This window comes from Tetrao urogallus (assembly GCF_951394365.1).
Source record: "Tetrao urogallus genome assembly, chromosome: 8".
In the NCBI taxonomy this organism is placed as follows: Eukaryota; Metazoa; Chordata; class Aves; order Galliformes; family Phasianidae; genus Tetrao; species Tetrao urogallus.
Genome location: NC_136821.1, coordinates 21,356,898 through 21,423,576, shown reverse-complemented (window position 1 = coordinate 21,423,576; position 66,679 = coordinate 21,356,898). Strand labels below are relative to the sequence as shown.

The 66,679-nt window shown below is 40.3% G+C and overlaps 2 protein-coding genes across 3 annotated transcripts; one reads left to right on the top strand and one right to left on the bottom strand.

Moving 5' to 3' along the window:
* Nucleotides 1-5,981: 5,981 nt before the first annotated feature.
* Nucleotides 5,982-24,154, top strand: NFE2L2 (NFE2 like bZIP transcription factor 2; the record flags this gene model as incomplete). 2 transcript variants are annotated; one of them, XM_079539015.1, is made up of 5 exons in its annotated part: nucleotides 5,982-6,078; nucleotides 19,742-20,025; nucleotides 20,183-20,275; nucleotides 20,844-21,023; nucleotides 22,946-24,154. In XM_079539015.1, 5 exons carry the CDS (start codon nucleotides 5,997-5,999, stop codon nucleotides 24,152-24,154), a joined length of 1,848 nt encoding a protein of 615 aa, XP_079395141.1. The 2 variants fall into 2 exon arrangements, with proteins under 2 accessions (XP_079395141.1, XP_079395140.1); XM_079539014.1 differs by lacking the exon at nucleotides 5,982-6,078 and having other exon boundaries at nucleotides 19,759-20,025.
* Nucleotides 24,155-34,407: 10,253 nt separating this feature from the next.
* HNRNPA3 (heterogeneous nuclear ribonucleoprotein A3) lies at nucleotides 34,408-42,891 on the bottom strand (the record flags this gene model as incomplete). Its single annotated transcript, XM_079538870.1, has 11 exons — nucleotides 42,784-42,891; nucleotides 42,297-42,320; nucleotides 38,402-38,524; nucleotides 38,166-38,312; nucleotides 37,877-38,087; nucleotides 37,541-37,630; nucleotides 37,372-37,479; nucleotides 37,182-37,262; nucleotides 35,844-35,990; nucleotides 34,552-34,677; nucleotides 34,408-34,460 (listed from the first exon to the last, which is right to left on the bottom strand). The coding sequence occupies exons 1-11, from the start codon at nucleotides 42,847-42,849 to the stop codon at nucleotides 34,408-34,410; spliced, it is 1,176 nt and encodes a 391-aa protein (XP_079394996.1). The 5' UTR covers nucleotides 42,850-42,891.
* Nucleotides 42,892-66,679: the final 23,788 nt, after the last annotated feature.

Below are 66,679 nucleotides of genomic sequence, written 5' to 3'. Positions count from 1 at the left end.
CCGCGACAGCTCCGCGCCGCCGTTCCCGCGTCCGCGCCGCCGTTCCCGCGCCATGGAGATCGAGCTGCCCCCCGCCGCGCAGGTGAGAGCGCAGCCGCCACGGGGCGGGCGGGAACAGGGGGCGCCCGCGCCCCCGCCTCCCCCTCCCTTCCTCGCGGCCCGGCGGTTGGGGAGGGGCGGGCCGGGCGGTCACGCGGCCGGCGGAGCACGTGGTGCCGCCCCGCCCCGGGGGCAGCGCTGAGTCACGGCGGGGGCCGGGCCCCGCCCCTCCGGTACTTTCCTCCCCGCCCCCCTCCCGGGCCGGGGTCTTGCTCTGCTCGCTCCGCAGTTCGGGGCCAGGTCAGTCCGTGGCGAGGGGTGAGCTCGGCCCCGCCCCGCCCGCTTGTCCGGTTCCTTCTTGCGGGCCTCCCGCCGTCACGCGGCCTTCAGTAGGGGCAGTTGCACAACCGCGTGTCTCCCGTCTTGGGTTGGCCCTGGGGTGTGGGGTGAGAAGGGCGCGGGAAGGGCCGCGGCAGTGCTGTGAGGGGCGGTGGGGCCGCGGAGGAACGGGCCCCGCGCCTCTCTGGTGTCTGCGCCGCCCTCTTCTGTGCGGGCCGGGCGGCTCTTGCGGCATCTATTGCGGAGCCGCCTGACTGTGTGCTGCTGCTTCGGCCCCACTGCCGCGGTTTCTGTCAGAACTGTTGTGGAAAGGTGCTGTATTTCTGGATAGCTAATGGGTTATCTTCTATTGGTTAAATGGTGTGCTGGATGGGATTCGTTCGGGATGTTGTCTATTACTAATGACACAGGTGTCAAAATACTTGATAAAAGCACTCTGGAGCAAGAGTCAAGTTCATAAAAGTGTTATGTTCTCATGGTTGTTTCCTTCTTCAGTGAGCTTGAAGGTACTGAAATGACTGAGCCTAGTGCTTCTAGCCTTGTAAGACAGCACGACAAGCTTATCAACTCTCACTAAATGCTGAGCTTTGGAAGAAGGTGAGCAGAAAGTAATCCTGCTCACCTTCTCGTGTAAAAAATGAGGCCGCATATTGTACTTGCAGTTAATGCGAAATGTGAAGACTGGTGTAACCAAGTACTTGAGTACCTGCTTCAATGTATTTAAGGGTTGTTTTTTTTTTTTGGTTTTTTTTTTGTTTTTTTTTTTTTTTTACCTAGAAAGGGGTCTCTAGCTCCATTAGAAGCATCTCTTTGGTCTGTAGGGCTTTATGCAGGTATTACACATCTGGTTCTGTGACACTGTTAGGTTGTCTAGTGAATGGGTTGATTTTCTGTTCCCTAATAGTTTGTCCTTTCCACATGATACTGATTATGCAGGAAGTAACAAATGAATACACCACTCAGGCCTGGCAACAGGCCTTTGATTCTTTTTTTTCCTCAGTAACTCTGTTAAACAGAAATGTCTGTTGATAGATTAAGTTATCTTTATAAATAGCTATTTGTCCATCTACGTATGCAGATGCTCTTCAGTGTAGGAAAACATCTACGTTTTTCACTGTTATCTTGGAAGAAACTGAAGGCTGAAGGAGCTGAGTGGTTCAGTCTGAGGAGGCTGAGGGGAGGTCTCACAGCTCCATGCCACTGCCTGAAAGGAGGTTGCAGCAATAAGGATGCTGGTTTCCTCTCTTGGGTGATGAGAGATTGAATACGAGGAAACTGCCTCAAGTGGTACTGGGGGAGGCTTAGGTTGAGTATCAGGAGCCCCATGGAAGGGGTGGTTAGGCATTGGAACAGCCTGTCTGGGGAGGTGGTAGAGTTGCTGTTGCTGGAGGTATTTAACAGACCTGTAGATGTGGTTTAGTGATGCGATGTTAGATGGATGGTTGGATTTGGTCTTAGAACTCTTTTGCAATCTAAATGATTCTGTCATTCCTAAAATGGCAGATAATTGTCATGGAAGAAATAGATGAAAATATTACAAGTTCTGTCTTAAGTAGAAATGCATTTTGTTAGACTCTCTTAATTCTGGTGTGCTTACCCTGATACCATGCTGTGCTGAAAAATCTTCATTCAAAACTTCAGAATATCTTTCAGTTAAACCAGTTGAATACAATGCAGTGCAGTACCTGGAACTGAAAGGAACGTTGAATAATAAAAGATGACCATGAGAATCCTTTTGATGGAACATCTAATTGGATATCTTATTACTGTACATGTCTATCATACGGACACTGTTCTGTATGTTTTGTCTTTAAAATGTGCTGAGAATTTACACTGCATTGGAAACTGGTTGAAATACAAGGAGTTAGTTGCATTTGAAAATGGGACTTGAAGAAGCTTGTGGTTAGAACCCAAAGTAGGGAAACAATTTGGCTTTGGGAGTTTTATTGAAAAACATGTGAAAGAGACCAAACTGGAATGAAAAAGAACATTAAGTATAAGCAGAGAGCAGCTGGATGATCTCATGTGCTTTAAAGAACTTGAGACATTTTTATAGGAGTGTGTGGGTGGTTGGGAAGCTTTGTGTACATTTCCCACTAGCGTTCATGGGCAAGAATAAATTTTGGCTCTCTGTCCGTTACTTTTTTCTTTTTATTTTTTAAATTGAAAAAAGCAGAGAGTATAACATTTATCCTAAATAAGAATACAGAAGGTTATGTATCATTCTGACAGCCAAAGCAGTGTTAAAATTGTCGGATTATTATTAGCTATTGTTACCCCTGAATGCTCTTGAGTTCTTGTGGTTTTTTTTCCTCTTTGTCTTGAATTTGCAGAGCAAAATCCTGTCTGCTGCTCTTGTGATCCTGACTGAAATTAATGTAGCAATGGCACATTGAGCCTTCTTTAATGTTGAAAAGCCACTGATATCTCTGTGCAATATTCTGGAGTTTGTGAGATCACCGGAAGTGGAAGGAGCTAAATAAGATGTTCGTTCTTTCATTTCCTCAGTCAAGCCTTTCATGTCATTTTTCCTTCTGCTAGTTGTCAATTTTTGGTAGATTTGGTCCTCCAGAAGAAACAGCAAACTCCAAAACAGCAAAACTTGCCACAGTTTGTCTCTGAGAAATGTCTAGGATGCGTTGGGTTTTTCTAAAGGAGGGTGAAAAAAATTGACTGCACATCCAGGACAAGGTCTGTTTGGAGGAGGCAGAAGGACAGAATATAGACTTTCTATCTTTTGTAGACTTTCTATACAAAATCCAGATGAGAAGAGTAGATGGACACCAGCTGAGCCCATGCTTTTAACACCAGGTGTGTCCTTCATTGAAAAGAAGGAATCTGATTTTTATTTTTTTCTATCTAGAACATTGCTTATTTCTTTTTTTCTTGGAAATTAATGAAGACAAGTTCTAAGATGACTAAACTGTTCATGAAAATTAGGCCAATTTGTGGAAGTGTGATGTATTTGCAGTAATTGTGCTGGCTGTGGTTAATGCGGAACAAGTCCAGGCAGGAACCTGTTGGCATGAATTAAATATTAATCCTCTGCTACTGTGTTTGAATTCCAGCCAGGCAAAAAGCCCTCTAGAGTCCCCAGGTTAATCACCTAGTTAAAGTTTGTTTTGGCTTCCACCTCATTCCAAGCCTAAGTAATCCATTATTCTAATAAAATACATTCCTAGTGAACTTAAAGCAGTTTCAAGTCTGTTCAGTTTTCTGCCATGGGGCATTATATCCAAATAGGACTTTGTGCCATGGAATTCAATCTCAGGTGAAAGGAAGAGAATACAACACAAGGGTCAGCTAAGTTCTTTTCTGCAGTAATCTAGCTTAACTGGTTTTAGAAACAATTCATCTGCCATTACGCAAGTCGTCTTATGTAAAGCAATGAAAAGTCTGGTAGGAGTAGTTGAAAGTCATGACTTCAAGGCTGTTTTGTCCAAAGATGACTGATAAACAGCAGTAAACTGAAATTCAGTTCAGGGTTGCTCAACAGTAATAGCTTTATGGTGCATTTGTTTATTAATGTAAACTATTAAAGCATCCAATAAGAAATGAAGACAGCAAAATTATCACTATTATATTTGTGCTAAAACATGAAAGGTTTATTTTAAACAGATGCAGGTGAACCATAGGATCATGGAATGGTTTGGGTCAGACGGGAACTTCAGTTCATCTAGTTCCAGCCCCCTTCCATGGGCAGGGACACCTCCCACCAGCCCAGGCAGCCCAAAGCTCCAGCCCTCTTGGACTTGAGCACTGCCAGGGATGGGGCATCCACAGCTCCTCTGGGTGTGTAATTCGGTAAAGATAGGCTTTGTGTGCTTCTGACTTTGCTGCCTGGTTCCTGTTGACTGTATATGAAGAGCAGTAAACGTACTAGTCAGCTAATAGTGCTCAAGGTTCTCTTAAGTGTGAGGGCAGTATTATTATTCTACAGCACTTCCAGTAATGAAGGAAGAGCAGGGACAGTTCTTGAGGTTTCTTTGCATTAGAGGCTTTTGAGTATACTTTTTTTAACCATTATTAGAAGCAGCAAAGCATGCCATTTTAATATTAGTTTAATTTTGCCATAGTATACATAGCTCTGCAGTGCTTGTTTCAAATAGAAGCAGAGTCTCTCAGAATCAGAATTGGCACCATTAACCAAATTAATATTTAATTTATCCAAGGAATGTGTAAGACATGTAGTAAGGATAAAAAAAAATTAATTATTTGAATCCTTGAAAAGGATTATTTGAAAAGAGGATTTCTCTTCATCTTGTGGAGCCCCTTCTGTTTCCCATCTTCAGCCTTTTTGATAAAATACTTGCTCAGTTCTCTCTGGCCGATGCTGTCTTCTGCACGGATATGCTATGTATTTGTATGTGGGCTTTGTGTCTGACTCCTAATTTCTACTGTAATGTTCATTTTATAAGAGTTACTTCAAAGTATTTTGATATGCTGATCATGGAGATGTTGGAAAGCTTGTAGGGGTTAATAACAGTGTTAATAACTCATAGTATATGGTAAAGTTAGTGCTTTTTTGTCAGCTATATTGGTAATCCCCACTGCAAGTACTGCTTGGCAAGACTGTAATAAGATGGGTTTAACTTAAAATTTACCCACTTAAGTTTTGTGGTTTTTTAAATATACTACAGATCTGGTTGAATTGTTTCATTAGCTCATTTTGGATTTCTGATCTTGGCCTGATTACCTGCAGCTTTGATACTGAAAAGAAGGAATATAAAATAATGTTTATTTTTAGCTAAGTAATCATAAAAGCACTCTGACTATAAATGTTTCCTATCTTCCCAGTTAAAGTAAATCATTTCAAGAACTATGTTTTCGTTGTTGATGCTGTTGCAGTACTGAGACAGTTGAGACCTCCCACCCTTATACTTGTCTTTTGGAATATTAAGGCTTTTAATCTAAGTTCTGTGGTATTATTATGAGCAGTGAAATTAACAAAGTGTAGAAAGGAGGAGAAACTTGTTTCAAGTTTGGTGTTGCTGCAGCAAGTTATGTAAGATCAGTTTGAGACAGTCACTTTCAAACCTTTTAAGGAAGTATCTTCTGCATGGCTATGGAACGTCAAGATATCAATTTTTCCTCCCTTGCCCTCACCTCTGCCTTGCAGTATCCAAGTTTTATTGTTGTTTGCTGTAATGGTATTACATGCTGTCTTTGGTAAGTATGAAAAAATCCACTTCCAGAGGCTGCTTGCAAAACAAAGTTTGCAGGTTTGGCAAATTGGCTCAGAAGAAGCTTGGTCGATAGTTTGCCTTTAAGTAGAAGTTTGTTTTACGATTAAGGGTGTGCCTGTTTGCTATGTTGGAAGTTCGTGCCCACAAAATGTTGAAGCAGCTACTTTTCTTTAACAGAGCTTTATGAAAAGTTGCTCTGACTTTGATTTGCTTCCTGCTCAGATCATCATGGCTGTTTAGCCATAAGGAGCTAAGACAAAGGTCCAGGAGGGGAGTTTTGCTTGTTTGAACCCTGGGAGTAGTATTGGTACCTCCCATCTTTATTGTTAAGAGTGGAGCAATTCCTGCATTGCTTTGGCTGTCTGAAGGTCCCTGCTGGAGTTGACCAGCAGCACGTGACTGGTGGTGGTTGTGCTGGCTGGTCCCGATGAAATGGCCGGTCTTTGTCTGCTCCACAGCCAGTGTTTGCTTCCGTGTCACCTGGGTGCTTGGTCACTTCTTTCTGTCTTCAGGAGTTATTTCCTCAAGTTAAGTTATGTTGGGTAAGAAAGCTGAACTCTGTCCTAAAGCAGGGTATTTCCAGTTTGATTGCCTGCACTGTGCTACCAGATGCATGCTTTGCAGTCAGTTGCAAGACTGGTGCAAGTGGGTGCAAGATGGTGGTGGGGCTGGGTAAAGCAGCTTTAGAATCTGGAGCAGCTCAGCTGGGTAGCAGCTTTTCAGGAGCTTCATTACTGGGAAGAGAATGCAGACTTTCATGGTAGAGGTCAGTCAAGGTATCTGGGTGCAGCATTGCATCCCAGCTCATTGTACTAGCACTTGTCTTCACCAGTGTTGCAGAAGCAGTGATGGATACGCGCCAGTGCAGATGATGTAGTCATTAAGCGGCCTTGGAACAAGCGTGCTGTAGATCCTGGTGCAGTCTTCTGTGATTTATTTGACGTGAGGTACATGGACGTATTTTCTCAAAGCTGTTGTACAGCACATTCTTTCTTTTCCTAGTGTAGATGGGCCTTGAGCAGGTCTGTGTCAGCTGAGGAATTTCTGGGACGTTGTCCCCCTGATCCTTAAAAAAATAAGTCAAACTTGAGACTTTTCAAGTAAGTACAATTGAAGATGAAAGTAAAATGCAGTAATAAAAATGGTAATAGCAAAATAATGTACCAACTGCTGACAGCTGGTCTTCCAGATTGTTTATACTGAACTCTTTGTCTGTGGAAGTGCACATCATGTTCAGGTGTCTCATACCTATGGATGCTGAACCACAGCAACTTCTGATACTCTGCTTTATAATTTGTAATTTGTTTTGGGCAGTTGAACTAGAATATGATAGTTACTAGTTAATCAACAAGTATAAATAGTTGTGACCCAATGGATTTTTGCAACTCTTTGGAATATTCTCCAGCAAAACTTGTAATCCTTAGTTGTCTCTCACTTTAAGTTTGTAGTCAGCGTGTTCCGCTTGGAAATCCTTGTCATGCAGTAACTGCTGTGAGCATCTCTAGGTATCACACAATCCCTCTGTTTCTTTTTGCTGGTAAAATGAAGAACAGGAACTTTTTAAATAATTAAACTTTAATGGGTTTGTAACAAATTGCAGAAATATTTTAAGCTCTGAAAATTTTAAATTGAGTTTTTCTACCACTAAGGCCAGAGCAGTATAATAATTTTGATTTCAAACTTAAGCTTGGGATGGGAGGTTTTGATGAATTGTGCGTGTATGTAGCAGGGATGATGAATAAGGCCTCACAAAACGTGAGTAGTAATGGAAGAATAAACCCCTGTGAGTAGTGATTTACCTTAATGAGATATCAGCGTCTCATTGTCTGAATTAATTGAAGTCTAGAGAAATTGTAGTCTTGAAGTTTTTACTTGCATTTTGCTGTAATCTAACTATCCAAGTATTTACTGAGGCATGAGGAACTGTTTGGGGCAAAGACCAAAAACAACTCAAGACCAAACCTGAAGCTTACTTTTGCATTCCGTATTTTTTTTTTTTCCCCCAAATGATCAGCAATTTATTTTATTTTTTTTACTTTTGCTTAACAAATCGGTTAAGCAATTATAAAATATTACAATTATGGTTATATCTGGAAAGCATTTCCATTTTCTATAATGTCTTGTACTGGAAAAAGTCACCTACAAATGCTGGCTTTAATAAGAGTCTACTTTTAAAAAAAAAAAAAAAAAAAAAAGGGGGGGGGGGAAAAGCCCCACAACTTATTTTGCCTAACTGGGGCATTTGGCACACAAACTTTAATTTGGCAGCAGATATGCAGGGCAGTTGCACTTATGTTCTGCACTGTCCTTCCGCTGCTGATAGACAGCCTGCAGTGTGCTGGGATGTTTCACCCTGCCCTTAGAGATTAGACGCTTTCTTCAGAGGCAGCAAGGTAAGTCTGTTTCTTCTCAACCCTTTCTGCCCTCAAATTGGGAACACTGCAAATAATTTCCCTTTCAATTTGTTATGCCAGTTAGTCTGACTTTTACAACAAAACCCACCTGTTACTTAAATGACAGTTAGTGTAGTTCTTCCCCAAACTCGGTCTCTCTCCCAGGTACAAACGGCGTGCAGAAAGAGACGAAGGGTAAGCTACCTCCTTGCACCCCCAGGTATGAGGAAGAAGGTGCTTTTTGCAGAGCCAACAAAACAGAAGGAACAAATGGAATGAATTACGAATTTTGAACATTGTCATTGGTTAATCAATGGTCCCAATAATCCCAAGGTTACTAATAATCCCAAGGTTAATCTACCTTGGGAAGAGCTCTGCCTTGCCCCGTCACCACCTCTTCTGCACTGAACTGGGAATAACATGGTGGCAGAGAAGAAGAACAGAGAGCAGAGAAAAGGTATAAAGATATCTTTGGCACACGTTACAGGAGGCATGGCAGGACCTGTGGGGGTGTTTAATCTGTCCTTCAAAAAAAATGTTTGTGATTATACAGGTGCAAGGGAAAGGGCACATAGTTTGGAGTAAGACTTTTAAGCTGAGGGTATGAGAACAATTTGTTTTCAGGTATTTTCTTTTACTGCATGGTAAAAGGCAACTTACTATGCTACTTCATTGGATGTAGAATAATTAAACTTGCAGTACTTTTTTGAAGGAAAAAGGAAGTTTAGCTCTCTTCCTTATTCCCTTGGCAACCTGTTGTCTTTATCAGTGTTCAACATTTCCCTTTCAGAAGCTGCAGTGGAGTACCTTATCGAGCTGCACCTTGTGGTCATGGGAGATAAAATGTTGCAGCTCTAGAAAATGTCTGAAGTGCTCTGTTGCTGGCCTCCAAATGGTTGTTACAGAGCACTGAACCAGTGTGTGCTGAAGGTTTTAACTAAGTTAACGTTTATAAAGCCACATATTTACATAATAAGTGTCCAAAAGATCAGTTCTGTGGTTTTTTTTTCTTCAGATAACAGATGCAGTTATTAACTAAAAATAAATGTTTAACAGAATGTGATGAGTGCTTTTGGATTTATAATTTCTTGGTTTTCTGTAGTTTTCTTGCAAGTTGAATACCCTTGTCCCGTGTCTTCCTTCCCCCCAAATATTTAATGCTTGTTTGCTTATGGGTAGAAGAGATGTATCGATGAGTTTATTATTTGTGGCAAACAATCTTGTTTTGGTCATGGCTGCTGATAGAGTATACAAGGAAAAATGTGTGATTGCCTGTACCTTGTTCTTTAGGTACGTTTGTCCATTTCATCATGAGACTGAAGGAGGCAAGCCCTATTATAACCATCTGTACAGGCTGTGAGCCAGAGAGCTGTTGATCTGGGTGGAAGGACAGAATTATCAGTGGAGTTTGGAGATGGTAGTGTTCTTTTAAGGGCACAAAGAATTATTGTGTTTATAGGATTTGGTAAGAGTTGTAAAGCCATTTACCTACTCTGGTTCATGTCTTGGGAGATGAATTGGCTCATTTTGCTCGCAGAGTTCGTAATTTGAGTACTACACATAACTTCAAAAAGCGAGTGGTAGATTGCACAATGCACATGGCTTCACTTTCTTATATGGTGGTGTTCCTTGGTGGATTTACTTTTTTCAGTGGAAGCTGTTGTGTCCATATAAATGATAAATTGGCACACAGACACCTGACATGTTGTCCCTTCTTGACCCTTCTTGTTTCAGTTGCTTAACTGTTTAGGACTGACAAGTTGAAGAGTTTCCTGAAGCATTCTTGGGCATTAATGATTTTTAGAGGATTGCTTTTTGCTGATAAGTTTGTGAATTATAGTACTTCAGAAAATGAACAAATAAAATCTATCTTTGCCTCAAACTACTGAAAAACAGCTTCCATCATGTATCTGTGTGTGGCTAAAGGAAGGAGAAAAGCTGTACAAACTCCCTTTATGGAAAGGTAACAATGATTTCTATGATGCTTCATGTAAATATGGAGAGTGTATTTTTGGTCATCAGTGCACAGTTGAGCTGTATTGTTATTTACTGAATTTTTTCTTTAGTATGTCATTAGTGAAGGTTGTACGTTGTGTCAAATAAACCATGTAACCATGAATTATTTCTTTGGAAGGAAAATGTGCTATGCTAAGCATGCATCCTCGAATATGTTAAGATATTGTGTCCACTGATGAGCACTTGGATAGCAGTATGTTTGGGCCTTTTCTGTTGTGGTGGATTTTTTTTAATTCCCTTGTAGACACACTTAAAAAGAAGGGGGGAGAAGGGGCAGAAGGAAAATGAGCTATGGTGGACTTTTCTCTCTCTTCATAATTTGCTGAAGGGTAATTGGAAGTACATGGTTGTCATCTAATTTCTCTAATACACTCTAATGTTGAACAGTGCACTCACAGCATGGACTGATGCTAAATAACCAGCATTCGTTATCTATATAAATTATGTATGTGAGAAGTGCATGTAAATTGCAAGACTCTGGTCCACAAAGGTATTTAACACCTGTGCCCCATGGAGGTCAGTGGGAAGTAGGCAGTGTAACTGCTGGTTGTGAGCTGCAGCACGCAACATGGCACAGCTGGCCACCTCTAGAGCAAGGCTTGCATTCCCCAAAATGTAACTGTGTAGTTGTGGACTGTGCACTACTGTGTGTTGATGGGCACATTTTCTGGAATTGAAGCTTGATTATAAAAAGAAAGAAGCAGCAAGAGGACAAGGAAAATGTCAAACTTAGTTGGGGAGACAGTGTAGAGTGTGGGTCTGATATGACTTCAGTGCTGTTGGGGAGCACTATCGTACAAATTGTTTCTGAGGTCATGGAAGCCTTTTTACCTGGGAGTTAGAAGTACTCTGTGGAGCAGTGGCAGTTCTCCCCTGGAGTCCAGGCTGCTCCTGCAGACTGTTTGGCAGATGATATCCGTTTCTGCCTCAGAAGCAGAGAACTGAAGTCTTGTCAGATGGCACGATTTTCTTTCTGTTCGCTGAGTGTTTTTGTTGTTTAATTCTTAAGAGCATACAGTGCCTCATTTCTGACATTACAGACTAAAACAGTCTGATTTTCTTATTCTCAGGCTTATATTCTTTTAAATCGATAAGCTGCTTGGTGAGTTCTCGGGGTCTGAAAGCATCCTAGCTCTTTGTCTCAGCTTCGTTAGTAAGCGCGCAGGAAGTGTTGTGGTGCAGCCTTATGGAGTAGCTGTTTGTGTTGGTGAAGGAGGGCTGATAGATGTGTGTTGGCACTGCAGTTAGTGAACCTCTGTGTTTTTCTAGCCCACGCAGACGTTGCAAGTGCTTGCTCTTGTAGTTTGGCCCACGAAAAACAAAAGAGCTGCTTGTGAGATCAGTGGATGGAAGCTTGATGAGACATGCTTCTTGTAACACCAGAGCGTGCAGTTTCTATATGCAGGCTGTCATGTAGCTGTAGTAACCCATCTGGTGCCTGTCCCTATAGCTTGGCCAGCTGTCACCAAAATGACAGCTGAATGGAGGCCTACCAGTAACATCTCATTGGAGTGAAAACTTACAGCTCAAGAGTATAAATAATCATTGAGTGTATTTTGATCCAGAACAGATGCACTCTGTTCTCATGTTTGGCTTGAAAATACTTTTTAGCAAAGTGTAATCCTAGTGAAGTCAAAATAGTGGCTAATAGGTTATAACCCAAGGTTAACACAACCTAATAAATGTTATTCACAGTTTTATTATGTTCTTTACTCTGTATGCATCTTTTCTTCCTGATATGTTTCATTGGTCATAAGAGTGTGCTATAATTTGTCTGGATCGTGCTTCCCAGATGACTGAGCCATTATTATAAACAATCCTCTCCTAGATAAACTAATGAGTAGTCTGTGGCAGTGTCCACACATGGTACATGCCTGGCTGGGTACAGCAGGATAGCCTGAAGATCATCATTTAACAGGTAACTGTTTCCCAACTACTGTAGGTTCCCTATATAAAATGAACTGAGAAACAAAGGCTTCAGTGTTCCTCTGACTGAGAGATCAGCAGTATTTTCAGATAGAAATTACAACTTTTGTATTGTTATTTAACTGTAGGTCAAGGATTTTTTTGTTGCTGTTGTATACATTACAAAATTCAACAAATGCTAATTTTTTTACAATGAAATTTTAAATTGAGAGGGGAAAAGAGCAAAGCTCTTATTGAGACCAGCATTTCCTGAAATGAAATAGACTTCTGGCTGCTGTTTGAATGCCTTTCAAAATGGAGTAACACAGTGCAACACATGGGGATTAGACAGCAGCCAGAAATAAAGGCACAACAGAATCACTCAGTTTACTTGCTGGGGCAGCAGGGCAGAGTTTTGTTGATGGATCAAACATGTAAAAACAAATACACTGCCTAACCCACTCTTTTATAAAACAATCCCGTGTTTTTTTGCCAGCCTTCCAATTTCATTGTGCAACTTGTGCAATGGATTGTAATTTGTATACATACTCTCTTTGTGTTCTTATTGACTTAATCGTTTTGTAATGCTGCTGATGAAAGAGTAAAGAAATAGCAAGTAAATGACTCTATTAAACTGAAAGAGGAATTCAGAATTTGAACGGAGGGGACTGCAACACTCGTACACCAGCCAACTATGCTGTGGAAAAGTGATGTTGAGATTAACATAATGTAATTATGATCTAAAGGGGAAAAGGGAAGAATAGAAGCCACCAAACTAAAATAACACTGCAATGAAAACATCTAAGATTCATTGTTTTTGACAGTGATGTTCTGGTAAGCAGTCTGGGACTCCAAGAGATTTAGGATCAAGTTCAAATAAGTTTTTGGCTTTTGCATAGCAGCCAGGTTAGTGCTTATAAATGTGGGCATCATTCGATTTGTAAAGCAAAGCTCACTGTTATTGGCTTACAGTGTTAGACTTCACTTTGTCTTTTCATTTAGGCGAAGGCAGAAATAGGGGATAGAATACAAGACACGTTTGGCCACGGGTGCAGAGAATAACATTGAAAACTAAAATACCATACAAAGACAAAGTAGTGATGTCAGGTTTAAAACTGTTTGCATACTGTAAGCCATGCAAATGAGACACTGCATTTGAGCTTTTTTTTTTACTGAATTTTTTAAAATGTTGAGGGACAATTTCACCCCTGGAAACCACGTACTATATATTAAACTCAATGTATAGCTGCTTTCCAAAAATCAATTAAACAAATTAGAAGAACACAGCTGCTTCTGAAGCATGTGAGAGAGTGCCTAAGAGTGTTCTGCAAAGGTGCTGCAGCACTGAGGAAGAATTGCCCCTGTTGTATCAGAAATGGATACTTCATGATGCACGTGTGCCTTGCTGACTGCTGAGCCAGCAGCAGGACATCATTCCTGATGCTGCACCCTGAGCTAGAAGGGACTGCTCTGAGGCTTCTGTGCACAATCTGTGCTGTGAGTGGCATGGAGGTGGAGAAGGATTGATTTTTGCAGAACAAGAGAAAGCTGTTGTCAAAGAAAAGCAGTTATCTGCCACTTATGTACCTTCTTTTCCTTCTCCTTGCTGTCTGTGATTGATTATTTTTTCTTCACTCACAGTGGTCTTGATATAGCGCTGGCACTAGGAGTTTGCAGCTTCAGGGGTTGGAATGGAGGTAGGCCTGCACATGCATGACCACGAGCATCCTAAAACATCTGTTCTTTACTGCAGTTACATTCTTGCTCATTTTATATTCTTCAGGCTTGAAGAAAGCTGTTTTTTCACTCCTGGAGAATATATGAGGTGTATCTTGTTCCTAATGGTTTGGAAAACTTGCTTACCATAGCATTTATCTCATGGGAAAACCATTAGAGAAAAAACAGATCTTACAATCATAGCCTTTGTTGATATCATTCCTGGAAAGTGCCAGTTCAGGTGAAATACATGAATTGATTGCTTCTCAGGGGAGTTTCTTTGTTCTGGTAGGGGCAGTGTGATGGGCCGTGTCCTGGATTGCACTTGCAGAGGAAGGCTGTCATTGCAGCCAGCCACTGTTTGTCCCACTCCTTGTTAGAAGAATCACAACATTCTCGGAAACTTTCTTAAGAATGCTAGACAATGCAGCCAAGTAGTTTTTCAACTGATTTGATTTATAAGAGTAAATTCTGACAATTTGGCATGAATTAGGAGTGCCTGCTGGAATACAGTGGGAGCTACGGTCTGAAATATGAGATGTATGTTAGAAGAAGACAGAGGCTAAACACTTGTAGCTAATGAAATACCAGAACTTCACTTCCTGTCCTGGCAAAACATTCTAGAGCTTTCTTTCTTAAGTAAGAAGATGAAATTTGCTTACAAATATTTATGTTTCGGGGACTGAGCTTATTTCATTTGTCTCTGTTGGGGCAGAAGAATGTCCTGAGAAACATGGCCAGCGTTTTTTTAGCTGGCTTATTTATATAGACAAGGAGTGGAAATTCTCTCACAGCATTTGTTCTGTAAAGTTTTATCTTTTGAAGGTTTTTTTTTTTTTTTTTTTTTTTTTTCAGGTAAGCTAGCCTTCTGGGTCTTAAAAAGAGGCTGCTGACCAAGATATCAGGTAGCCAAAGATTATTTAGGGCCAGGAAGAGCAAACAGGCATCATGAAGCTGAAGCAGACAGCGTCCAAGCTGTTTTGATCTCATGTTTGTCCCTGCACTGCACTGCTTGGAGGAAGGTCTTGGCGAAGACTCAGACAGCAGGCAGCTCCACAGGTGGTCGGGGCCTTGACTGTGAGGATTCATGAATCACAGGTTGCTGTCTTATGGCTTTGTTTGGGAGCTGCCTGTTCCATCACATTTCCAAATCCTAAATCCAGACATCTAAAATTGAAATTGAGCCTCTCTGCCTTCCAGCATAAATAGCATATGACATTCTCTTTTCCCTGTTCTTAAGTGCTGCTCTTCTGTTTGTTCACTTCTCAAATTAAATTCTGTTCTTCGTATTTCCAGTTGTAAGGCACTGAAAATTGTGGCCAAGCTTTCAAATCTCATTGTATGTTTGTAAAAAGTAGTGGCGGTGGGATAATTTTATCTGCTTTCTGTGCTTTCACTAAGGCAAAGGACTTAGGTGTCTGTGATTGCGAGTCAATTACAGGGCAAAAACAATTAGCTAAGTAGCTTACTTCGATAGAGAATTGCCAGTATGGAAGATCTGGAATACAGAAAACAAATCATTAGTTACAGAGATTTCAGAAATCATATGAAAAAATCAAATAGTTTATAAATCATGCTTGAATAAAATCATTTCCTCTTGGGGATGGTGAGGGAAGGATGTTCAGCTGTTGTTCCCACTGCTTTTCTTAAGTGGTAAGAATGTTTCCAGTTCCTCTTAGTCTTGCTTTATTATTTAGTCTCCTTCCTTTCATTCTAGTCTAGGAGTATTTCCAGACTTTGGTCTTCACTTCCTGTGTGGTATATTGAATACAGCAGAAATGTAAGGTGCTTTTTGTTCATTCCTTTCTCTTCCTGGGACACAAATGGAAAGTGAGCGGTACTTTTCCAAGTTCTTTCTGTGAATAAGCTACAGTCAGGAATGCTTTCTTATCTCTTGTGGGGTTGTCTTCTGTCCTCTCCACTGGATGTATTCTCCCTGGTGTGTGGAATATTCTCTCTTCTTTAAGTTAAATTCTAATGGATCATGGGAAACCAAAGAGGCATGACGTGGAAGGATGAGCATTTTGTGAAAACTAGGAAAAGGAAAACTAGGAAAGATTTCATTCTGTGAAATAACACAAAACCAGGGTCTCTTTCCTTTGTTTACCCAACTGCAAGTGTGTTTGCTTAGGAGCCATAAGAGTTAATTGTCAAACTTTACAATGTAGTGGGGGATTTTCTCATAAAATGTATAACAGACTCTGCCCAGATGGCAAATGCTGATATGTAAATTTAAAACATGAAAATTTCCATTGGGGGCCAGATGGTGGCTTAATGTGAATTGTTTAACATTTATGTGTATCTTATCAAAACTGCCTTTATATGTCCAAACTAGGCTGTTGGTATGGTGGGGAGGGCATATCACTAAATGAACAGAAAAGCAAGTGGTAATGCAAGGCACCTCTTGCTAATATGAACAGTGGGAAAGCAAAGCTTGTCCTTCTCTGCTGAGGGATGCCCTGTTCCTGGAGATGAGGCATTCAAGCTGAGTTGGAGGGGACCCGGGCAGCCTCGTGTAGTGGTTGGCAACCCTGCCCATGGCAGGAGGTTGAGGCGCAATGGTCTCTAAGATTCCTTCCATCCTGGAAGCCATTCTGGGATTGTGGTTGTCTTTTGTTTACAAAATTGTGAAGAAAATGGGAGAATTAAAACCGCTGTTCATCTTCAGAGGAAAAATACTAAAATCGTGTTGTCTCCCCAAAGTCGTAATTACTACTGTCCAATATTTCTAATAAGTACCTTAATGTATTAGTGTATTTCCTCTCAAAATGGCCACTGGGGTTCAGAGGGGAAGAGCCAAGCCCAGAGCAGGGGGAAGTGCTGCCCATGAAATGCCTCCTGATGGCAGCTGTGTCCTCGTGCCGGGCAGGTCTGGCTGCTCTGGCCTCTCTCGCTCCTGCCAAGGCGGCCACTTCCTCTGATGCAATCCAAGAAATTACACAAGGGAGAAAGGAACAAACGGATGCTTGTGGACTCAGTCACGAGGGCCCCTTGGAGTGCTTACAGTAAGCAGGCCTGGTGCTGTGGGAGGCGGGGACCGAGCTGTGCAAAGCAATGCCTGACTGTTGCTGGCCAAGCTACCGCCAGGCTCCCGCTGCACGCTATGCACTGAGTGCAGATCCCTGCTGCTGCCTCCCTCCTAACCAGCCTTCTCCACTCAGCAGTTTGTGTTGAGTCACCTTAAAAATTAGAGGGTGGCTGTTTCACAGGCAAAAACTGAAATGCCTTTTAGTGGCTTTGGAAACATTGATTGCCAAGTCTATGGTCGCTGTGTGGTGCTTTCATGGTGAAAGGTAAAAATGCTTCAGTGATAGACCTAAGAAAGAGTGCCTGCACTCACCTGTGGGTGCATGCATTTGTGTGTGTTGGTGTCAACAAGGCTGTGAAGTAATTGGAAGTGGGAGGCTGAAAGAGCAAAATTGCAACATATTTCAATAGACTGCAATTTCTTTTTTAGTCCTTTGCTGTCCCTCATGCTGGGGCTGTGAGTCACCCCCCTGTGAGTCACTGGTCAATGGTGGCTCCATTAAGTTTGACCTGGGGCCTTGGCCTAATGCCCAGCACTTCTTATTTTCTTGACAAGGGCAGTATCACTGAAATCATTGGCTGAGATTGTAGATAAATGTTAAATGGCAGGTTATATTTAAATCAACATGCTGTTTGATGATTTTAAATATTAGCTTACTGAACAGGAGAACGCTTCCTCCATGTAACCCATTCATAAAGAGTAATTACTTACTAGTATTTAAGACTATAATATTACTCTGTTTGTATAGAATTTTTCCAAGCTGAAAATAGCAGTAATCTTTCCCAGTTAAGTGGTGATCATTAAAAGCAAACAAACAAATCTTTTTAGCTTAAAGTGCCACAAGATAAATACATTTAGAAGTTAAAATTTAAAAAAAAAATAAAAATCCTGACAGGCATCTTTGTCCTGAGCAGAGGTGCAGCACTGCTTAACAAAGCCAGAGATAAGATACAGGGCTTAACGTGGGCCCTCGAGAAGCAGTGACATTAAGTCAATGCTGTGCTATTCCTCAGGCAACAGCCCACGCATCAGGCGTGTTACAGTTTGTTCCAGTTCCACAAGCAGAGCTGTGCTGCCAGAGCAGGGTGCAGCTGCAGTGGTGCCTGCTATGCACAGCACCCAAAGCTCCTCAGGCTGTACCTCAGGCGGTTTCACCCGAGGCAGCATGTTTTTCTGGCTAAGAAAAATGTGTTCTGCCTTCCGTACCTCTTTTTGGATCGCTTTCGTACTTTGTGATTTAAACAGAAACCACGCAGCAGTTCTGCTATTTTGTGCAGTAGTCTGCTGCAACTCAGTGAGAGAAATAGCTCTGCTAATTCACAACCTTGTGCATTATACACACACACAAATCTTTTTAGTAGCATTTGTAACAGTGCCTGGTAGATGAATAATTCAGAAGTGAGCCCTAAAATCCAGATCCTGCAGTTTTATCCAGAGCATATTGCAAATGCTCCGAGACTAGGAAACAGTTTAGAATCTGCTGCAGAAGGAGACAGTGAGCAGCTGGTAAACTACTGGCCCTTAATGAAGCTGTATCATACTGCAGCATCTCCAATTACTGCAGGACTTAATTAGTTCATTTTACCCTCCAATCTGGAGAGACCAAACATTGTCTTGGGCAACCGCTGCAATTATTTCAGCTTCTTCATTGCTGGCCATTAAAGCTGAGTTTGGTGTCTCCCAGCAAGGTATATTAAATATGCTTTAGATGTCAGAATGCCTGTGTTGTGTTACATGGGTATTTCATGTAACTGCCCAATGGTAGAAATAGTTTTTTTAGCAACCAGTTGAAGTACATCATGTGATGTGTGTGTATGAGCATGAATGGTATTGAATTGTTAATGAAGAGATTATGGTCTGCTCTGATATGGACTGCCACTAACGCCATTGCTGTTGTATGGAAGCAGTCATTTTGAATGGCAGTGTGACGTGGCATTTAGGTTAATTTGTTTCTGTGCTGGAAAATACTCTTAACAGGGAAGGAAATGTTTAATTTGATATGGTGGAAAACTTAATGTACCTTGGGTGTAACTGCTCACTGAATCAGTGAAGTCCTGTTCATGTGAAATATGATGTTTATATACTTGTAGTTGCAGTGAGCTTTTGGACTCCTTTCTCAGCCAGTGTGATAGGATGCAAGAAAACAGCTCTGGCAAGTTGTGCCAGTGGAGGTTTGGGTCATGCATTAGGAAGAATTTATTCGTGGAGAGGGCAGTCAGGCACTGGAATGGGCTGCTGTCATGGCTTTGGCAGGAGCGGAGTTAATTGTTGATTGATGATTTCTATGTGGTGCACTTTTCTTACAGAAGAAAGCAGTCCAAACTTGAGCACTGAGAAACAGTTTTAACAGCATAAAAATATGAAAAGTTAATCAGAGCCCAATTGATTAACAGAGTTTGACACTTCTTGATACGTGGCTTATACTCAACTCCAAACCAGTCACACTTACGTCAACTGAAATTAAGCTTTGAATTACAAATTTTTAGTGATAGTCTTAATAATTTTAAATTAAAAAAAAAAATAAAAAGTACTCCTGTGATGTTGTGTTATGTGGGCACTTGGAACCAGGTTATCCTCCAGCTTTGTAGCACTGTTCTGCTGATATTATGATTCGTGCTTGATACCAGGATGGACCATAAACATTTGAAAACACACTTTGAGTGTGGTTATTGTAGTGACTCAGACAACTCCTTGTGATGTTTTTAGCCAGTTTTTACAATTTCATAAGATCATACTGAAAAAAGAATTACATGAATAGACTTATTACTTTCTGTCTTTCTCTTTTATATAGTCTTTTTTTTTTTTTTTTTTTTTTTTTTTTTACTTATGTGTTATAATTCACTCTATTGCTTCATGTATTCTATGAGATAATGTAGGAAAGAATACTAACTGTCTAGTTTGTGTGTTGCCTTACCAACTGCAACTGCTTAGTTTCCATGACCTGATGTGTGGGCTGTAGCAACCAAGCCTTCATATGGAGATATATTTCATTTAGATAATTTTGTAGGATTAAGAGAATGAATCTCACTTACATGAGTCTACCTGTTTAATGCAGAATTTAAAAGCCTTCTTATTGTTTTAAACCAGTTCTACTGGGGAGGAGGCTTGCTTCAAAACAGCATTTCTATTACAGGACATGAACTTGATTGACATCCTTTGGAGGCAAGATATAGACCTTGGGGCAAGGCGTGAAGTTTTTGATTTTAGTCAACGACAGAAGGAGTATGAACTCGAGAAACAGAAGAAACTTGAAAAGGAAAGACAAGAGCAGCTCCAGAAAGAGCGGGAGAAAGCCTTGCTGGCTCAGCTGGTGTTAGACGAGGAGACAGGTGAATTTGTTCCAGCTCAGCCAGCTCAGCACGTTCAGTCAGAAAACGCTGAACCACCGATCAGTTTTTCACAGGTAAACTCTGTGTTTGTGTGTTTAAACCTTTTTTCCATCCACAGGAAGGTGTAATGCTAGTGGTTGCCTAAAATGAATTTGCGTTTGTTGCTGTAATGGAAGATTGTTCAGTAATTCAAAGATGCAATAACATTTTTTTCATGACTTTCCTATTTAGAGCACAGATACTTCAAAACCAGAAGAGGCCTTGTCCTTTGATGACTGCATGCAGCTCTTGGCAGAAGCATTCCCATTCATAGACGACAATGAGGTAAACGCTCAGTGCAGCAGTTCCATGGGTGGTGTGCCAGGGGATCAGTTTCGTATTTTCTCATACCAGCATTTGTCTGCACTGTAATATTCATTTGTGATATGAGTTGAGTGCTGTCCCCAAGCCATCTGTAACTGGAATAAAGCCATGTTGTGGGCCTGAACTTGGGCTGTATCAGGAGCAGGTGGTGTGCCGTGGTGCTCTTGTATTCCTTGTGCTTACTGAGTCCTGCAGGACATTTTGCTGGCCTGACTGCCATCAGCCAGTGTTACTGCAAATAGCAGAGTGTTACAGTTTGTTGCAATGAGCTTAGTTCAGCTCTCTGGAATTGGTGTATTTGGACTGCTTTACTTTGAAATAAGCCTTTCATCATTCAGTTCGTGCTTCTTCCTATTTCTGTCCTTAATGTGAAAACTCCTTTCAGGGGAATACTTTTATATTATTTCATTATGTTCAGCAAATGCTTTTTTAAGAAATGCCTATTTACTCTGCAGAAAAGGTAAAACAGCAAGAGGAGATTTTTGCTTTGGAAGATTCTTAGTGTATGTTTGTTTGTTCAACGCTCCAGGCTTCTCCAGCTGCATTTCAATCACTGGTTCCTGATCAGATTGATAGTGACCCAGTCTTCATTTCTTCTAATCAAACTCAGCCACCCAACTCACCTGGTATAGTTCCACTTACTGATGCAGAGAATATGCAGAACATAGAGCAAGTTTGGGAAGAGTTATTGTCCCTTCCAGAGTTACAGGTAAAAGTTTTGTATAATAATCATCTGGGGGGGAAAAAAAAAAAAAAGAATAGCAGGGTATGCCAGCAGACTATGGTGTGACAGGTATGGGGTACAACAGCATCTCAACCAATGGCAATTATGACTAACTTGTTGCATTTTACGATGTAGACATAATAGGTCTGTAACTCAGTATGATATTTACTTTTTAAAAAGTAATATATTGAAGAATGTATAACAGGAAGGAAACAGTTCTTTATCAGGGTGCCTTAATAAAACAATCTGTCTTCCATATCAGAACTTCTTCATGTTTGACAAATGATTGTTTGCATCTGTATGCAACCTGTTACAGCACAAATCATGATGGAAATATGAGCTGATTGGAAATAGATGCTTCTGAATTATGGAACTACAGCATAAATTGTTTCTGCAAGCATTATTACAAACGAGTTTTTTTTCCTAGTATTTAAGCATTTCGAGTGCAAAAGTAATCATTATTATTTACATAAATTTTACCTAAGAAAGAGGTTTGTATAAATAATAATAGAATGTAAGGTAGATATCTAACTGCACTTGGCTCTTCTGCTTATCTCTTGTTTAACTACTTAAATATGTATTTGTTGCTAGAAACTACTTATATAATGTACGTGAACTGAGTATTTCAAGGGAACAAAGACAGCTAAAAATCACTGATGTATTACTAAGTTGTATATTGTAGAGTGCATCTAGTTAGGTTTTTTTTTTAATCTTCTACTTCCTTTATCTAGTTTTGACTATTAAAAAAGGAGAAGAAAAAAAAAACCAACAATAGTGGGAACCTTTTATTTCCTGCCATTCTACTTTTTCTCTTGTTCTTTCTCTATATTTCAAATTTTTCCTAGTCTTTACTACTGTGGTATGCCTAAAAGCTCCCACATAGGTAACAAGGAGGACTAGCTTTGAAAAGGCAGCAGAAAAGATATTAAGAAACCAAGCCAAAATTATTAATCCTGTATATTAATTGAATAATCTTCTGATTGAGATAATTAAATTGAGGCTATTGCTATCTGTGAACTATGTTTGAAAGGGAATTCAAGAGCTCTCACATTTGAAGCCTTAGCTTAAGTTTTGCATGCTCTTTGGTTGAACAGTCAGTGTGTGGTCCCTCCTTAAGAGAAACAGGAACACTATGGTAGTTGCCTAATTCTTTGTGGAAAGCAGGGACACTTACTTCAGTTTCAGTTAAGAAACTGCCACTCTGTTGGAAAGAGAGTTGGTTTTGTAGCCAATGAAACCAATGTAATCATCTTATACACTCACACTAATGTTAGCCAGCTTTCCTAGAAGCATGTGGGATGAGTTAACATTAATAAGGGCTCACAGTTTTTCTTTTTCACTTTCCAGAGAATTACATTTCTCTGTAATTCACTGCTTCATTCAGTGAACCCTGAAACAATCTTGTCTTTCAAGGAAAAGAAATCATCACATAAAATTGAAGATGGCTAAAAATAGTTTGCTATGAGTGCTCAGTAAGCCTCATTCAGTGTTCTTAATTTTACTGAAGTGAGGCCATTACTAGCAGTGAGTGCCTGTGAGAATTTCAGACCTGACAGCTCCAGAATCCCCACCTGCAATTTGGCAGAGCAGGAGTGCAGTTTCCATGTATCAGTGTGTTGGGATGGATCTCTTCTTCAGCACCTTGTTATGAATTTGAGGGGCTCCACAGTCTTTTTCCAAATAGCTTTGTCCAGGATAAGTTGCTTCATATTTTGCTTAGGTGTCTATTCTTCCTAGATTGTCTCCCCATGGTGCAATTATGTTGTAGTCATCTAGGTTACAGCAGTGTTACAATATCCATGTACATGTTAATGACTAAAATAATTAATAGTTGTGGATTCTATAAAAATATTTCATGATCAATTAGTCTTGTGTTGTTCAACTCCTCTCTTACACTTCCCATGTAGTGTCTAAACATTGAAAATGACAACCTGGCTGAAGTAAGCACAATCACAAGCCCTGAAACCAAGCCAGCGGAGATGCACAACGGCTATAATTACTACAATTCATTACCCATCGTGAAAAAAGATGTTAACTGTGGTCCAGATTTCCTGGAGAATATCGAGGGCCCTTTCTCCAGCATTTTGCAGCCAGAAAACAGCAGCCAGCTGAACGTGAACTCTTTAAATAACACACTGACTTCGAGCTCTGATTTCTGTGAGGATTTCTATACCAGTTTTATTTGTGCAAAGGGGGACAGTGACACAGTAACAACAAACGCTATCAGTCAGTCACTTGCAGATATTTTAAGTGAACCTATTGATCTTTCTGATTTCCCACTGTGGAGAGCTTTTAACGATGACCACTCAGGAACTGTGCCAGAGTGTAATGATTCTGACTCTGGTATTTCACTGAATGCAAATTCTAGCGTAGCATCACCCGAACACTCTGTTGAATCATCTGCCTGTGGAGATAAGACTTCTGGTTGTAGCGATTCTGAAATGGAAGACGTGGACAGTTCTCCTGGAAGTGTGCCACAGAGCAATGCTAGCATGTACTCACTGCAGTTCCCTGATCAAATGCTTCCTTCTGTGGAGCCAGGCGCTCAAAAACGCAGCTTGCAACATATGGACACACCAAAGAAAGACCCTCCTGCTGGCCCAGGCCACCCTAAAGCTCCGTTCACAAAAGATAAACCTTCGGGCCGTCTTGAAGCTCATCTCACGAGAGATGAGCAAAGAGCAAAAGCTCTGCAGATCCCTTTTCCGGTAGAAAAAATCATCAATCTCCCTGTTGATGACTTCAATGAAATGATGTCTAAGGAGCAGTTCAGCGAAGCCCAGCTTGCACTTATTCGAGATATACGCAGGAGAGGCAAGAATAAAGTGGCCGCTCAAAACTGCCGTAAGAGAAAACTGGAAAATATAGTGGAACTGGAGCACGATTTGAGTCACCTGAAAGATGAGAGAGAGAAATTGCTTAAAGAAAAAGGAGAGAATGACAAAAGCCTTCGTCAAATGAAAAAGCAATTAACCACCTTATATGTTGAGGTCTTCAGCATGCTACGTGATGAAGATGGAAAGTCTTACTCTCCTAGTGAATACTCACTGCAGCAAACTAGAGATGGCAATATCTTCCTTGTTCCTAAAAGCAGAAAGGCAGAGACTAAACTTTGAAGAGCAGCACGGATGGCTGGTGTTCCCCGAGTTACTATTTTTGTATCGTTAATAGCTTTTACTGTGAGGTGGAATGCAGAATTAGGTAATATTTTTCAAATAATTCTATGCAATGATGATTTGAAAATTAATATTTAAGTTTATGAAAGGTGCAAGTTCAAAACTAATTGTGTAATGCAGATGTACGTATGCAAAATTTGTAATCTCACTTTTATAACAGGCATTTCCTTCTTTTAGCACCATTTTAACTAGTTTCCATACATGTAAATATTTAAAGATACCGTATTTATATACTGTTCTTATCTCCTGTTATATTCATAGATTTGATATATAAGAATAATTCTAGCCTCCTAAATCTAATTTCTTGCAAGATAAACAGTATGGCTTCTTACTTTTTTTGTAAAAGAAAAAAATGCAGTAGCGTTTGTTTCCAATTTTTATAAATGCTTTATATTTAATGTATGGTTTTAATTTAGTGTCAAGTTGATACTCATTGTTTGATTTTGATTCATCTTACCATTTCATTAAACTTTTTATTATTGTTGTTGTTATTATTTTTCATGCCATAGGCATTTATTTCCCTACAGTAGGTTAAGTGCCGATCCAGATATCCTCACTGGTTTTCCAAGATAAGTCTTCATGCAACAAATACGCTTAACAAGCAGAGATGTATTGCACAGCACTGTCAGCATTATTGATGTTCACCGTAACTTTAACTACCATGTGGAAGGATTGTGTAACAAATTTGTTTCAAGCCTATGCTAAGTTTATATAATTTGTTTTGCTCTCAGAACACTATTTATAAGCTCATGATGAGATCTCCTTCAAAGGCATTAGAATCTGTTAATTAAAAAGTGTCAGCATTATGTATTTTTCCAACTAATAAATTCTGTATACCTTTCAGTAATTTTTCTAGAAATTCATTATGCATCTCTGACTGATCAGCAGGCATCATTTGTCACTGCTGTGCTGTTTGAAGTCGTGGAAAAAGATATCCCAAGGGCCAAGCAATGCACTCTTTGGAACCTGTGCTCAGTTTGTTGAAAAAATGTTGTGATGTTTGAAGTTATGAGTTACAAGAGATGAAAAATTGGGCAAATAAACCACAGTGTTTCACTTACTCCTCCACTGGACTCCTTGTACTTGATCATCGTGGATCTTTCTAAATACTGAAAAGGCATAATTTGAAATAGACATTGAAATGAATGTTAAAAGCTGTATCACCTTCCCTGTGGAACTTCTAAAAGGAACGTTTGAAATGTTTTTTTCTGCCACTGGGGCTTTTTCAGGATTAGTTTAGGTATATTTTGTTACCATGCATACGTTTGTTTAGTACGCTAAGCATTGAGCCATTCTGCAAGTTTTGCTAGACCTATTGAACATTTCTCTAAAAAGAAACTAATTTTTAAGTTGAAGAGCTTTTGGCAATCAGCCTTGTTTCCCACGTGAAAGTGTTGTGAAACTGCAACTGCAGTGGGCAGGGCTCGTGTTCCAAAAGAGGAAGGGTAGGGGGCTAGGACAGAAAGCCCTGGTTTCGATTAGTGCTTCTCTATCAGGGGATGCTATGGAGCTTCTCCTTTTTTCCACTTGTTCTCCACTGTTCTCCCACAGCTCCGGAGGCTCTGTAAGCTCCCTTTCCTGAATATTAATAACTAGTTGAGGACCAACTGTGGTGTAGTTGTCCGTTTGGCTTTTCCCTGAATGCACTAAATTTAACAAGCGCTTTATTGTCCAGTTGGTCACAGTAATAATAGCAGAGTAATCCTTTGTTATCAGCTTTTGTTTTCATTACTCCCCAGAATTTTGTATCTACGCTTTGTGAGCCGGTCATTCACCCTCTGTTATCTTATTTACAGATTCTGCATAGCAGAGGCCTTTCTGCTACCTGGTGCCAACATGCACACAGTCTCTATTGCACTTCAGCTGAAGTGTGACGTTAGCTAACCAGAGAAGAGCCAGGAGTAGGAAAGCAGTTCTGTTCCAACAGCTTTACCAAGAAGGTAGTTGTATTCCAGGGCTGGATGATGCTAGGAACCCTGCTCCTATTGATTATATCCTATTGGAAAGAGTGCAGCCAAGTACCAGTACCAGGAGACAGTCTCCAGCTGACAGAGACTCCAGGTGCCTACCCATAAAGAACTAGAGCACAGGTAATGGTTTCACACAACTTCTCAAGCTTGTTACTTACTTTCCGAAGTTTGGTCCTGCCCTACAGGTGTTTGTATCTGAGGCAGCAGATACAGTGAAGTCAGCAGGAGTCAGTAAGTACAGGCCAATAAGTACAAGACAATTTCAATTTCAACTTATTTCTTACAATTGTTTTTTTTTTTTTTTAAGTCAGGATATTCACCTTAATGCTGTGAAAACTGTTTCTGCTTTTAGACCACGTTAAATGCATTTCATATAGCTAAATAAGTCTAAACGTTATGCTAGGAAACAATGATTGCACTTGTGCTGGTAAAAATCAGAACCATCATAGCTGCAGTCAATAGGAAGAGTAGCCCTTGAGCAAGAACGGTAGTTTCCACTCTTACAATTATTCTTCCCGTTTCTATAAATAATGCGTTCTCAAAAGCAGCTGTGAGCAGGTCAGTATCTGATGCTGGAAAAATACTATCCTAACTTTCAATCTTATCTAACACAGCTGAAGAGTAACAGAGATTATCCCCACAGGCATGTCTCTTTTTTTCTTCTGACAGAGTACAAGCTATTAAGCCTTGAGAAACTGTACCAAGAGAATCCTGCTGGCAAGGTGCTCTCATTTGCACTATTCGTCCTCATACTAAGGTAAATCTGGAGAGGCCTGGCTGCACTTTGGTGTGGCCCAACCACAGATTTCTTGTGGCCATTTCCTGTAGTGATGCAGATCCTTAAAACAGCCTGGGCTGATTTGTCAGCTCACTGCTACCAAAAGTGGAAGGACTGTCAAAAGTTTCCCTCTTTGTCTTCTCCACTGTCTGCACATGGCTGCTTGTTCCCAACCACACGCTGAACTGTGGTTTGTTACACAGTGATTTGGGTCTTTCCCTCTTCAGAAAACTGGTGCAACAAAGCAGCCAATTCTTGCACATAAGCACTGCAACAATTGCAGCTCACACAAGAAGACAGGAGGGAAAAAAAAGGAAAGACATTCTAAGCTCAGCTGCTCCCAAGATCTGCAAGAGTCTTGGAAACACTAGGAATACTGCCCTTCACATTGAGTAGAGATGTTTGTTTCTGCAGAGGGTATTTGTTGGTGAATAGAAATCCAGGTGACTTGACTTGCACTTACCTTGTTTACCAAATTTTATGTTAATAGCACATGAGTCCATCCCCCTGCAGAGTCCTTGACTTACTCTGAAGGCAAGAGGACATCACTTTGTTGAGCAAATTGTCAATACCAATGGCTCAAAACCTGAAAGCCAGGATTGACAGATTAAGCAGGTTTATTTGCTCTAGATAGAGCGGTCAGTCACCAGGTAAACTAAACCAAAGATATCACAGGAGCACAGGCTATTTTTCTTGCTACTGCTGTTCAGTATGCCTGTACTGAATTTGAATGCAGTACTGCCAAGGAAGGAAAACTGCCGTAGGAGTCATCGAAGCTGTCTGAAACACTAGAGGAATGTGAGACTTTGGAACCATTTAAAGCAAGGTGATCTAAAGCATTACTGAGAATGGCAATTTTAAAGTATAAGCACTAGTAAAAAGATCATATTAAGCTACGGCCCTGAACTGTCATTCAACAGCGATACACAGTAGCTCTAATACAGGTACATCTAACAGTACAGTACAGCAGAGTACAGTAAGATGCTTGCCTCCCTCTCTCCTACCCCCCTCCCATTATCTAGGTTATCAAGGGCTTGAAAAGGAAACATTCTCTCTCGATGAAACACTAGTATTTTAATCACAATTTGGGTATAAAGCAGTCCATGATAGACCCCTGCCCTCCATTTTAATTTGGTACTTATTTAGCACTAATGCAAAAGTCTAAGACAAACATTCTTACAGCCTCTGCAGGGTCTGCTGTGATACAGGCTTGCTTACTCCATTACCAAGATAAAAAATATGATGAAGTGCGATAAAAAGAACACAGTTAATGTAGAAACCTTTGTTTGAATTCCGCTGGCAGAAAGTCAGTCTGAAGTAACTCAGACCACAACATGCATTCAGTACAAAGCCGAACTTTCCCCATCACGATCACAATGGCATTTGCGCTTACAACTAACAACATTGAGGGAGAAATGTTCTGCATTAGATCATTCAAGCCTACATGAAAATATTAGGTCGCAAGTCTTTCATTTTATGATCATAACCAAGGTACAGGATGTGCTCCCAAACCTGGGAACGACCAGTGGCGCTGCCACATCATGTAAATTCTCATGCATCGCAATTCTGACCTCACATGCTGACAAGCCTCCACATGGAGACCTTTTGTTTCTTGATCAAATCATTCCATTGCAAAGCCATTATAACTAAAGCTCAGGAGCTGAGTTGAATCTAAGTGAATTAACTTCTGACTTGCAGACTCTGGTTTGAACAACGATCCCACCACTGCATTGCAGTACATTAAGTTTACTTCGTACTCCTCTCAGCACTAAACGAAAGTGATGGCAACACATTTAAGATTGTGAGTCATTTGACAACATACACTTTATTTTGATACAAAAATGAAGTATTTTAACATTTCAATCCATTATGGACTATACTGAAATATTTCACTTCCATACTTTTTGAACTTGTTTAACCACAAGGATCAGATATCACCATACTAGCACCATTGCTCTTGAAGTCTTTGCCAGTTATTTTAATATATTATTCTGTTTCCAATCTTCCAATATTGTCTTCTACATGAAGGTCATTTTTCTTCTACGGAGGTAGTTGGATTTTTAGATGAGGAAAAAGCTAATCTTAGACAGAGATGTCAACCTGTAGCACCCACAGCAGAAAAAGAATCCATCCATCAGATATCTGCATTTTAGTGATACTCAAGATCTTTCATGCTTCACACAAGATACAAATATTTGTCAGAGATCACAGACTGATATGTGAATGCTCCGTTGTAATGCAGACAGTCTGTGAATAAAAGTTAATCGCTTAAGTACAGGAAGCAAAACCAGTACGTCAGTACATCACACAAGCAACACTTGGAAGAGGAGGAGCATTCCCATTCCCATAGTAAAATATTCAAAGGATATCAAAGTTAAGATGCCATGGTGTTTCGGTATTGTCTAATAACAAACAATTTATCGCATCTGCATCAGCCTGGGCTCATTCTGGGCAAATACGTTTACTACCTGGAAGGACAAATGGCTTTCGAGTTAACACACAGTTTTAGGTATTCAATCAGTTTCTACAGAACTGCAATACTTTGCAACTTTATTTTCACATCCTTACATCTCCATTTACAGCTGCTAGAGAAAAATAATGTCCTTAACTCTTGGAAGTGTGTCTCTTGGGCAAAAAATGCTTGATCAAATATGCCTTAAGGATTTGATCATCTTTGAGAAGTTTTATTTCCGAAAGAAAAACAAAACAAACAAAAAAACAACCAATGAGGTATGCGTAACTGAAGCCAATCAACCTAATAGGAATGCTACAAAACCAACTGCAAAAATAGCTCAAGGAATATCTTTGCACATGCTTGGTGCAAAAAAACCTAAAGACCACAGTATGGAGGGGTAAGGCTTTACTAGGCTGCTGTACTGAGTACTGCAATGCAAGCTAGAAATTTTTGTTCAGTGGAACTTACCCATTTTTCCAAGATCTTTCCTTCTAAAAAATTGCCACCTTCCCCCAATGGACAAATACCTCTGTACAAACTGAACACATGAATGCTTTCCCTGGTGACTCGTGGCATTGAGTGACTGCATCAGCTCACAAGGACAACACTGCATAGCAGAGAGAAAACTAAGGTGCTTTTCACCTCTAGGTAAGATAGCAAGCAAGTCACCTACAACAAGCTACCTAGTGCGCTATACTAAGGAGCCTGTGATCTCACTGCAGCAGGTTTAATTCTGGCTCACCCCTAAGTAAAAACATTTGTCAACACTGTATTTAAGTATATACTCACTATGAGATTTCCATTCACTAAGTATCTCCTGATTATATGAAATTTGCACATTACCATTGTAAAAATACTTCAAGTTAACCTCTGATTGTATGTGTTCCAACATGAAGTTTGTTCTCTAGCTGTTCAGACAGCTGCTAGCAAGTTCAGCTACTGGAATCAGTCTGCAATATGGCCAAGTCCTGAACTGCATGTATTCCGTTTGTCTTGTTCTGAGTAAGTTTAGCACAAAAACAGAAAGAGACTTTTCAAAAATACTGCAAAGATGCAAAGAGGTATTGAGAAGTTCAAACAGTTAACTACTATCCAAAGGACTTTTTAAATTATAGACTCTTACAGGTACGGGATAGTCCTGGGATACAGCAGAATAGGAAATACACATTCCAAGAGTTAAGAACCCACATGCAAAAAAAAAAAAACCCACCATAAATAAATAAAATCCATGAATTAATTTCATTGCTATTCATCCATATAGAGCGGTGCTTTCAGCTGGGTATCACTTCAAAATATTAGCCTCCACAAACCTACCCTGAAAGAACCAAAACATCTGAAAGGGAACTCTGTAAGTACAACCTGCTTGGTATGGCAAGGCATTTATTAGGAAGGAAAATCATTGATCACATAAACGCAGAATGTCTTAACATCAATTAGAGCTTCAGGATAGCACAGAACTACTTTGGACTGTGAGGAACAGCTTACATATCCGAGCCCTTCTATGTCACCTGAGTTTCAAGAACATGTTCTCAAAAAAAAAGGAAGTGCACTCCTAACGGTAATCAGAGCACATATTTATAATCATTTATCATTGCTATTTTGTTGATCTCTGACACAGCATTATTGTACCTGCCAGGAATGGAAGATTCTTGAACAGCAATCATGTCAGCCAACACCCCTAATCCATAACAAGAAACAGTGGATGGCATTCTTTGGAACACTTGCTCCTTTATACTTAAAGCTTTCCCTGCTATCAAAAGGCTGGTCAGGGAAAGCCTAGAAGGAAATAAGCAAAAAACACATTTTACTATGCACTACAATCTTACCCAGTCAGAAACCTTCAATGGAAGAGGATGTGCAAGACATTCCCCATTTTGTCAAGCAGCAGCTTCTCATTCAACCTGAAAATTAAAGAAATTACTCTTACCTTGTTTTCAAAACCTCCAACTACTCTTTAATTCATGAAAAATGTTAAAGGCAAACCTTACCTATGCTCATTGCCCTTCCTTTCAGGTCTAAATGCTAGACCTATTGATTTTGAGTCAACTCAAGTAGCTATCACTCAAGGAGGTTCCAAAAGGTGAAGAACTCTTGCTAGACTTTCTTCGATATTTCAGCTGTGACAAGCAGATTTAACTAGACTTTGGAAAGCTGCTCACTATCAGCACAGTATCTTATGCCTTCACTTTTCTGGAAGTTGAAGCTGTCGCTCCTGCTGCCTTGTCATTCTTTAATTATGCTGACTTCTCCATACTCAAAAGGCTGCTGAAGTCCTTCCTGTCTTATGGGTCTCCTTAACACAGTATGGATCAAAGAAGTACATCCTAGGTTCTTTAAAACCGGTTAATCACTGTCCTCACAGCTCACACTTTTCCACATCACAAACAACAGCTAAGCTACCCCACCCACCTACAAAGCGGTCACTTACACACTCCATCTCTTAAAAGGTTGCATACAGATCTTGTTCATAAAGTTTATTATGACACTATTTTTCAAAGTTAACATTGTTGTCACAGTACAGCTACAAGAGGGCCTGTTAAAAAGAACACTGTCAATACATTCTAAAACTTTTAGAAATACCATATCCATTTTCAGAAGGGACATCAACCCATTCTCCAGTTGTCCCTGCAACCAGATGCAGGCCCCAGTTACAAATCTACACATCTTCTAGGTGTAGCAACGTACAAAGCAAGTCAGCAGTTGGGTGGCTCACTCCCTAGTGAGATGTTTTAGTTTTTAATGTGTTTTCAAACTCCAAGTGGGTTGTTTAAAAAAATGCCTTTATTGAAATACAACCTTCCCCCACCCGCCCTCCCCACAAGCCCAAATTACGTACAACAACAGAATGTTCACTGCATCAGCAATTCTCGCTTTTAAGTTAGTTTAAAACTCCACAGAAAAGAATAAGCAGACTTTGAAATCCAGTTTGGAGGCTAACATCTTGACAGTGGTTCCTTGTTTTAGTGTACTGCAGTCTAAATACACTCAGTAACAGTGTTCAAATAACATTGTTTAATTTTTTTTTTCCAAGCAACACACTCATTTTACTAGTAACTTCTTAAAATTATATTAATATGACTGATTATGCCTTGAGCCATTTCATACATCTTTGCAGATTCATTCCTACACTGGAATTGCATTTACCTTATACTGCACATTGACCCAGAAGTGAAACAGGTGTAATTTCCAATATCACATATTGTCAAGTGTCTGAACATTTCTTCTATTGACTGTATCCCTACTCTTCTGAGTCTCAATTGTCAGAAAGCACTGTCCTGGCAATAGTTGAGAGAGAAGTGACATCAGCTGAGAAAAGCAGAGATTGTAGTGCCTTAATTTGGAGTTCAGTAATGAGAATTGAGTACAATTTCTAGCCAGATGTGCTGATAAGATTTTGCTACTCCAGTGCATCAAATCAACTGTATAAAACACTATCGTTCTACCTCTGGAAATTTAAAACTGCACCATTCTATGCTGTGGGAAGCATTACTGGTCAGTAAAATATAACCAGGTCGTGTTTTGGTTCATCCTCAAGCTCTTACCTGAGCTTAGATATTCATAAGGGAAAAAGCTTGAAAACTATGCTACTTATAGCCCCTCGTGAATGGGCTTTTGGAACGCCATTACCTGGGACTGTCAGTGATTACACCTGTGCTACCCTTGGCTCCCAGTCAGATGAATGTGTCCAGAAAATTGCCTAGGGTGCATGCAAGAAAGTATATAGCCATTAAGTTATTTAGGAACATACCTATTACTCTCACTATGATGCCTCATTTAATTGAAACAGCACAGTCCGGTGTGAGGGAGCGGGGAAAGGGGAGAAAGGAAGGGGATGAAAATTCCAAGCCACCCTCCCAAAGTATAGTTTTATTGAAACAGAATCATTGTATATCCCAAGGAAACAGGCACTTGATTCCCACCCCACCTTGACTTCTCGGGAATTACAATAAATAAAAAGGTAAAAAGCAAGTTTCTTTTTCTCTTCACCCAGAACTTCAGCAACTGCAGTTATCCCTTATACATCTCAAATGAGACTGGAGACAGCTTGAATGTGACTAAAGTTGGTCTTGTTAAAATATTTATCATGCCTTATTTTCTTGAAGCGCTACTACTAATACAGAACTACAAATTAAAAAAATATGCACAAACCAAAAAGTAATTTGAAATTTTCATTTGAAGGTAAAGCTTAGTTCTATAATTCACAAACACTAATTTGAATAACTCAATCCTAGTTATACATCTAAACAAACTATAATGCAACATACAGATGTTCTCCCTCTGTATGCCTATGTAACTCTTATCAATGACAGTTACATATATACACTGAGACTAGACCCCTTAAGACTGCAAATCAATAGGTGTTTCTATTGTTAACTTTAAATTAATACAAAATAGTAATTGAGAAATGCATTAATCTTCTCTACTAACAAGGAAACACCCTAAACTACATTTTATTTCTGTTATAGAGTTCTCTGTACCAAATGTGGAAGAACTGAACTACACAAATATTGAAAAGTTAAAAATTCCTTAATTTGTTTATTCCTGGTACCACTACCACAATTTACAGGGCAATATACCTGATGTAATGGGAAAATAAAAAGAAAAAAGAAAGACAAAGCTACAACAGATAAAGACCTCAGGAATGTACATCTAATCGACACTACATTGCATTAATCAATAGCTGCACTTTTTGCAAACTGTGGCTATGACAGTCCTGAACAAGAAGGGTTTCCTGTTTAAGCTGCAGTAACTTTTCTGACTATGGATCATCGTTCCTTCTGTGGCAGATTTTACAGTTCCTCTAATGCATTTGGGACGACTGTCTCAAAGTAACCTGCAGCTTTCCTGACAACTCCTCGCTCTCTCTCCTGCTAAGAACTGTAGCCTGTTGAATACAGGATAAGAAAATTATTACTCTCAGTGAACAGTTGTACATTATTCATCATCATTATAAATATGCATTACACCTACCCTTTTTCTGGTAGCATTTTTAGAATCTTCTACCACCATAGCCCCCACTTCCACTTCCAGATCCATAACCACCTGCACAAAAAACAAAACCCAGTCCATACTGAAACATAAGAAATACCAAGCAAGCTTAAACAAAGGGTTTTTTGTACGGAAATATATTTACCACCATAGGGACTGCCTGAACTTCTACCACCAAAGCTGCCACCACCTTTCATGGGACCGTAATTGGACTGCTGCTGTCCACTGTAGTTACCAAAGTCATTGTAGTTTCCACTGCCACCATAATTACCTGAAATAAATTCATGAAGTTTGTGAAACTGTGACGTTCAGCATAAATTGCAACAGCTATTTAAAACAATTTAAAATAGACTTGCAAGCATTGAGCATGCTACTTCTACCTGCAATGCACAAATGACAGCAAAACCTCTAGCATTCCAAAGATTAGAAGTTGTTCCATCACTGAAGATAAAAAATAGCACAGTCTATCTTATAAACTTCAAACAGATTTGAGTAGCAATTTGAAATTAACACAGAAGGCCAAAGTTAATGCCTCCCAACTCAGAAAAACACCTGGTTTCACCATCATTCTTCCACTGTTCAGTGCTCTGTACGTGACAATCACATCAACTACAAGCCAAGAGTAATTTTTATTTGCTGTAAGAAGTGATAAAACTGTAATGGGCACCTATATACACCAGAAGGTATTAATAAGTGTGCAGTAGATTTTGTAGCTTAACCCCCTGAACTCGCACTAGCTCCTTGCACGCACTTTCTGCTTCTTCCCCCCCAAATTCTAGTAAAGAACCATGTATGTCTTAGTGTTTGTGGTATATCCTGGCAAGAAACATACCCTTAAAGGCCTCTACAGAAGTAATTATAAATTTAGAAGTTAACCAGATCGTTTTGAAACTCCTGCAAAGATATTAACACTGAGAACACAGAATAAGAACATAGCTCAACTGATTTAACAGGACACAGCTAGACTTGTATTTACTGCCTTCCATGCCATTACGTACTCATCAGGGTTTCACACTTGCTAATGATGTACAATAGCCACGTAATAACGTGGTTCCTGGTTACTTCAAAAGACAAAATAGGTAAAAGAACTGCTTTTATAAAAATAACAGGAACCTCATTTCACAACCAGACAATAAAGAAAGCTTCCATGAACTTAAGACATTTAGTCCCTACAAAGGAGGACAAGATCTACGTGGTACAGACTGATACGCAACAGCGTATTTCAAATGGATAACAACTGAAATTCTCCTACTCCACCACCACACGTTCACAGCAGCTGCTTTTTGAAAAATAAGTTCCAAGCAAATTAGTGTTGCATAATTTAATCCAAGTGGATCCAGAAGGAAGAGAATTTTAATCGTGTAACACAGCAATTCTGCACTCTGCTACTCAGATCTGAATGAAAAAAGGGTCAGCTAATTTGAGCTAGCATCTTACCACCTCCAAAATTTCCTCCTTCATTGTAGCCATCGTATCCTCCTCCTCCACCTCCATATCCACCACCTGGGTTTCCATATCCTGGTCCTCCACCACCACCATAACCCCCTCTGCTGCCATAGCCAGGACCACCTCCATAGTTGCCACCTTTGAATACAAGAAGAGACAACCTAAGCACATCAAAGCAAAATCCTGTTAAGTCTGCTAAAGAAAGCTGAAGTCACACAAACACACAAATCTCCCACAGTGTTTCCTGCCACACTGTGTTCATCATCACTGTTGAATCATTTAACCAAACTATTTAATCTAAACAAAAAATCATTAATTTTCTTTTTTAAAATTCAGCTAACTTCCACTATCACACATCACATTCTTTGCAGAAGCGGCCGTCGCTGCTGCCAGTCTTTATTCCTCTGAGCTGAGATTACTCAGCAGACAAGAGCCATCAAAAGTTCACAGATTTTACCTAGATCATCGGTGTGCAACCACTTGGCTTGCCTGGGCTGCACTGACTGATGAGTAACTGTTCAGGGTTGATGTTCTGGCTGTTGCTGAGTGATGGATGTGTGCCCAAGGCCAGGACAAACTACTGAGCAGCAAAGAGCCACTGCCATGCTGGCACAGCAGCAAGGGGCAGGGCTAATTCCTAGCTGTCCCTGGTCACGTGCAGCCTGCAGGCCACAGACATGCTTCATCTAGACATAGCTTTATTTAAACTTGTGTTAAAAGTTACTAGATGCTTTTAAAAAGATAGTAATAATTCAAGTCACCAAGAGAGTATGAGAGACTTAATGTTCTCAGTCATACCAATGAAATTAATTGTGAACTGTGAAACTGGTCCAAAAGAAGTCAGTATTATATCTGCTTGCGGAATCAAGATGCCATTAACTACGTGCTACTTCTCTCATTCCCTCCTCCCCCATAAAAATGAGATTACCACAGCTGTTTGAAAACTTGCACAGTTCTCTTCAGGTGTATTCTGGATGCTCATCCATCATGAAAAAGACAGTGATCAGCAAGTCTTACAGTTGACCAAAAAGTTGATGGTCACTGCTTTTAGTTATCTCAAGTGACACCAGAAACTTCTTTTTATTGTTCACAATCATGACTGATCATGAACTACAAGCTACTGCATGACCTCATGACATGAAAGTATTTTTTTTTCCCATCCGTTATCTTGGAGGGGACACAAATCTGAGCTTTTCACAGCACTACAATGTACGAAACATGACCAAAGCAGAATTAACTTCCAAGGCAGACAGAAGTAAGACTTACAGCAGCCCAATTTTGGAAGGGGAAGGGGGGGAGGAGGGCATGGAGATGCAGCAGTACACTTACCATCACCAAATCCATTGTATCCGTCACCACCCCCAAAGCTTCCTCTGCTCCCACCACCGCCACCACCACCCCCATAGCCTCCTGGAACACAAAACAGATGAAGTGGTTGGCTTAAATACTTAGCACGTGTTCAGGAAAACAGACACAACCACACCAGAAATCACGCTCTAGAAACATCTCAATAATTTACCTCTCCCACCAAAGTTGCCTCCTCGGCCAAAGTTTCCTCCACCACCTCCAAAATTTCCACGACCCATGAAGTTGCCGGAACCACCCCCACGACCTGCAAAGTATTTTACTTTAATTACATTAATTGAAAACCAGTTAAGTACAATAACCCTGCATAACTCCAAACTTACCTCTCTGAGAGCTGGCAGTCTGCATCTCTTGTTTTGAGAGTGCTTTTTTCACTTCGCAGTTATGACCATTTATAGTATGGTATTTCTGAACTAGAGAAAAACATGAAATGGGACAGTTAGAGTAATTCCACATAACTGAAAGCAGTGTGCAGTACAACTCACAGTAAGCTACTATAAGGCACGAGCACACTTTTCAAAGGAATATTAAGTCTACCTTGCTTCTTACTACAGTCCAAGTAGTTAATCATGCCAATGTTATACTCCATGAACAGCTTTTTTGAGAGGTTAAGCTGCACTTCTATTCTCTAAGTCACTTCCCATTAAAGAACTACATACCAACAATTTTATCAACTGTATCATGATCATCAAAAGTTACAAAAGCGAAGCCTCTTTTCTTTCCACTTTGCCTGTCTTCCATGACTTCTATCGTTTCGATCTTGCCATATTTTTCAAAGTACTCCCTTAAATTATATTCTTCTGTGTCTTCTTTAATGCCACCAACAAATATTTTCTTTACTGTGAGATGCGCCCCAGGCTTTACAGAATCCTGCAACACCAAAAATTACATTGAGCCTCTTAAGTAGGTAGAGAGTACAACATATGTTCAACAAAAACCCTAACTTACCTCCCTTGAAACTGCTCTCTTTGGTTCAACCACACGTCCATCAACCTTATGTGGTCGAGCACTCATGGCCGCATCCACCTCTTCCACACAAGAGTAAGTAACAAAGCCAAAGCCTCTGGAACGTTTTGTTTGTGGGTCTCTCATCACCTAAAAACATAGGGGAGTGCTCTGCATTTCTGTACTAGATTAAGAACCTATGTCCTTTCAAAAGCACAAACTAATTTTGGACACTTTACCACACAGTCCGTGAGTGTGCCCCATTTTTCAAAGTGCTCTCTCAAGCTATCATCTGTTGTTTCAAAGCTCAGACCTCCAATGAACAGCTTTCTCAACTGCTCTGGCTCCTTAGGCTCATGGCCCTACAAAAATAAAAAAAAATAAAATACATATTTTGAATACAAGCAACAGAATTAAAATTTCACAGCATTACTAAAACTTATCTGTGCATGTAACTACAAATAGGTCAAACACATTAACATAATGTCTTCTAATGACTTTAGACAGCAGCACAGTTAAGTTCAACACTTAACGAAGTGTGATTTTAATTAAAACGGCAGCTAACAGCTCAAGAATGCTCAAACGCAAACAACAGTAAAAGATCTCAATGCAGTAAGTAGCTTGCTTGCTTCTTTCCTTCCCCCATGGAAATGCATTCATTTTATGCCTGTCCTGTACTGGAGTTGCATGTTGTTCTATAGGGATTAGCAATGAAGTAATGCTAGATAAAGGGAAGCTCTAACACTTCATGAAGCACAACTGCAAGCAGCTATCAAAAAATTAGAATCGCAGTATACAAATGTGATAAAAAAAAGTTATCGTTCAAATTAAACATCTAGCGTTTCAGGAACATTTGTATTTAAACCCTTTTAAAACACACACATTTGAAAGAAGATTTGTCAACTCTTAATTCCTTAACATTTCAGATTTTGTTCTTCGTTAACTATTAGTTCAGCACATGACAGCAAAAAAGTAGAAATACGTATGTGGCTTTCTTTTGTCTTACAGAAAAAAGAATAATGAATAACCAAGAATGGGGAAAACAAGCCAAGTAAGACTTGTACCATAGCAAAAGAAACTGAAGCTTTTGATGGTATCACCTACATGCCATCAGTCGCATTTTAATACATGCTGATTTTCAAGCCCAGTCTTCCAAAGACAAAATAAAGTGGGCTTGTAAATAAGTGCCTTCATGTTTCTGCTTTCTTTCAGTGTTACACAGTATTTTAGTTATGCAGGAAATAGCTCTGCACATCTGAAAGGAGTTTGTAAAAAATCATCTACAACTTTCTCTCATCCCAAGACAAAGGAGTCTACTAACAAGTAATCACATTGAAGTCTTATTTTGCAATATGGTCTCTTTACAAGTGCAGGACACTTCACAGCAAGGTGCTGGGTGGCTATGCTGCTGGCAAGCTACACCAGCACACAACTTCAATTCTGCAGTAGTAATGCACAGTGGGCTTCACTGTTTCTGTTGCAGTGGTCTAAGCTGACTAGAAGCAGCACAATCCTCAGAGATGAACTACATAAAACTAGCCACAGACTTGTAATATTGAAGCAGCCTTGCTTCAAGCTTGTAAGTGAATTGCTTTAGCTTCTGCCAGTTGTAGTGTGGTATTGTGTGGTAGTGCAAGAGTTGGTCACAAAAACCTATACTCCTTTAAGTGCTACACAACCACTCTACAGAGCAATTCATACTAAGAAGCAATACTTGGCAAAAGACAATTTCAAAATTATACACTGCTTTAAAGGTCCATTGTTTTCCAGGTGTTGGGCTGTACTGCAGGAAACTGCGTCTACGATTACGAGAAGCAACCTGGGACGTAGATCCTTTAGAGCAAAAGCAGGCTCCAGCATTCTCATTAACAAGTTTTAGTCTAAGGCACCAACTTCATTACTACCGGAATATTATATAAAATAGCCAGCAGTCCATGGCCTCTTAGCTAAAGTTAAAGCTTCTTTTCTACTAAGTGGTCCAGCCTACAAAAGTACGATTCAAAAAACCTCCCTTTCAATTACAGGAAAACTTAAAATCTTGAAGGGTTAACATACTGCATACAGAAGGTGCTTTAGGGTAAGTGAAATACTGTTTTCTGTTCCTAACTGCATTTCTTTGTACCTACTTAATTTTTAGCTGGTTATTTTAAAGCTGGGATTTTTATGTGCTTTGAACACTCGTAATACAAGTTCTCTTAAGTTTACTATTTTGATCAATTTAGACTTCTCCAAATCCAGAAACACAAAAACCAGACTTTTATCATTCTCTAAGACTACTTAAAGCCATGTAGTTGCCAAATAGCAACTCAGATCTTTTCTACCTCAGAAGATCACAGAATTCCAGATCACTCCAGAAAGGAAAATCAAAGCCCTTTTTTGTTTATTTTTATCCCATGAAAATGAACAGTCGCTCTTATACATGGAAATAAAAAACCACTTGCAGTTCTCTCTTCCACCAGAGATTATTATCCTCAGAATATATCCGTGTCAGAGGAATTCTCTACAGAAATAGAAGGCAGTACCTCACAGCTATGAGCTATTTTCCAGGCATTTTGTTCTCACAGAGATAAGTATCTCTCGGGTTCGCAGCATTCTGTTCTGTCATGCATGACGCTATTTCTCAATCCTTCTGCTATGACCTAGCCACAATAGCAGTCTCTACGGGTAGGAAATGTGACACCCCTCCCCCTCAACACCGTGCTGCTCCCGCAGCTCCCTCCCACTCAGCACTGCAGACCCGCACGCCATTTTGCAGCTCCTTCAGGGAGGGGGTGGGGGTGGCAGAGCCGAGCCTGCCTGCAGTTAGCAGTCGGGAAAGAAACTTCATTTCTCCACCTAAGCAGTGTAAGGGCTTTCTCTAAGAAATTAATATGTTCTGAGGAGGCGGGGAGCCCTCTTTCCTGCTGTAACGACCTACTTTCTCCCCAAGCACAAGCCCTACACGGCGCAAGCCGCCTCCATTTTGTGAGCGATCTGTCTCCTCCACTCAATATGGAGCCAGAGGGGCAGGGCCAAGGCACAGCAGGAGCACGCAGGCGCAGTCACACCACCCGGCCACGTCCCAGCACTGCAGCAGCACGGGCACAAGCACCCAGACTGATGGGTGGGGGTTGGGCTGCCCCTGCAGGCAGACAGCAGTGAGAGGCCAGCTTTTTTCTTGAGGGGGGATGGGCGGTGGGAAGGCATCTGGATTTCTCCGCGCAGTTCTTTCATGATCAAAATCAAATTACACACTCTTACACCTCACACGAAATCACGAATACTTGGCTCAGTCTACCTGTACCTTTCCTGGATGAAAGAACGGTAAGAAGCAGCACTCTGCGATTCCTGTAAAAATCCTAAGTGTTGCTAACATCCCACAGTATTTTTACCAATAGCACTGTAGATACATGACTCGAGTTTACAGGAATCCCAGCTTTCACACAGCAGGTCTCTGCCCACTCAGTGCTCTGTAGCTGCGGTGGCTCTACAAGTTCTCTTTCACATGGCAACCTCCCCTGCACTGCACCTCTACATGGGAGCTAACATGAGCTCATCTGCACCTACACCTGCACAATGCGGCTGTCCCCAACCCTGGGCTGCCTTCTGGACCGAAAGACTGCGGACAACTTCCTCAGCAAAACATTTTCTCTAGAAACTTAGTAGCCTGTAGGTGCATTCCTGCCTCATTGTAGGCAGCTGAGGACCTGCGATACATTCTATCTCAAGTCCAGAAACAGCAGACAGCTGTGAGGTTCTTTGCAGCAGGACTTCAGTGCTATTCTTCGATACAAAGTAACCACATGCTACTGGATAAATGTAACTGCGAAAAGGTTTTTTTTCTTTTTTAAAAAGATGTACTGCCTCCCTCTCAGCGTGACAGCGGCATATCAGCACCAGAGAAACATGGGTTCAGCTAGCTAAACTATTCAGGCACCCTGGAAAAGTAATGTTAGAAGGCAAATACATGAAAATACACAACCAAAAATGTCTCAGTGATAAGCCATACAAGCATTATTTAACACCCTCTTTGCTGATCTTAAATTGTTCTGAAGGGTATCGAGAGTCACCCCCCTCCCATTTCCACACCCTGCCCCAACGTAACTAGCTCCCATCCTCCCAGAACAGACCCACCATCTTCTCTATACTACGCACCTTATTCAGTCTACGGTATTTCTGCTAGAAGCAAAAGAAAACAGTTATTTTTACTTAGTACAGCCTCACTTTCATTTGCAGTGACTAACAGGCAACCATTTTTATTTAAAAAAGAACCTGTTTTCATTCCCACTAAAAACAAGACTGTGAAGATAGGAAAGAATCAAGTTCCTCCTGTCAATATTCTGAGGATGCACGAGTTTCTTAAAAACAATAAATTACACCTTTAGCCGCAAGCATACATTAATCAGCTTTGTTATAACAGAAAACTAGAAAAGCAAAACTTCCCCACTATACTTAAGATCCCACCCCTTAAAGCTCAAAGTAACATACAGCATTTTACAATTATTCTACTATGAGGATGAAGAAGGTAGAAAAAGTTTTGAATTCATGCTCAGATAGAACCAGTTAAGTTCTACTTTTTCTAATTTTAAACCTCTCCCCCTTAAAGCTACTTTATTATAATTAAAAAAGTGAATGCTCTCACCTGTGATGATCGTCTTCCTTTTCTCTTGTAATCTTCCACCTCTCTCTCCTCCTTAATAGCAGCCATTTTGGAAGGGTACTCTAACTCGGCCTTTCTTTTAGATCTAGGAAATCTAGAAAACAGGTTGGATAAGTCAGTGCTCACCCCAACTCGGATGAAGCAGGGCCTTCTCTGTCTGCACTGCACAGGTTTGTCTTTACAGAAGAGGAAATGGAAAAGGGTAATTGTAGAAAAAATGCAATCATTTCAAAGGGCAAAAACCCTCAGTCTATGTCACCTGGGAGTTGCTGCAAAAAGAACACCAGCTACCAGATGAAGGTGTTTTACAGCTGTTGGAACAATAGGTGCAATATAAAGCAAAAATATGTGATTCTCTGCAGAGAATCACTCATTTCAAATGCTGTCTCTTACATAACTATCATGAACAGGTCTTGTTCTTAAACAATCAAACCCTGCAACTCCAGATTTTAAATCTGTCTTTGTTATTGTAAAAAACATACTGCAAATAATGCTTACTAAAATTATCTAATGCATAACCTACTCTGTCAGTAATCTAGCGTCCTACAAACTGAAAAACTGAAGGATGCAAAATAGTTTCTGTGCTGAAAAATATTTTCCACTAACACCAGTGGAAGAATGCTTTAGTGATTCTATTCTTGCATAACCAGAAATTCCAACAGCTGATCCTCAGGAATCTGCAGCACTGGTCATCTGCATTACTTCCCTTGAAAACGAGGTATTTCATTACGACTCTGCACTCTACACTTACGTGCCCAATGTGTATCAATGAATGTTAATGAAGTTATACATCATCACAAAAAGCACTTCAGCAGACAAACTCAGTGAGTGCATCTCTACATAAGCATTCGAAGAAACAAAAACTAATCACATTCCCCTTAACCTTTATAATTTCAAGTTTCCCCAAGATCGTTAAGTTACTCATGCTTTCTTACTATGCTTCTATCTTTAGCAGCAATTTATTACTACTTCAGATGTAACTTGAAACTCATTACAGTAGTTACCTAAATAATATGCTACTGTAAAACCACACTTGTGCTGCTTCCAAGTAATCTACGCCGTCAAGATTAGGTATATTGTTTGTAACTTTTCAAATGTTGGGTTTATCTGCTCTGTTTGTAAAGTGCTATTCCTGCAAATATTGCATAGGGAAAAGCAGGTCGGTCCTAATTAATGTTACACTACACTTAAATAATTTTCATTCTGACTATAATTCTACATTTAAATTCAAACTAAGCTTTAAGTTAAGATCTTAATATTGAACCCAACTGTGAAATCATGAGTATCATGATTTAATGTCTTAACAACTTTAAAGTTCTAGGAAGTAAAATCAAGGCATGCGTATTAATTACAGTTAAACCTGTCTTGAAATCCTTCAAATTGGTCAATTTAGTAGAAATACTTAGTACCCTAATGTCTCCTGAGCTGTTCAACTTCTCAAATCCCAAATGCATGAAAAGCCTAGATACTTTCTCAAGTAACCTAAAGTATCAAATTTCTCTGATTTTGCCATCTGCTTTCTCCAGTGAGGCTCCAACTAACCAACATATAGCTCACAGTGATGATGGGCAGAAGAGAATTATTGCATTACTGATGAATACCATGAGCTGAAGCACAGCCTCAATCCCGCCAATTTACAGAAAGTTTAAGAAGCTGTGAATAGTAATTTTTATAATTAATATAAATGAAATATCAACAGTTTTTAAATATTCAGAACATTGTTATCTACTGAATTTAACTGTTATTGAAGAGGCAAGCAGTACTGTAGCAAGGGGAAACTGACGTTCTCAAGGTGGAAATTTCCTTCTCTATTCAGAAAACACTACAGAGATATACTAGCATTTATTTGCGTATAGACAAATTTGGACCTAGTGTGCATGCCACATATCTTGCCAACTCTAAGACTTCAGTCAGCAAATTAAGAGATTTTCAGTTCTAAGTGTGTTGGTAGTTTTCCCAATGCCAACAGGCATATCTGCTGGGAAAAAAAACGCACAAGATTTTAGCAAACTTTACTGAAGCATGCTTTGAACTCATTATAGCTCCTTTTGACAACTGTTCAAGGGAATAAAACAATTGCCTACATGGAAAACAGTTATTTTTAGCCATTGTGCTTAGGGATCAGGTTTCTTTTCTGCTTTTAACACAGTAACACAAACTAGTGTGAGCTACTGGTTTCTCTGCTCTGAGTCCTACAAAGGTTTCAGCTTGCCAGGAAGGGGGCACAATGCCCAGAGAGAATGCTGCACTTTTTTACTCATCATACTTTGAAACGCTTGAGCTAAAAATATATGTTCTGAGGGGAGAGGGGAAAGAAAAGCGAGAGAGGACATCAGTACACTGTTGTCTGGTCGGGGTGCTGATCATCGCCCTAGGCTGGATCTGATCTTTACTTGAATGCAAGTTGGGAAAGTGTGGAGCACGGTTTGTGCAGAACCACTCCTTTGTGCTGCCCACCAGGATCATGGCGGGATGCCATGGATGTCGTGTGTGTTTACAGCCAGGGGCGTGGAGAAAGGGCAACGGCAGCGACCTGCACTGCTGCTCTGCACTATGCCCCTTGTCCACAGCGCTCACTGCACGTGACAAACATCCACGGGATGGCAGGGCTGGCAAGGGAGAAGCGCAGCTCCGTGTACCATTACACCTCAGCCAGGAGCAGGACGGGACACCGAGCGGCCTCGCCGCTTCCAAAGGCTCCCGCCCAGAAGAAGAGCGATTGAAAAGCGCCGCAACGCCCATCTGCGGGTCTCAGCCACGCGGGAGAGCAGAACAACGGCTTTCACTTCTCGTCACCCTCGCCTCAGTTCAGCTCTAAGCTCTCGGCACTCATCGCGCACAGAATGGAGGCTGCGCTCCCCCCGCGCTCTGCAGCGCAGCGAAATGGCGGCCGAGCGCCGAGGGGCGGAAGCGCGGCCCGCCCGCAGCCTCCCGCTTCCTGCCCCCCGCCGCCATTGCGGCCGCCGCGCCACGACGCGGGGAAAGGCGACCGCAAGGAACTCGAGAGGCAGCGTTACGCGCCCCGTGCTCGAGCGCGGCGTTCCCGCTCGCCCAGGCGGTGTTATGAGTCCCTCCGCTGCTCCGGGGAGGAGTAGATGGAGGCGGTTCCCTGCCCCCATCCTGCCGGGCCGCCCCGCTCCCCCCGCGCGGCGGGTATCACCTCCATTTTGTGAGCCCGCCCGCCGCCCTCGCCCCACCAACATGGTGCCCGAAGAAAGGGGGGGTAAAAGTCACGTGGCGGGAAAGCGGGCCGGCAGCGTCGCGCGGCAGGAGCGCGCGGCAGCCGTCGGCGCTTTCTTCCCGCCGCCCTTCCCCCACCCGCGAGGCTGCTAGCCTCGGGCCGCGCGCGGTGCGGGCCTTTCCCGCCCGAACGGGGGACAGCGGGAGAGGAGCGCGGATCGGCCGAAGAAGGAAGGCGGGGAGAGGGAAGAGAAGGCGATAAGAAAAGATATAACCGTGCCAGCGTTCAGCTCGGCGCCTTCCCGCCCCGCTCGGTCCCACGCCGGCGCTGGCCTGGCGCACTCACCGCCGCCCGCTGAGGGGTGGAGACGCGGCGCACAGCCGTTACTGGCAGCGTCGGGCAGGCGCCGCCTCTTCCTCTCACGTAAGGGCACACGGCGGCCCGCCCCTGCCGGCTGCGCGGGGTGCGGGCTATGTGGGGGAGGGGTGGCGGGAGCCGTCACGGGGCGGGTCGGCTTTCTCAGTAGGCGGCCGGGCGGGAGGGGTTGCGGTGGTTCGCGCTCTTTGTCAGCGCGTGCGCGAAGCGGTATGAAGCCTTCTGGGCGTTCCGAGCGAGGCGGTGCATTTCCGCGCGTCGTTCTTATCCCAGAGGTAACGCCTAAGGGCTGTGAGAAAGTCCTGCAGCCGTTGAGTTCTCACCCATGGCAAATGGGAGTGGGTTCAGGTTGAGTACCAAAACACGTGCGGGCAGCGGTGAGCTGCTCCGTGTTTTGTTCTCATTGAAAGTGATGCAGAGGCGGGAAAAAAAGCGCAAAAATGTCCCTTGATGAGCTGTGCTCACACGTGCTCTGTCACAGCACCGGGCTCTGATTTGGGACGCTCATCTTTAGTGGTTTAACCTTTAGCCTATATTTCCTCGAGGGGAAAAAAAAAAAAAAAAGGAAAAAAGTAAGGTATCACAGCCTGTCATAATGCCACTAAAATGAATTTCTTTAATGTGGAGAGATACGTTCAATAGGTTTGGAAATGTTCTCACCACAGCTGTGCACCGAAGTTGAAAAAAAGCGTTCCGAGCACGGGCTGTATTTTAATCTGTAAGGAGAGGCGACTGCCTGCAAAGTAACCCTGCTGCGTGTCTCAGTAGCCTCTGCCTCATCTTTGTGCTGTGGCTAAGCCCATTTGCTTCTTATCTTCCTTTCTTCTCCCCAAACATGTTGCACGGTTTTTTTTCTTCCCAAATGAAAATCTTAATATAGGTGTCGTTTACATTGCTTGTTCTTTTGCCCTTGAATGCCATAAAACAAACAACAGCGCTGGCTGAATACGTGGCACAAAATACTTGTTAATTACGAAGATTTTTGTTGCGTTATTCTGGAACTGCCTCGGTTTGAGGCATGCCTGCATTAGTCTGATTGCTGTTCGTTTTCCACTTTGTGTCAGACAGGGAGCTGTTTGTTTTGCAGCCTGATCTGGTTGTGCAGCCACAGGTAGATCACATCTGAATTCTGCATTCATGATTGTCCTCCCCTACAGATAATCAATTAGTATGCAGTGTAGTCATTTTATTTACTGTGCTTGCTATGCTGGCATAAAGGACAAACTAAGAGATGCTTAGGGGTGGAATACCACACCTGTGAGGTATTCCACCCCTAGAGAGAGCTGGGGCTGCTCAGGCTGGAAAAGAGAAGGCTGTGAGGTGACCTGATAGTGGCCTTTCATTATCTAAAGGGGAGCTACAGACTCTTTATCAGGGTCTGTGGTGATAGAATAAGGGGAAATGGTATATGGAAAAAGTCTTCTACAGTGAGGGTGGTGAGGCACTGGCACAGGATGCTCAGGGATGTGGGGGATGCTCTGTCCCAGCAGACTTTCAAGGCAAGGCTTGATCAGGCCCTGGGCAACCTGATGTAGCTGTGGTGTCCCTGTTCAGTGCAGGGGAGCTGGGCTAGATGGCCTTTAAAGGTCACTTCCAACTCTAAGGATTCTGATTCTGTGATGCTGTGAGGGAGGTTACACATTGTAAAAAGATTCACAGTTCCTTATGAAAATTATCCACAAGTATGAGGTCTTGGATGAAAAACTGTACTTTTGATTTCAGTCAAACAGTCTTATGCTGGCAAAGCATTTTGAGGTTGGTTTTTACCCAGAAGAATATTGCTTCACATTTCAGATTGCACATTAATTCCTTAGGAGAAAATGTACCGTTTAATACACTTGTAACTATTCTGATTGATGTGGTGGCATCATTGTAAGTAATTTCATATTATGTAGCATTATCTTATATATTAGAAGCAGCACTGATTATCCATGCAGATGATTAACATGCTTTTTTTTTCCTAGCAGTTTTTGCAAACGTACTTTCTTTATAAGCCTAAGGAACAGTAGTTTGCACCTGCTTCAGTATATGTGGGAAAGATTTTTGAATGTTATCTATTTCTGTGGCTGAAATTCTGGTTTCTCATGTCATTTTCATTTATTTGTTTGCTTATTTTCACTTGGCTCTTATGTGGTTTTAGATTGTGGAGTGGATCTTTGAGTACAGAAATCTTACCCCCAAACTTATCTGTTTTTTAATGTTGTTACACAGAGATTGGAAATGTGACTTCAAAAATGGCTGTGAATTCTGATCTCCTGGATAGTAATGTTACTGGAATTCATTCACCAAACCAGTGATGTTTTTCATACGCCTCTTAAATAGCAGAAACAAATGAGGTTATTATAAATTAAATGATAGCATTGTGGTGGTAGTTCTGCAAATGTAGTCAGTCTAAATTTATTTAAATTTTCTACATTGAAAAGGAGACAACTGCTATTTTGATAAGAAGGCCTGAGTGCTGCATAGTAAAATATTCATGTGAGTTTTGGAACAAAAATTTAACATTCAGTTCTTTTTTTTTCTGGATTGGAGAAATATGGGGTATTTAAACATGGTTAGGTGTGACATCAACACTTGGCTATTCTGCAAGCAGGGCAGCTCCTCCTCTCCTTCAACTAAAAACAGTTGTTCTCATCTCTGCACTGGGTTTAAATTGCTGGACTGAAAAAGACAAGATGATGTGTTAATGTAAATTCTGATAGCATTTTGGCAGTTCTTGTAATCGTAGGCAGCACAGGCTACATGAATACTCTTTACCTAATTAATTAAAAAATACGTAGAACAAATAACCTGATTACTGACATCAGAATTAGTAGTCTGATTATGCTCTGGTATTTGCTTTATTTCAGAAATTGGTAATAATTCTCTAAATGCATATAAAAGTAGTCTATTTACATACATTAATAATACTCCATATACACTCCAGAAACAGCAGTTGTTCTATAAGGCTTTTTCCACTCACATGTCCAACGCCCCAAAGCTCTGGCAGTCCCTGGAGGACTCAGTGGCAGTGTAGTAGCAGTGATTTGAGATAGTCTTTCACCTTTCTCTTTACGTTTTTTCCCATGGAAGTCACAGAATGCAGGTAGATATGTAAGTTGCTTGAATTTAGTTTCCTGTAGTTAATAAATGACAGAAGTGAGTTGGAAGTAACGTGTGGGTCTGAGACCTAGTTTGCCTGGAGCTAAAGCACACATGCGTGTCTGCTCTCCTGACTGAGCCTTCGTAATCTCCAGCAAACTCCTGGGCAAATAACACCAAACTCCTGCAACCAAACCCGTTAGACACCATCTGTCAGAGACCTTTGGACATTTTCACATGACTTGTATTCCTCAAGAGCTGCATCTCAGGGCTGTGATCCAGGAGAGAGATCAAAACAATTAGCAAGGAGCTTGATTAAAAATACTTTCAAACTACTTTCTCTTTGTATATTTTCACTTGGGACCATGAGATTAATGCTTTCTGCGATAAAATATTTATTCCTATGAATATTTCATATATGAGTCAGATATGTAATATGGAAAATAATCCTGCATTTTGGATTGATTTAGAAATTAATACAGCTTCTTAAACATTTTTTTCCCAGTTGTTTTGCCCTTCTCTGGGTCCTAATTAATCTGAATGTATTCAGACTCTCTGTTATTCCATAAACTGCTTTCTCTATTTGTTTTTGTCTCTATTTTTCTTAAAATTTTATTTGTTTTACATCTTCTGTCAAAAATTAAACAAGGTGTGCACCTTTGGAATGATTACGAGGACCAACCAAACAACAAAACCTTAAAAGTGAAGGAAAGATGCCTTGTTTAGGTGCCATTTTAACGTGGTTGGCTTTGTAATTTTGTACACGTTTATATTTATTGTCTGAACCTTTGTAATTCTATTTCTAGCACAGTTATGCCCAAGGCACAGTGTAAGGGTGTCATGCTAAAGTGTCAACAATCACATTTAAGAAGCTTACTTGTAGTAATGCATGCCTAACATAGTCTATGCTGCTTGATTTATATTAGGCTCTAGGGTAAATTTAGGGCTATCTTAAAAGCAATGTACTTTGTTTCTGCTAGATTTTTTTTCTTCTTTTTTTGGTGAGCAAACATATTTTCTTTAGATCAAACAGAAAGATGCATTTGTATTGCTAGGGGGAAAATACCATTCCTCAACAGTTTTAAGCCTATTGTAATAATCACAGCTGAAAACTTGAGGTAAAATGAAAATTAATATGCTGTGTTTGAGATGCTGGTGTATCCTCATGCTGTGCTAAGATACATGTGAAAAATCATCATCACGTGCAAAAGTGTAAGAAAGACAAGCTTTCTAGAATGAATTTTAATGAGTTCATATTGTCTTTACAGGAGGAAAAGAGCTGAAGATAAAGAGAGAGAAAAATGGAGGACACAGCAGGTAATATCTGCTGTTCTTGAGATGCAAATTCTTAAGAATAGCATGTAATTATTCTTGACCTTTGTGTTCATTCTTTGTTACTAACATTTGAAAAACACTTGTTATCAATAACTGTACTACTAGCTAAATGATTTTATTGGGTATGTTTTATTAAGGGGAGGAGCTGCAAGTGAATTTCCTGCTTGCCTATGTAGCTGTGCAAGAGAGTAAGGCAGGGAAAATAAATCTTGTTCTTTCCTTGACTGCAATGCAGATCTGGCTCTGGGAGGGGTTTTCAGATCTGCATGGCTCAAGCACATGGTCAGCGTGCAGCCAATAGTTAGCCTTACATCTGGCAGTGGGTCTGCGTGCCTCAAAATGGCTTACTGTGCCTGCTGAACGTGACAACATCTAACTTCTTGCTCTAAATCAAATTTGTACACGTTATTCGGACTGTGATTTATATATCAAATGTAGTGTTAGCTGTTTATTTGGTATATGCAGTAGCTACCCTTACTTCTGTTTTGCCAAGGACTGTCGCTGACAGATTTTTTTTGGTCTGCTTGTATGTTTGTTTTAACAACAGCTACATAAAGGATTCCTTTCCTGCACTAATTCTCTCAGCTATGCTTAAGGTGCTGGGACTGTGCTTGCTCAGGGCATACAATATTTCAGCCTGGCTACATGTTGTACTCCATTTTGAATTATTATGTTCTCCAGGAATTCAGATATTTGAAGAGATGTTGAATTGATTTTCCTTTTTTTGACAGTTATTTTCTGTTCCTATAGAGAAAATTATTTTTATTTGAGATTTTTAGATTACTGCAATGAAAGAATGTGTACAGTTCTCAGCATATAGATGGCATGAGACATACGTGGATAATGTTAGGTCTTCCAAAAGCTGACCAAATACATTTAAATTCCAAGGCGTAATAGCACACGTGCAACAGTGTGAATTTGGAACTCCAAGTCTTATCTATTTTAAAAAATATTTCTAAAGTCTACATAGTTATTTAAATGTGTTAATAAGAGGATGATAATGTAAGAAGGTTATGCAAGAGATTTGAATGTAAGGTTGACTAGCTAATACATTAAAAAAAGTTATTCATTTTTAAGGCTGTAACTTTAAGTGATGATGTGTAAGCAAAAGCAATTCACTTTCATTTTAAATGGAATTGGAATTAATTTTAATTGCTGACATTTTGCTTCCGGAGGACTGACAGACAACTTGTTATTTGTAGAGTGTCATTTGACTTCCTCTGAAACCTATCACTCCTCTGGAAAGGTCCTATACACATTTAGCATCTTTCTAACATCAGCAACCATGTTGCAGTTGGTAGCAGGTAAAAGTCTGTATTACCCAGATGTCACGGAACTTGGTTACAGTATCTTGTACCATCTGTAGTTAAGTTGTAGTTTAATTTTGTGGTGTTTAAGAGATTTAAAGAAACCATCTAACAACGTCTCCAAAGTATGCAAAAATTCTGGGTGAAGGGTTTAGAGTTATGAAATCAGATTCTTATCTGATGTGTGTTCCGTGGACTTTATGTTGGCTGAGGCTTAGGCTTACAACCTAAGCAGTCCTAAGTAACTTGTGGATATTACCAGTTTTCATATGTGAGCCCCATTTCAGAGGGGGTGCTCAAACCCTGTAGATACATAGATCTATTTATTTCCCTTCTGGAATGAAGCTGAAGAAGTACTACCATGGGCTCTGTGACTTAGGAGTTAGTAGGTTTGTTCAGCAAAGAAGGCTGTACCATTTCAGACACTAGCTGTGGTTGTACCATGACATTCCAATGGTGAAAGTTCCTTGTTGTAAATTTTGGCGTCTCTCAGTATATATAATATTTTATTTTAAACTCAAGAAATGTGCTTGTAGTGTAATTATGGATAACGTTCAGCTGGCTCTCTCTGTAGAACAATTCTGGTGCTGCCATTTTATCTAAGAATTGAGTACTTGGTGAGCTTCCTGTGCAGTCGTGTGCTAACTCTCCAGTACGCCTGTTGCTTTTATTCTCTCACTGTTTGGAAGTTGGCCATAGGAATAATTAAAGTTGCTTCTGTTCTGTAGTCGTCTGCCCAAACAGAGGGCTTTTCTGGTTGGTTGGTTGGTTGTTTCTTAAGCTTATCACCCTTCCAACAGTTTAAGTAGACGTGCAATTATACACTACATTCCAGTGGACAAGTGGACTTCTTTGTCAGGCCTGGAGCAGAATTGAGCTGAATTACTTGTCTGTGAAGGGTAAATAGGAAAAGGACTATTTAGTATTAAGTTCAGTTTCACTTGGAGTAAGTATGTCCCTACCAGGTGCTGCCAGGTGCTACTGTCTGTTTGATAACTGTCTCATAAGCTCAGTTTGTAACATCAGGAATCATGTTTCATTTTTGTCTACCTTACCTATGTTATATTAGTATGCCAGAACAGCATACATTATTAAACACTATGTGTACACCACCAGTGCAGATGTCTCCTCAGACCTTGTTCAGGCCTTCCCGAGATTCTACCATTCTGCCAAGAGCTCTGTGAATATTGCTGCTTCTGCTGAGGTTCTGTATAGGTCACAATTTAGGTAGGATGGTGAGGAAAGAGGAGGGCGTCCGGGCGAGTTTGGGATATCTCCAGAGGAGATCCACTGCCCCTCTGGGCAGCCTGTTCCAGTGCTCTGTAACTCACAAAGTCAAGAAGGTTTTTCTTATGTTCCTATGGACCTTTTTACATTCCAATTTGTGTCCGATGCCCCTTATTCTGTTGCTGGGTGCTGCTGAGAAGAGCCTGGTCCCATCCGCTTGGCTCCTGTGATTTTGATATTTATAAGCATGATGATCCCCTCTCAGTTTTCTCTTCTCCAGGTTGAACAGTCTCCGAATACCTTACCTTTCTTTTCAATTTATTTTTTTGATTTGCTGTTCTTCTTAATAATTGTGTATAGCAGAGGAAAATCTGTTAACAAAAATATATATATGTATATAAAAAGAATGGGCTTGATGAATTTAATAGGGGGATATCACAGAAAGAAACAGACTTCTCTGTTTTCTTTCCATATGAGTGCTTAATGAATTTCAGACTCCAGACTTTATTACAATTGTATTTACAACTCATAATAATTCAAGTGAAATTAGTCAATTTAGAGCACATGACATCAGAATAACATCAGAATAAACTCTCTGAGTTCATATACACTATATCACCTATATTTAAATACTCAACAACTTTTCCACCAAAGCTTACATCTGATACACCAGTTTCAGAGCAACATTTTTCCACCATCTGATGGTGTTTTATTTCCAAGTTTTCTTTTGGAGCTCTCAACGGATGTTTTCTATTATTATTATTACTTTTTTTTTTTTTTTCTTTTAACTCACGGATGAGCTGCAACCCAGTTCTTTTTATAGCTTCCCTTTATTTCCAATTTTTGATTGTATCTTCAATTTTTATTACTATGCTCTTTATCTTAGCTTTTTTTAATGTTTTCAAAAATTGTATTAAATTGATGATAGTTTTATTTTTGTACTTACTACGTGTGTTTTTCTTCATTTTCTACTTTTGATTTTAAATTCAGATGGTCAACATAGCTCTGAGTAAATTTAATTAGATGTTGAAGACTAGTAAATATAAGGAATATGTTTTACTTGCAATACCACATCAGTATTTTGCTCTGCACTCCGAATCTTGGATCTTTAATAATTACATGCAGATTTATGATCTTTGCAAAGCATTCTGTTCCCATTAGTTCTTGGTAAAGGAGAAGTCCTTTCCAAAACGGACTGGACGACTAAGATCCACATTCCCACTGACTGGTTGATCTAAGCTAAAATTTCCGATTCCATAATCATCATGCTAGTATTTTAATGTATCAATTCCATTGCAGAATTAAATATTCTCAGCCATAAATGCAGTCCTATTTGTTGAGATTGTCTATTAATTCAAAAAGTGACAAAAATTAGTTGATGTCATGGTTTTTTTTACATTACATTCCTAAATCCCATCATGTTTCGCTTCATTTCAACAGCGACTTAATGGACTTGCAAGTTGTTAAGAGCACCGTTTGTCTTTTACTAATAAGGATGATGGTAAATCCTAGTCTGTCAATTTATGTATGGTGTATAATATTTAAAGCCGTTTCCTCATACTTAGATTAAATAATTAAATAGATTGATCTTATTTGTTTTGGCAAACACCACAGGTATGCTAGATCTATGTTATGCTACATAATTCCTCTATTTCTTTGGGAAGAGTCAGGTTTGGGAATATCAAGCCCCAAGGCCTTTTGCAAAGTAAAGGGAAGAATTAAGTACTGTTGACTTCATGACAGCATTTGAAAGAATGTTAGTATCTTGAGTATAAACTTTTGCACTTGTAGTACTAAAACTCTCATCTAACTTAGAAGCTGGTTGGATGTGAAGTTGTGAGATAGGTCAATTACTAGACTTTATAAATATACTGGCTCTGAAGAAAGGGTTTCTAAATTCCTGAAATGGGGACAAACCTGGCTTAAGTTAAACGCAACACATTTGTCAAATGAACTTTGGATGGTGACATACACGTTAGTTTTACTCCCAGACAGCTTTGTATACAATTTAAAGCAGTGAGAATTACTGGTATTACGAAGCCTGGTCTAGAGCTGTGAATTACTTTTTTTTTTTTTTTTTTTTTTTGTCTTCACCATTCCACATATAAATACTGAGAAGCTTGGCATAAAGAACGCAGCCTGAGGCATACCCCATAAAACATACAATGCAATTAAATGAGCAATTTCTACTGGAAATAAAATGGGTATGTTGAGTGGAATATGAATTAAGCCAAGCAGGAACAGAGTCAGACAAGCTTTGATAGTATTCCAGGCTCTTCAAAAGAACCCCCAGGGTCAGAGGTGCCAAATGCAGCTGACGGGTCAAGGCCAATCAGTAAAGAAAGATAACTGCAGTTTGCAATGAAAAGCAGGTCGTTCCAAATTTTGATTAATGCAGTCTCAGTGCTGTGGTGTCCACCTGAGTGGGTTAGCAAAATAAAGACAGATAGCAGTGGATTAACTCTAACAGTTTATTATTCTGCAGCCATTACAAGCTTCTTTGCTGCATTCACTAAGACTAGTTTTTCTCCAATTTATGATCCTCCATCTCACATCGTCTGTCCTGAATTTTGCAGAATTGCCTCAGTTGCGAGGGGCTGCCTTGTTGGCCATGTGCAGGACTACCAAACTGACCTCAAAATAACTTTGGAACAGGGCAAGTCCACCGTGTTCTTATTGTTACAATTAGTTGACGTTGTCGATGTCAATTTATTCTGTGGAGCGCACAGCAAAAAGGCGTCCTCTCCCATGGCTGTGTGAAAACAGAAGAGGCAACTAATGTGATGTTTATTGATAGTCTTTGTCACACCAAGCAAAGACTGCAAGCCTTTTGTTGAGAAGGGAACTTTGCAAATGTCGCTTGCCCGCAGCAGGGATCTGATAGATCTAGATACCGCAAAGAGGCCTATTGTCACCTAAACTTTGCTCTTAAAAAAGAACCACGTGATCCCAAGCTGTGTTCCTTAGATGGCATTTTCTGAAGTAGAAGAGAGATGAGTATGGTGTCAGTTATTCCATTCTGTTCTAAAGTAAGATTAGCCAAGAAGCCTTCATATGCGCACTGGCCAATATGGGATTGAAGTAGTGCTTTATCAGTGAAGGATAAAATTCACTAACAAATATGAAACTACTCCAAGAGATTTAAAATACAAATCAGTTGTTTTGTTTTGTTTTGTTTCTACATAACTGTGAGTAGCTTTTATTCTGTGGATTTTCTGTTGTTGTTTGTTTTGTGGTTAAAGAAGAAAACTATCTAACAGGAATGGGTAGAGAGCTATCAGCTAGATATCTAGAGAATCAGCTGCAGCAGTATTTGTATCACCACTGTTCAGAATGTGCCTCATAACGTCTCTGGTTGTATGGAAGATTAAAAAAAAAAAAAAGAGGTGTAACTTTCTGAGCTATGCTGTTTAATGTTGCCAGTGCCAGAACATCAGGGCTTTCCTGAGGTAATTGCCTTTACGGACATAGAAATCTTGTTTCTATGTTCCAGCTTTCATTGTGGCTTTAGTTGAATAGCTGCAGAGAATCTGCCCTGTGATAGGAGAAAACTTTATTTTCATGGAGGATTTTCTTACACACTAGAAGTGTTTCAGTGTCTGTTCATACCACAGCTGACAGCTCAGCCACAAATATGATGTATTTATACATCAGCAGTGCTTTGCTGTTGGTATTATGTGAGCATTTATGGGTTTATTTCTGCGGTGTATAAATAAATATAAAATTCATAGACAGTTGGAAACAGTTTAGTCTCTCCTAAGGCTGAGCAGCAGATGACTTGCTAACTCCTGTGTTGTGAACTTTGTGTGCCTCTGGATTTGGGGTGCGTGTGCCATGCGTGTGTCGGATCAGTCCGTAGGGACCACCTTGGAAGAGTCAGAGTAGAACGCAGCAGTGTAGTCTGTTGCAATGTCAGGGCCACAGCTGTGGGGGAATGGAAACCTCATACTTGCTTCCTAGGGCATCTGTGTCCTGCCAGCAGTCTGATCTGAGAGAAGGAAGCCGGTAAAGACAGACTATATGCTATTAATTAGCTGGTGCACTTGAGCAGTTTCTCTAGGAAAAAAACCTGAGACGTCCTCTGAGTTTATTTAGGATTAAAAATCCCAGTGAGGTAGGCAGTTTATTGGGGTCCATCCACTTCATAATCCAACATATTGACCTCTGTGTCATCACTGACCTCCCTACCAAGAACAGAAATATCAGATTCTTCCATCTGTGCACAGTACTGTTTATTTTTATTTAATAAAAGCAAGCCCCAAGTCTGTTAACTATTATCCATTTTCCTTTGCAGAGGATATATCTTACCAGTCATCACTTAGAATATCGCTTTCAGGCTCATTTTAGTTTATAGCTCCAAATATTCCTCATTTGCTTTGAATAATTGTTTTCTGTTGAAAATTATGTAGTTGGCTTGTTAATTAGTAAGATATAAACGGGATGCATCACTACATTTTTAAAGCTGTGGTGCCAGCTAGTGGTGAGAGATGACAGAATCTCCAGCTTGACATTTCTGTAAGCGTACAGTATATTTTTATCTGCATCATGATAATGTGACATTAAATTTTATTTCTCAGTTACCACTACTTTGTGACTAAAAAAAAAAAAGGCAAAATAAAATCAGCAGCTGCTATCCTTTTCTAGTTTGATTTTAATTGGGTATTGTTTATTTGAAACCTTCCTGCCATTAGTGATGGAATAATTACATCATTCATCACACCGTTTGCCAGTAAAGTTTCTTAGTCTATAATTTCTCATTTGTGAGCATCAGTTCTTATGTGTTATGGACCTGCAGGTGCTGCTTTACCTTGCTAGACTCCTGATTAGAAAACAAACATACGTGCAGTAAGGGACCAGCTGTGAGCAGCAAAAAGATGCGTAGGCAGTCCCTGCAATTGATTCACTTGAAAACACCAAGGAGAGCTCCAGTGTGACCATACAGGGTAAAACTCTTCATTGATTATACTTACTTGTAACTGATGCAGCTCATTAAGGTGAAAGTCCTATGTTATTAACATGTAAAGAAAGTTCAAGCAATTCATTTTTCTGTATTCAAATGAGCTCACAACACAAAAGGAAAACAAGCAAGCCTTAAGAACGTTTGTAGAGAAATTGAAAATATATATGTATTTTTAATGTTTTTTTGAACAAAGATCATTGACAGGTCATCTTTCCTAGTTTAATTAAGTGAGGTTGTGGAAGGTTCTTGAATGCTAATAAATAAAACGCAAAGATGAAGCATTTCTTTCATTAAATAGTGGGAGCTGTTTATAACTATTACTTACTGCTAAAATCAATTATTATTACTAATACTCTACAAGTAATTTATAACCAAAGGCACACTGAAGGTTGTAAAGCAGAACTTTTCTTTTTAAATGTCAGACATAGCCATGAAGGTCAGCTGTTGTGAATAAGGACACCCCAGATGAACACAGCTGAACGCACTTGTAATAATGTTTGTGAAGACAGATCTAGCGTTAGTGACAGCTGCAAGCAGTAAGCAGAGCTGCCACAGCCTCACTTCCTCTCTAAGTTGTATCCCTACAGTGGTGTGAAAATACAGCATTGTATTCAACCAAGGAATCTGAAGAAAACAGAATGATTTTTGTAGCAGATTTAATCAACTGATGTAAGCATGCAGGAAATTTATTTGAAGTACGCAGAAATATTAACCAATGCAGGGAATAGTCTTCTGTTATTAAAATAAAAGACGTGAAAGGATCTCAGGGAGCCACTGTGAATGTCTGTTTACTTCTATGTAGCCAGCTGAAATGTACTATCACAATTTCATCATACACTTCTTTTTGGCCCACGTTCCATAGACAGTATGTTTCTAACTGATGTGCGCTTTTTCTTAATGCATGCACCTAATTTTTTACTTCAATGTAATGCCTAGATTTCAGGCGTTCTGTAGGTTGGCACAGCCTCTTGGGAGCTACAGAACTGTTGATTCCATAAGGTTTTAGTTCTTCAGAGAACTTATCATGAGTTGTCCAGTTGGGATAGTTCTCGGGTAGTAGATGTGCACTTTGATGCCTTGGTAACTTAGAGACCAACAAGGGGCATTTTCCAGCTTTTTTTTTTTTTTTTTTTTTTTTTTAACTTTTGGTGCTTTGAATTAGATAATTATCCATAAACGTTGTATTATTATGTAATTAGAGTGCCATATTTATGTTGCAATTTCTTTCTTTTACTTAAAGCTAATTCCACTGTCATTGAAAACAGAAACGTACTCATATTTTTACTAATTTCTTCATGTCCGATGACGATAATTCCATCAGCACTGAGGTTAATTATTCGAGGTATTTGACCTCCAGACAAAATAATGTGGAGTTCAGAGATCTGAACACAGGGACCAATATTTGTAATGTTGAAGCGTCCATTTGAAGTGTTCCATGTGAACCATTTTTAAAGTCTTAAAGTTTGTTTCCTTACGCTTACTTACTGGATTAACAATAAATTTTCCAGTTTAGCTTCTTCTTTGCTTCTGTGGAATGTTTTGTTGTTATAATAGCCCTAAGATAGTATATTTCCACAGTATTCTAAATGATGCAGCCTTTTGCATCTCATAAACCCCTGAAGTTTATGAATGTGTATGTGAAAAATGGTGTAGGTTAAACTCAGTATACTTAGAAGAATCCAGATTTTTAGCATAAATTTTGATTTAAAAAAAAAAAAAAAAAAGTCCAAATGAAATTCCTTCACATATGCTAGTTTCTTGATGTCTACCCATGTTCTGTTGGGGCTGAATTTGTTACCACAGTTGATGAACAGGAAAAAAGATTGGTAGAAATTTTGATCACAGAAGACGTGTGTTTAGAAGGCCTCGTGGCAAAAATGCTTTCCCATTTATGAAAAGCCACCACATTTGAATACCCATCGGCTGAGCTGTCTGCCCTTTCCTAGGAGTGCTGTTACTGGAGCCTGCATGCATCTGTTTGTCAGAACGTGCAGCCGCCCAAAAGGGGAGATGGCCGCATCTGTCAGGGAACTGTTACTTTAGCTGACAGAGCTCCTTGTGAACCTCGGCAAAGAGTGACTTCACTTGGGCTAAATGTTGAATGCCTCCTGTTCAGTGCCTCACTTTTCTCCAAAAGTCAAGTCCTGAACTATTTCTATTGGACCCATACACTTTGGAATGTGACCAGTCTGTAACCTTGTTTTACACAATTTACAAATATAACAAGTTTAAATTAATGCTGGTTGCAACAGGTGTCTCATATGTGGTTACAGCTGAAAGGCTGAGTCGTGGCTTGAACCAGTAATTGAGCACCTGGAGGAAGGGCAGGGCCAACCCCGAGGAGCTCAGGTGCATGCAATGCCCCTGAGTGAGTGGAAGGGGTGGAGCCAGGATCTGCCCTCATTTAATGGATGGCAGTGGAGGTGAGGGGATCTTGCTTGAGATCTCTCTGTGTGTGAGGCCTTCTAAAGGTAAGCAGGTTATTTTTTTTTTTTTTTTTTTTTTTTTTTTTCCCTTTTTCTCTTTGTTTCTGTGTTCATGGTAACTGCATTTGTGCTTGTCCTTGCTTTCTGTAGCTTAGGACTTTGCCACCCTGCTGCTATTGCTCTGCTTTCTGTTGCATTACAGTGCTAGAATAGTTTACCGTATCTGAAAGTTTAGTATCTTGTTAGATATCTGAAAATAGTTTAGTATCTGTTGTTAGTATCTGAAAATAGTACGCCTCAATAATGCAAATAACGTGATACAGTGGATTCACTGCATTTTTAATGGTAATTTGTAAAACTTTCAATTCAGTGTTGCTTTTATGTTGCTAGATGTAGAAGTCATTTGTGTGGCACTTCTCATCTTACCTTTTTTCATATTGTTTGGTGCTCCCTGCAAGTAATTTAGTCACTGTGTTTAGAAGTGGAGCACTCACAGCAAATGCTTTTCATGCTTAGCTTTGTAGCAGGGCCACCAGAGGGAGCATACGCTACAGTCTTTTGTGGTACAGATTTTGGGCATTTTTCTCCTATTTTTGCAGAGATGTGTGTTTTCATTTATGTAGTTATGACAATGCGATCAAATGTTTGTGCTATGGAATTGCAGCAACTGTGGTGAAAAGCTGAGCTGGCTGTTGTTTTACGATTACAAAATTAACTTTGATTTTTGCCAAGTCTTACATTCATTGCTCTGTGTAATATGAGTAATTTTTTTTGATTCTGGAGGAGAGAGACTTCCCTCCAAAAAAACCTCTTGCATTATAGCCAAGAATACATTATTTTCTTTAAAGCCTCATAAATTTAAGGACAGGTTAAAATGACCACGCGTACTTGCAAGGCCAAATCCTCCATCAGTAATGGTACACATTGTGTGGAGTTCACCTGTGTGAAGTAAGTTAGGAGAGACAGTTTCAGTTTTAGTTGGTATTTGAAGGCACATTTTCAATGTATACGAAGTATACTGTGTGAAAACCTGTTTTTTTGGCTACGCTGACTCTTAAAATGCAAAATAGCTCTGAAATCATTCTCTCATTCCCTGTCACTGTGTTTTGGACCCGCTCCCAGAGTTGACAGCACTTTTACTAGAGATGTCAGACTAGAAAGGTGGTTTTTCTTTGTTTATTTACTTATTTTATACAAACTTGTGTGTTTAAACAACAGAGTGAATTATGCATTCATCTTGAAAATTACGGTGTTTGTGTCGTGATTTAAACTTAAATACTTTTTTTATATTTAGCATTATCACACAATGTTCTTGGTTAAGCTGGGCAGGGTTGATTATCATTAAAGTGTTATTTATTTCTATTTTATTAAGCCCCTTTTTACATTCATGTTACAGGTTAATTTATACTTTTATTTCATGCGCTACTTGGCTTTACTGATTAATATGCCCCATGGCATTCAATAAAGCCAGGCAGTGGAGGAAATAAGAGTGGTATTAATTTCTAACATTGCTATAAATTTGCCTTAATAAAACTAGCTCAATAACACTGCGGTAGTAATACAATGGGTGCTTCCAAATTGTTAGCAAAGACACAACTGAAAGAACATCATTTTTTTTTTTTTTCCCCTTGAATTTAAGAATGCTGGGCTGTCTTTTTACTGGTGTTCAAGTCAGACTACCTGTTAAATTGCTCAGTGCTCCTCCTGCACACTGTTCTGAAAAGCAGTATGCTTAAAGGGAAGAGATTGTTTTCCTAGGCAGTCTGTTCAGTCAGAGACAGATAAGCCCTTTGGATTATTTAATCCTTTCAAATATTTTGTGGAGTGTCATGATCACTGTTACTTAACAAGCTGCCTAAAAATAGTTCTTAACATATCAAAGAAAAAAGATAAAATTCTGGGGTGTACGGGCAAACAACAAACGAGAAAAAATAGAGTAGTGGATTTACTCCTACGCAGGTAGAGTTGCTGACTGTTAGCTTTGGGTCTTCAAACTATTTATTACTGTGGTAATGTTTTTGCTGTATTTTATTTATTAACAATGACAGCTATATTTTGTTTGGGACTGTGAACTTCTTTTGTGAAATGAAATTCTTAGGAAAGAGCTAGCTATGCCATTCACTCATTTATTCATACCAGCATTCCTTTCTTGCTCAAACTTATGTTGGCTTAACTGAATATTTTTCTTAGTAAGAGTTTTATTTGACCTCAGTGCAGAGTGAAAGCATGACAAAGAAAGTCAGCATACAAAAATCTGAACAAAAGTGTATTCCAGCCAAATCCTCAAAACTTGATCTTGGAAGGTGCATGGAAAAGCCCTTAATTGCTCCTGAAGCCAGTGGGATATGAGCCTTCTCTGCACTTTGCTGGGTCAGACCTTTGTAAATCACTCAACACGTTTTACAGGGAATCACCTATGGGGTGAAAGGCAGCAAATGTTTAAAAGGATTAATATAAACATTATATATCAAATGGAACTTATTTTTACATTCAGGCAGCTATGAAAATAATACTGTCATTTTGATAAGTGTATTGGTTAGTTAAAATCAGATAGTCAGCAGACTATATTCTGTCATTTCATTTCCCTAAATAAATACATACATGTATGTAGTCCATAGGCTGAGGATCTACCAATACAGATTTGAATTTTAGGCTTTATGAATAATCTCTAAATAGTTACAAAATCTGTGAAGAAAAGTATTATTACTTAATTTACTGTGGAACTCATGTATGTCCATTTAATTTGTTTATACAGTAATGGTGGAATTTAATTATGGCAAATGACTTCATTTGAGCATTCTGTAATCTGTTAACAGAAGTTACAAATGGAAATGATCTCTTCACATGTGTTGGGTGCAGGCAGTTCAGGTCTGTGCAATGTGTGGTGTTTTATCTGGGCTGGTTCCCTCTTTCTGTTTCATTTTATCCACTGTTTTCTCAGGAGAGCATGTAATTCCTAACTGAACACTAAATGTCTTCCCGGATTGGGCTTTAACCAAGATATTAGCCAACAATAGGAATAGTGACATCTGCAGTGATGTTAGATAGGATGTTTTAAATGGAGATATAATGTGTTGTACTATGGGGGAGTTTGCCAAGTGCAGTGTCAAGCTGGATAGCTCTCTGGAATCGTACTTCAAGGGAAGCTCCTCTGTGTTGCTAGAGTAAGGAGAAATGTGGTTGGCTAAGTAGACCATCATTTTTGGCGCTTATCTAATTTGCCAGAAATGCTGCAAATCTTCACAGCATAACAGAATTGGTGAGATATGCAGTCAGTGCTTTCCATCCCTCATTGGTGGTTGTAAAAGTTTGGGCTGCTCGTTAGCTCCCTGGCTACGGCTGTTGGCCTTGCATGTAGGGCGTATGTGGAAGGTATTCAAAGCATTTTATTCCTAGTTGCATGTATAAGAAGTACATGTGATCGGAAGGGAAAACTCACGAGTAATTTTTAGTGTTGAACCACCAACGCAAAGCTATCTATCTGTTTTCTTCTCGTACCATTACAGCCAAGTTGAGTAAGCTCCAGCGCTTGCAGAACAGAAAAATGCATATTTGGGCTGTGAGGCATAGCACTTACAGCATGGAGAGGTCTTTTCTTTTTAACACTATGAGAACCACGGGGCAGAATGCGTAAGAATGCCTCAGCAGCCCACACTGCAAATCAGGCAGGGTTAAAGCAGTGCTTTTCCCTTGGAGAGACTTTTAAAAAGCAGTCCGTTTTAAAGGGATGTCTGTAAATAAAGGGATTTAATGGAGGAAGGGTAGAACTGCCCCCCCTTCATTATGCTGCGTGTATTGAAACAAGGACGTTCATTTCTGCTTTGACGTTTCTCCAAGGCTCATTTATTGATAGGGACAGAATTCATACTTTGATTTCCTTTGCTCTGCTCCTGCCCCTCGCCCAACGCACTTCTATGGAGTGCGGAGAATTTTCTGCTTTCTGTGGAAGGAAATTCTCACTGATTTTCCATTCTGCGTCTCTGCAACGTTTCCTTCACCATTGAATTATGGAAATAAAAGGTGTAGCTTTTATTTACTACTTGGCAATAAGTATTACATATTTTTGCGGTTGGTTCTTTACAGCACAGTGCTGGAAGAGGAACTGCGGTCTAAGCATTGTTGCTGAGTTGGGTGTTTCCAGCCATGCGTTCAGGTGATTTCTGTTTCAGTGGGAATAGATCACCATTAAGGTGACATTTTCTGGGACCTAGAACCTGAATTTCAAAACAGAGGTAGCCAAGCCCCTGCCTGTACCGACTAGTCCAAGTTAAACACAAGAAACAAGTGAGCGTAATTAGGATTATTAAAACACTTTCTGGACACCTGAGGCAAAATAGATGTAACGACACAAGTACAATACCGTGCCTGAGGTGTTTGAAAGACAGCTGACCTATTCCGTTGCCAATACTTAGTAGAAATTCGGAAGGTGTCTTTCTTTAGGCTCTCGAGCACGCAGCACGTTACGCATCGAGTCGCACTCCGGCGGCCTCCATTAGCCTCGCGGGCACCGCCGGCGGGAGAGCGCCGTTCCCCGGCCGCCGCTGCTGGGGGGCGGAGCCGCCTCCGGCAGCCGCAGCGCCGCTGCCACTCCGCAGCCGCCAGGTGGCGCCGCGCCCCCATCCCGCCCCCGGCGCTGTGCTGGGCCGCTGCTGGCAGCGTGATTGATGCGGGAATGCTCCCGCCGAGATAAAAATATGCAATAAACTTAGCGTTACTCGGCACAATTCTTATCGGATGATCGTTTGTCGGCAGTCATTATGGGATCGCTGTACTGAGAACGGTATCTCCGTCCGTTCGTTCTGCGCCCTACAGCCTTCGTTTGGCAACGACACATTGGATGTATTGGATCTCTGCGGTGTGTCACTGCCTTTGCAACAGAAATTATCTGCAAATAGTCGCAGCCTTACTAAGGAGATAAGAAAATAAAGGCGGTGATGGGGTGTGCGTGAAGGGAGACGTTGCTTGCATATAGCTGGAATTTGTTTCCTTCCTTGCTTTTGCGTATTTGTTTAAGATCTTGTATGAAAGGCAGGTGTGGAGAGATGCATTCTGTTGGTAATAGCCCAACTGATAGTTTCGGCTGGGGTGCTGTTTTAAATGCAATCCTGAACACAGCAGATATGGAGATGAGCTTGGGAATGCATGCATCCGTGTGGAGTTCATGAGGAAACACTTTCATGCGTGGGCTGGAGATGTGGATATGTAAAAGTGAACTCCATCTTTGTTCCTGTCATCACCACTGCTTTTTAGGAGATAAATAACGATTATGATAATAACAGTGATAATACTAAGTAGTGTGGAAGGCAAAGAATTTTGCTGCTAGTGAAAGGCGTCAGACGTTCTGGACTACCCTCTTAATCCATGTAACCCACAGAAATAAGCACTGTATTTAAATTTCAAGCTGAACAAGCACGTATTTCTTTTTCTCTTGCATTTTGAGCAGATGAAGGGCTTTTAGGAAACCTTTTCAAACCTCTTGAGTAGAAGGCCATTTAGAAAATCCTAAGGGAACGTAGATGTCATTTGGTTCAGCTCAGCCCAGTTACAGAGTCTCACTGCACAGTCCAGGCATCCACTGGTATTTGCAAAAATATGGCCTTTTTAATAAAAAATCAATGGGCCTCATTTTATTAGGTCTTCCTGAAATTGATGCTGGGTAGCCACACCATTTCTTTGTATTTAATTAAACTTTTTTTTTTTTTTAATAAAACTGTCATGTCCAGATGTATTTATGTATGTATATATATATGTAAAAGATATATAGGAGGTCATCACAGATTGGTGATCTCGGCCTGATGCCTTCAGTACAACAACACAAACTCTCACCAGTGTCTGAAGTTGAGGCATCTGATGTTGTATGGACAGCTTGTGTCAATTATAATTTTGTTTGTATTGTGATCCCAAGCCTCTTTCCAAAAATCCACCAACTTTTGTATTTGGATTTTCAGCTCCTGTTGTAATCCTACACAATGAATTCAGCTACCAA